This window comes from Lycium ferocissimum, chromosome 10 (assembly GCF_029784015.1).
Source record: "Lycium ferocissimum isolate CSIRO_LF1 chromosome 10, AGI_CSIRO_Lferr_CH_V1, whole genome shotgun sequence".
NCBI lineage: Eukaryota > Viridiplantae > Streptophyta > Magnoliopsida > Solanales > Solanaceae > Lycium > Lycium ferocissimum.
This window is the reverse complement of record NC_081351.1, coordinates 53,869,354-53,941,442: the sequence shown is the minus strand read 5'-3', so window position 1 is coordinate 53,941,442 and position 72,089 is coordinate 53,869,354. Positions and strand designations below refer to the sequence as shown.

General features: G+C 35.7%; 3 protein-coding genes and 1 non-coding gene across 7 annotated transcripts; 3 read left to right on the top strand and 1 right to left on the bottom strand.

Annotated features, from left to right (window-relative positions):
- The first annotated feature begins 40,840 nt into the window (after window positions 1-40,840).
- On the top strand, window positions 40,841-47,105 carry LOC132035022 (uncharacterized). The gene is made up of 2 exons (XM_059425345.1): window positions 40,841-40,978; window positions 43,671-47,105. The coding sequence occupies exon 2, from the start codon at window positions 43,732-43,734 to the stop codon at window positions 46,792-46,794; it is 3,063 nt and encodes a 1,020-aa protein (XP_059281328.1). The 5' UTR covers window positions 40,841-40,978; window positions 43,671-43,731; the 3' UTR covers window positions 46,795-47,105.
- A 7,560-nt stretch (window positions 47,106-54,665) lies between these two features.
- Window positions 54,666-54,737, top strand: TRNAP-UGG (transfer RNA proline (anticodon UGG)). The gene has a single exon. It is a non-coding gene; the product is annotated as a tRNA-Pro (tRNA).
- A 2,688-nt stretch (window positions 54,738-57,425) lies between these two features.
- On the top strand, window positions 57,426-63,743 carry LOC132034302 (uncharacterized). Of its 2 annotated transcripts, XR_009409019.1 has the most exons (8): window positions 57,426-58,207; window positions 58,861-61,160; window positions 61,242-61,511; window positions 61,585-61,665; window positions 62,884-62,995; window positions 63,095-63,161; window positions 63,414-63,563; window positions 63,595-63,743. XR_009409019.1 is itself a non-coding variant. In XM_059424603.1 (7 exons), the coding sequence occupies exons 1-7, from the start codon at window positions 57,727-57,729 to the stop codon at window positions 63,508-63,510; spliced, it is 3,408 nt and encodes a 1,135-aa protein (XP_059280586.1). In that variant the 5' UTR covers window positions 57,427-57,726; the 3' UTR covers window positions 63,511-63,743. The 2 variants fall into 2 exon arrangements, 1 of the variants encoding a protein (XP_059280586.1); XM_059424603.1 differs by having other exon boundaries at window positions 57,427-58,207; window positions 63,414-63,743.
- Window positions 63,744-64,167: 424 nt separating this feature from the next.
- LOC132034303 (uncharacterized) lies at window positions 64,168-71,058 on the bottom strand. Of its 3 annotated transcripts, none has more exons than XM_059424604.1 (9): window positions 70,908-71,058; window positions 70,695-70,791; window positions 68,857-69,234; window positions 67,903-68,029; window positions 67,125-67,419; window positions 66,719-66,791; window positions 65,044-65,134; window positions 64,890-64,969; window positions 64,168-64,617 (listed from the first exon to the last, which is right to left on the bottom strand). In XM_059424604.1, the coding sequence occupies exons 2-9, from the start codon at window positions 70,776-70,778 to the stop codon at window positions 64,483-64,485; spliced, it is 1,263 nt and encodes a 420-aa protein (XP_059280587.1). In that variant the 5' UTR covers window positions 70,779-70,791; window positions 70,908-71,058; the 3' UTR covers window positions 64,168-64,482. The 3 variants fall into 3 exon arrangements, with proteins under 3 accessions (XP_059280587.1, XP_059280590.1, XP_059280588.1); XM_059424607.1 differs by having other exon boundaries at window positions 67,125-67,365; XM_059424605.1 differs by having other exon boundaries at window positions 70,917-71,051.
- Between the last annotated feature and the right edge of the window lie 1,031 nt (window positions 71,059-72,089).

Below are 72,089 nucleotides of genomic sequence, written 5' to 3'. Positions count from 1 at the left end.
GTAAAAGAAAATTGGAAGAAGTTTCTGTCGTTAAGCTTACAGAAAAATGTAGTGCTATACTTCAAAATAAGCTTCCACAAAAACTTGGTGATCCGGAAGTTTACAATTCCTTGCACTCTAGAGAGGTGCTCATTTTGAAAAAGCATTATGTGATTCAGGTGCATCAATAAATCTAATGCCTTTTTCAATTTTTAGGAAATTAGAACTTGGTGAAATAAAAGACACTGGTGTGTCTCTTCAACTGGCGGATCAAAGTACTAAAAAACCAAAAGGAATAATTGAAAATGTTCTTGTAAGAGTCGACAAATTTATATTCCCAGCAGATTTTATAGTACTTGAAATGGAAGAAAATACAGAGGTACCATTAATTTTAGGTAGACCATTTCTCGCTACGGTAGAGCAATTATTGATGTCCATCAAGGACAATTGATACTACGAGTTGATAAGGAAAGAGTGATTTTTGACATGAGAAAATAATGAAATTTCCTAAGGATGAGTCATCATCTTCTTGTTTTCAAATTGACTCGCTAAATGATCTTGCAGATGAATACAAAGATGATCGGTTGATTACCGATTCATTGGAAAGATGTTTGTCCAAATCAAAGTTCGACAAGTGATGATGACCCCATAATAAAAGAAGAAGCTGAAACACTTGAAAAAGATTTCGGAAATGAGGAAGTCCCACCAGAAGTTCAACCAAAAATTGAACTCAAAACTCTTCCTTCTCATTTGAACTATGTTTTTCTTGAATCTGAATTTTTTCCAGTAATCATCTCATCTTTTTTAACTATAGAACAAGAAAACAGATTAATTGGAGTCACTTTGAAAGAACACAAAAGAGCTTTAGGATGGACTATAGCTGACATCAAAGGAATCAATCCAGCTATTTGCATGCATAGAATTCTCATGGAGGATAATTACAAGCCAATAGTCCAACCCCAAAGGAGACTGAACCCAGCAATGCAAGAAGTGGTCAAGAAAGAAGTGGTGAAACTTCTAGCAGCAGGTATCATTTACCCGATATCTGACAGTCCTTGGGTAAGTCCTGTGCAGGTAATACCAAAGAAAGGAGGTATGACGGTAGTAAAAAATGAAAATAATGAACTCACACCTACCAGAAACAGTCACAGGATGGAGAGTCTGTATTGATTACAGACGACTTAATGAAGCCACAAGAAAAGACCATTTTCCTCTGCCTTTTATTGACCAAATGCTGGAGAGAGTTGCAGGTCATGGTTTTTATTGTTTTCTTGACGGATATTCTGGATACAATCAAATATCAATTGCTCCAGAAGATCAGGATAAGACCACATTCACATGCCCCCAAGGTACGTATGCTTACCGAAAAATGCCATTTGGACTATGTAACGCTCCTGCTACATTCCAACGTTGCATGTCGGCAATTTTTTCAGACATGACTGAAAAATTCCTTGAAATTTTTATGGATGATTTCACACTTTTTGGTAAGACATTTGAAGATTGTCTCTATCATTTGACTTTGGTGCTTAAAAGATGTGAAGAGACAAATCTAGTTCTTAACTGGGAAAAATGTCATTTTATGGTAACAAGAGAGGGAATTGTTTTAGGACATAAAATCACTTTGCTAAAGGGATAGAAGTGGATAAGGCAAAAATTGATCTTATAGCAGGATTACCCCCTCCTACTACTGTTAAAGGCATTAGAAGTTTCTTAGGGCATGCAGGTTTTTACAGAAGGTTCATAAAAGATTTTTCAAAAATTTCAAAACCTTTGACTAACCTATTAATGAAAGATATGAAGTTTGAATTTTCAGAGGATTGCAGGAAAGCATTTGAGATTCTCAAAGAACAATTGACTAACGCTCCGATTGTTGTTACTCCTAATTGGAGTCAGCCATTTGAAATAATGTGCGACGCAAGTGACACAACAGTTGGAGCTATATTGGGACGAAAGAAAGACAAGATTTTCAGGCCAATCTACTACGCCAGTAGAACGCTCAATGAAGCTCAAAGGAATTATGCCATAACTGAGAAGGAACTACTAGCAGTAGTCTTTGCGTTTGATAAGTTTCGTTCCTATTTGATAGGAACAAAAGTTACAGTATTCACTGATCATGCAGCTTTAGAGTATCTCTTAACAAAGAAAGATGCTAAACCTAGATTGTTAAGATGGATACTCCTTTTACAGGAATTTGATCTTGAAATAAAAGACAGAAAAGGATCGGAAAATCAGGTAGCTGATTATCTGTCACGTCTGGAAAACCCTCCTACTGAAATATCCGATATCAAGGAGGAATTTCCCGATGAACATATCTATTCAATCACAGCAGTTGTAAACCAGCCACCTTGGTTTGCTGACATCGCCAATTATCTGTCTGGAGGATGGATCCCAAAAGATTTTTCTTATGAACAAAGAAAAAAGCTAAAAAAAGATGCAAAACATTATTATTGGGAAGATCGTTACTTATTTAAACTTTGTGCAGATGGCATGATAAGGCGATGTGTACCAGAAACAGAGATGAACAACATCTTAAGCCACTGCCATGATGGAGCTGTTGGAGGACACTATGGAGGGAGGAGAACAGCAGCTAAAATACTTGAAGCTGGTTTTTTCTGGCCCACTCTATTTAGAGATGCAAGAAATTATGTCGCCACTTGTGACAAATGCCAGAGAAGTGGTAACATTTCAAAAAGGGACGAAATGCCTCTTAACTCTATTCTTGTGTGTGAAATATTTGATGTTTGGGGTATTGATTTCATGGGTCCTTTTCCCCCTTCAAACGGTTGCGAATATATTTTCGTGGCTGTTGACTATGTGTCAAGGTGGGTCGAAGCAATGGCTACTAGAAAAAATGATGCTCGTATTGTTTGTGCTTTTCTTAAAAAATATATATTTTCCAAGTTTGGAACTCCACGAGTTATCATAAGCGACCAGGGAACTCATTTTGTAAATAGACAATTCGCTAGTTTGTTGTCTAGATATGGAGTAACTCATAAAACAGGAACTCCCTATCATGCTCAAACAAGCGGGCAAGTAGAAGTATCCAATAGAGAATTGAAAAGAATTTTAGAAAAAACTGTTGGTTCCTCTCGTAAAGATTGGTCTTTAAAATTAGATGATGCTTTATGGGCCTACAGAACTGCTTTTAAAACTCCCATAGGCACATCTCCTTATAGACTAGTTTTTGGAAAAGCTTGTCATTTACCTGTGGAATTAGAACATAAAGCATATTGGGCTATAAAATTGTTGAATCTAAATTTGCCGGATACGCAGTAAAAATCGTTTGTTGCAGCTTGATGAATTGGAGGAGTTTAGACTTGAAGCATATGAAAATGCTAAATTGTACAAAGAAAAGACAAAAAGATGGCATGATAAACTCATTCGCCATAAGTGTTTTAAAATTGGAGACCATGTTCTGTTGTACAATAGCCGATTAAGACTATTTCCAGGAAAATTCAAGTCACGTTGGACAGGACCGTACATCGTAACAGAAGTAACCCCTTATGGTGCCATCGAAATACAACATATCAATGGGGGAGAAAAATTCAAAGTGAACGGTCATCGGTTGAAGCCTTATATCACCAGAATCTTTGACAAACAGGCTTCAACAATTCTTTTTACTTAAAAAGAATACTAATAAGTCGAGCTGACGACATTAAACTCAGAACTATTTTCTTCTTCCCTCTTTCATACTTTAAATAAATTTTAGTAATTAGAAGTATACTTTTTCCTTTTAAGTATATTTTAAATAAAGTCATATATAAAAATAAAAAATATATATATAGGTTATAAAAAAAAAAAATATATATATATATATAGGTTATAAAAAGAAAAAAAAATAAAAATATATATATATATATGTTTGCATGTTTATTCCCCTTGATATGATTTTTGTTTTCTCCTCTGCAACCTAGTCTCTACTATAGCAGGGAAACTCCCAGAAGCGGGAAATATGTTTCAAATTCAGAATTGCGGGTGAAGTTGACAAGCGCTAAAAAAAAAAATATATATCAGGGAAGCCCTTTTATCTCCTTTTACTTTTAAATTGCGTGTCATGGGGACATGACATTATTTAAGTATGGGGGTGGAGGAATATATTGCGTAAAAAAAAAATAATAATAATAATATGCATTTTCATTATTATTTAACTAATTTTTTAAAAAATATATATATATGTGTGTGTGAGATTTCTTTTTCATATTAAAAAGAAAATTGAAAAAAAAAAACTGAGTTACTTTATCCATAAGGTAACTTATTTCATGTACTTCCATGGATTTCTTGTTCAGTTCTTTGCCATGGTCGTAATATTTTGAACCGAACACTTTTTAGGACTTTTATTTATTTTCTTTGTTTTGCTAAATAAGTTGGCTAAACTTGGTTCAATTTGAAAATCATGAGTCTTCAGAAAGACGAATTTAACTGAGTACCTTTCATGAGTTGTACGACTACTTTTCCAAGCTCATACTTGCTTATTGGTGATTGGAATCATGGTGTTCGATAGTCCAAAGTGCATTGTGTGGTGAGTATATATATTATCCAGTTCTCATGTTTATTCGGAAATCTAGAACTTGCCTTGAATGTGGTTTGAGGCGAAATTCTAGGTAGATTTTGAGTTGAGAAATGAAAGTAGGCCTTCCTTGTTAAACCACGACCTAAATTAACCTACCCTGATGATTTTTATCCCTTGCTAACCCTGTTGAACCTAAATGAATTATTCCTTATTTATTGATCGCCAAGTCATAACCTTTAGCCTTTTTATTATTACTACTTGTTATTTGTTCGCCCTATTTCCTTTAGGCACTTCAAGAGTTGATTTGAATGCAGAAAATTTAGGGTGAATGGTGAAAAAAAAAAAAAAAAAAAAAAAAAAAAAAAAAAAGAACGAGAGCAACAAAGAGATGTTGGCAACTCCATTTTCAAAGGGGAAATAACAAAAATTGTGAAGCAATTGAAAAGAAAAGAAGAGAGGTTTATTGTTTAAAAAGAATTGGAAGGCAATTGTGCTTAAGCGAGAAAGTGAAGTGTAGTGCCTAAAGGGAATTTGAGTCACTATTATCCATATGTATCCTACCTGTCCCTAAGCCTACATTACAACCTTATAAAAGCCCTACATGATCTCAACTCAAAGACTCCTACATTAGTGGATAATCACATGATAGTCAAGCTTATGGTTATTTCCAGTAACATGAAATACTTCTTTGTTGAGAGTGAGCGAAATTTCAGCATATGCCCTTCTTTGTTCTAAAATAGATATATTGTGTGATATCCGGGCATCTTTCTTCATTTGGTGAGACGCACTTGGGATTAGAAAATATTATTATTTCACTTCTCAATAAGTAAATATGAGTACGGTTAAAGGTTGTCGAGCTCATGTAAATCATCTTAGTCAAATCTTCTCTACCAAAAGTTCTCATGATTTTACTTAAAACATTTAGCCACTATAATTAATAATTGTCTTTGCTCGAGGACGAGCAAATATTTAAGTGTGGGGGTATTTGATAAGACAAAAATACATATATAAATTAAGTTGTTATTTAATTTTAAATATTAATATTTCTATATTTTATTTGCAGGAGACACCATAATTTTAATAAATAAATCAACATAGCAAAATCAAGAAGAAGAATGAGAAAAGAAGAAGAAGAGGGGAACGGAAAGGTGCTGCAAAGAGGAAACTAATTGTACAAATTTTCTTTGATGTGGGACCCACCAAATTAAAATAATAGAAAAAGAAAATCAAATGAAGAAAGAGAAGAAGTTGCAACTTACCATATTGGTTCGTGTATCCTAATTGGAAAAGCAATTGGCATTTACAACTTGCCAAGTTGAAAGCTCATATTAATTAATCTTAAAAAGGAAAAGGAAAAAGAGAAGTGGTAGGACATTTTTTTTAAGCAATTCAGATTTTGGCAAATTGCAGCCTACTCTCATTGGCTATAAATAGAGACATTGTTTTCCATTTCAAGGAGACGAATTGAGAGATTTTTGAGAGCAAAAGGGAGGACTGCAAAATATATTGTTCCTTTCTTCAGTTCTTCTACTATTTCTTCAATTGTTTAATGTTAGGAAATTATTCTAGGTCCTACTTTTAATTAAATAGCGGAATTATTCTTCTTGAATATTTCTTCTATTTTCTTATTAATGGATAAGAATATTTCCATTATGTATTAACTCCAATATGGAATAACTTTCTTTTGTGTTGGGAGAATGACGGATCTTGATATTTCTATATAATAGTAGATAATATTATTCCTCAATTTCACATGTTTGAGCGGAAGCTTTCTATTTAACTTTTATATGCTTTACAGTTAGATGTTATTTTATTTGTTAACGTTTATCTAATTTATACTACCAATTAATTTGTTACTAATTCTGTAATCGAGAGAGGCGGAAGAAGTAACATAGTTAATTGTCGTATTGACAGATGTTAATATTTTTAGTGACATCTATCTCTTTTATGTTATAATTAATTTTACACTTATTTGTAATCGAGAGAGGCGGATAGTGTATTGATTAGTTATAGCAAGTAAGGTAACCGAAAGGGACTTACTATAAAAAGCATGTTTCAGTTCAAGCATATATTTATGGTGCTTTAATATTACTATTTTGATAATTAATTTGTATAACCGAGAGGAGTGCGATTAATTCTTCAACTTAAGTAATAATATATAAATGTAATCGTGAGAGGCATTTATACATTTATGAGAAATAGAAATTGAAGATTAAAGAATTTACTTTATAATAGAAATATCAAGTGAAGTCAGGATCCCAACACCTTTTAGTACATTTGTGAAAAATTAAAATATTTCTCTATTGCTTTAATTACATATTTTTAGTTAATTAATTCACCAATCAACTCTCTTCTGATATTCTCAAATAGTAATTAAAATAAGAAACGTCTGTAGAATAGATAAACCAATCTCTGTGGGTTCGACATCTTTCTATACTATAATTTGACAGAGTACGAGTAAAAATATATGTACGCCAGACACTCGTCATAAAGAACTAGGGTATACTACAAGTTGCTCATTTTGTGTTAGGATACCTAATAGTGACAGTGTTGTAGAAATCCAAACTGATAGGGACATTTTGGAACTTTCACAAAGTTTTGAAAATAGGGATACTATTGAAATCTATGTCTATCACATGGTTGATAATTTAGATAATTTAGATGGTCCTATTGTTTTATTGGAATACACTAGGCCCAATGAGGAATCTTTTGCTGCTTTTAATGAAGAAAGGGATGAGGGTATCCAAGGGGATGGGTGCCGTTTAATACCGAACCGTAGCTATTGAAGCCATACACTGTTGAACCGATGTACCGAAATCGCCGCTAAACATCTCGAGCGAGCCTACCGAAATCGCTCCCGCTCGATGACCCATTAAGTAGTGAATTTCCTATTCTTGAATCTGACCAATCCACTGATGATAGTTCTGAGTCTAACCACGGTGAACTATTTAATGAACATGATGCTGAACATGAAAGTGATGATGTTCATGAAGAGCGCATAAATTTGAGGGCTGAAAGGAGGTCGTATCATAGGAGGAAAATAAGAGAAAGAATACCAAATGAGCTTGGAGAAATTCCTATGGGTGAAGTTGGTCCAGATCTGGGCTTTGATGAAACTGCTACTCCTGATACAAGCTTGAAAGGTAAGGTTGCTGGGGATGAACCAGTGCATGTCAGTTCTGATGTATGTAGTGTTGAATCAGATAAAGAGGATTAGTCAGGGTCAAGGAGGGCTAGGAGAAGGATAATTTTTGACAAAATTGTTGAAAAAGTGATGTGGGAGTTGGGGATGGTTTTTGAGGATGTGAATGAGTTTAGGGATGCTGTTACAAAACATGCACTTCAAAGGGGTGTGCAGTTAGAGAAATATGTCAATAATCCCAAAAGGTTAGGGTGAGGTGTAGGGATGGCTGCCCATGGCTGCTATATGCAAGTCTTGACAAGAAACTAGTGATTTCAGGATCAAAACCTACAATCCTAAACATAGGTGTATCAAGACTACCAGAAATTACATATGCAATGCTAAGTACTTGTCTAAGCATTACAAGAATAGAATTACTGAACAGCCAAACATTAGGATTTTCAAGTTTCAGCAGTTGATTAGGGAAAAACTTAACATACATGTTGGAAAAACCACTGCCAGGAGAGCTAGAGCTAAAGTACTCCAAGAAATCATGGGTGATCATGTGTTAAAGTTTGGTAGAATATTGGACTATCGGGATGAAATGTTGAGGACTAATCCTGGGAGTACAAGTGTTATTAAGGTTGATGACTCTAGTGAAAGTGGTAGGTTGGTGTTTGAAAGTTTTTATAGTTGCTTTGATGCTTTGAAAAAATATTTTTTAGGTGGCTGTATAAAATGTGTTGGTTTAGATGGTTGTTTCTTGAAGGGAATAACCAAAGTACAACTATTGGCTACTGTTGCTAAAGATGCTAATAATCAAATGTTGCCTATTGCTTGGGCTATAGTGGAATATGAGAATAAGAGCACCTGGACATGGTTTTTGAAATTGTTGATAGCTGATTTAGGATTAGGAGATGGCAGAGATTACACAGTGATATCAGACATGCAAAAGGTATAACACATCCTAGCACAGTTTCGTTTAGTTTCTGTCCATATTTTTCTTCATATCTAACTGTTTGTTATCATTTGTAGGGGATTCAATCAGCTATGAAAGAATTTCTACCACTGGTGGAGCACTGGAGGTGTGCAAGACACATCCTAGCCAACTGGGCAAAACAATGGAGATGTTTTGAAAGAAGGAACCAATTCTGGAAATGTGCAAAAAGCACCTTTGAGGGAGAGATGAAGATAAATGCGAGAAAATGAAACGACTTGACGCTTGACTTGATAAGGATATTGTTGCAGATTTACTGTACTACCCACCTGAAACTTAGTGTAAACTGTATTTTAGAACTGACATTAAGTGATAGTGTGGACAATAATATGTCTGAGAGCTTCAATGCTTGGATATTAGGACTAAGGAATAAAACCATTATCACTATCTTTGGAAGAGATTAGAGTGAAGGTAATGACTAGAATAGGTTAGTTGAGTCAATTTTTAAATACATGGTTAACCAATATATCTCCAATGGCACTGAGGGTACTAGAAATCAACATAAATAATTCAATGGAATGTAATATTGATTTCAATGGTGAGAGAGGGTTTGAAATTAGTGATAGGCCATATCAACATACTGTTGATTTAAGAAATAGAACTTGCAGCTATAGGACCTGGATGCTCAAGGGAATACCATGTCCACATGCCCTTGCTGCCATATTATATAAGAAGTATGAACCCATTGACTTTGTTGATAGCTGCTACATTAAGGAGACTTACTTGAGGACTTACTGTCATTTTCTTCAACCAGTCACCAATATAGAAATGTGGCCTGAGTCCAATAACCCCAATGTTGCACCACCAGTTGTAAAGCCTATGCCAGGTAGGCCAAAGAAGGTTAGGAGAAGAAAAGCCACTGAGACAAGAAGCTATAGTAAGTTGTCAAGAAAAGGAGTTGACATGACTTGTAGCATTTGTCATAGTAAAAACCATAACAAAAAAGGTTGTCCTTTGAAGGTATGAACTTTTAAATTACACTATGTTTATTATACTCTTTGTTGCAATGGTTTGAATTTGACACTATGATTTTTATACTCTTTGTAGGATTCTGGTAGAACAAGCTTTGGTAATGGACCACATACTGCTGCAGCATCTCAACCAAGCTTTGATAATGGACTAAGTGACTTTGCTGAATCAAGTGCTGCACCTGAAACAAGAATAAGGACTACTGTTGCTACACCTGCAAGAGCTAGGGGAAGGACAAGAAAGCCAACTCTAACTTTTGAAGCACCAGCAAGAGCTAGAGGAAGGCCAAGAAAGTCAACTCCAACTTCTGAAGCACCAGCAAGAGCTAGGGGAAAGCCAAGGAAGAATCCATTAACTTCTGATACACCAGCAAGAGCTAGGGGAAGCCAAAATACTTCTAATGTACCAGCCAGAGCAAATGCAATGCCAAGAAGTACTTTTCAAGCACCAGCAAAAGGTATAGGAACAAGAGGGACAACCATTACTTTTAAATGGTTTGAAAATGCAACAAGTTATGCTGCACCTGTTGCACCCAATGCACCTGTTCAACCTGCTGCTTCTCAGTCTAACGTGAGTAAGGCAAGACCAAGAAAAACCTCTCAAGCTAATGTAGTTGGCAGTTTTTGCAATTTTTTGATAAACAAACTAAAGTAGTTGTGGTTTAGATGTAGTTATGGCTTAAGATGCTTGTTTTGTGACATTATGCTACTGCACTTGAATGTTGCATCATCATGAATGTGATGCACTACTTTTGTACAAACTTATATTGGAAAAAATCGGGTTTATATATACTAAGGTCTGTTTCTATTATGAAGTTCTGTTTCTTTTTCTTTTTGTATGAACTTATGTTGGTGCACATGTTTAATGTCCAAAATGTGCAGTTTATGGTAATGGTAATGTGGTCAAGCATTTGAATGAATTTAATGGTGGTCACTAAATGTGGTCAAGCTTTTGAACGGATTTAAAGGTGGTCAACAAGAGCTAAGGTGGTTGGGGGATAACTAGTTGGTAATTTAATGCAAAACAGATTATAAATATAGGCTTTCACTCACAACTCACACTCACAAATCATATAGGTCTTCCAATCTACCTCTCACTCACACTCTAATAGTATCAAATACCATTCTAGGTAGCCTCTAACATGAGCCTTAATTCGAAAATGGTAGCATATTTTGAGAAAAAATTGACCAAATCATATGCCGAAAATGATGATTTCGGAAGTGTTAATTTAATCGGCTAATTTATTTTTTATTTTCAATTGTTTTTTTAGTTTTAGTAATAACATATTTTTTTGCAGATCCTTCCAATTAACGTTTTGGAATTTCTCCCAAACACTGACTGTGAAGCTGTTGTAATTTTTGAAAGAGGTGCGTACAACATGAAATACAAAGTTGGTGCACATACGCGCCTCTATTTGGCTGGAAAGAATTTATCGATGCTAACAGATTGAGGAAAGGGGATGTATTGTGTTTCAAGACCTGTGACGCTACTAACGACTGCATAGCCTTCCTTGTTAATAAAAAGCAGGAGATCATAGAGATAGATTAGATTAGGTCTCCGTGTTTTTAATTTAAGTAAGGTTTATGTTGGTGCAGATGTAACACCTTTGCTTTCTAAATAAAAGGGATTTCATTCATCAACTTCCAACTTATATTAACCACAAAAAAAGATAAAACTACAAAGCACTTCGTAACTTACATTAACCGCAACAAAAAAGAAAACTACAAAGCACTTCCTAACTTACATTAACGACAACACAAAAGACATTCTTCCAAGCAAGCACAAAACTAAAGCATTCAACTATAAACATACAAGAATCACTATGGCAATTGGTCATGACAAGTCTTTACATATCCTCACATTAACCAATTGATCCAACTAGCAAAACAAATCAAGATACAAAATGTGAAAATCACATTAAAGCTAAAGTTGTTGATCCCCTTCTTTTTCACTTTTATCTCTTTTGAATTTTCAATTTCGGGCAGATTGATCACACTTGATTGTTCTTCCATCTCCTTCATTTTCTTATCACTTGAGGCAGATTGTTCTTCAATCTCAATCTCCTTCAACATCTCGGCAATTTCGGAACTTCCATATCCTTCTTCCATCTCCTTAATTTTCTTCTCCTTTGAAGCTAATTCTTCGTTCATCGCCTTCATTTTGTTCACCAACTTTGGAATAATGTACTTCGATCTTTCGTCAACTTTGGAAAGATCCCACCATCGAAAAAATTTACACTTCTTCGAACCATAGTAGGGGCAAGACCAATACCTTCTTCTAGGATTGTTGTCGGACCAGGAAGTCCTCAATGGGAGTAAGAGACCATGACTGCATCGCACCTCGGCATTCAACATTGGATCTTCATTGTCCATACAAAGCTTATTCAAATCCAATCTTGTTTCTTCCATAGTTAACCCTAATTTTTAAACAGAAATTTGGGGAAAGAAATTGTAAGAATCCAATCTTACCTCTTCAAACATAAAGGGAGGAAATTTAAACATAAATTTGGGAAGAATCCAATCTTACCTCAAAATTTGGGGAAGAAATCAAAGACGGAAGAAGACAACAAGTTCTAGCCATTGTGGGGATTTAAGATTGGATTTGAGTTACTAAAAGACGTTATTTACACGGCCATATGGTAAATATAGACTGGTCCATTTAGTTTCTAGATTCTCTTACGCGCTGAAAGAGAGTAGGCTCACTTGCTTGTCCAGGTCACCACATAAAAGCGTAAATAATACACAAAAAATAAGTCCAGGCGGGTCATAGGACCCTCTTCCCCCCCCCCCCCCCGGCCCAAAAAGTTTAGGTGTGTTATGACAACTTTGGCCATAGTTTGAGTGTGTTTTGAACCCTTTTCCCTTAAAAATTTATTAACTGTTAAATCATTTAATTACTCATATTTTATGTTAAATTTGTATTATTATTTTGTATTTGATGGTAACATAGTTACAAAAATAATCTAAATATAACATATTTACTATTTAAAAAACTTTAAAAAATTACAAGAATTAAAATTAAAATTTATCAACAAAAGAGATCAAACATACAATTAAATTACAAAAGAAATTCAAAATGTTCTAAGAATCTCAGACGTAATTTACTTCGATGCCATTGGCAAAATCACTTCAAACATTAATTGTTCTACTAAGGGCATTATTGGAAAAAATATTCAACCCAATTTGCCCCCAAAAATTGAGCCAAAAAAAGAAAGATCAAAAGACACAAAAAGTAAATACATCCCATAATTAAGTCAAACTCTATAAATACATTCCATAATTAAGTCAAACTCTAAGCACCTTTTTGATGCTCTTCCTGCACTATTACTGGAATCTTCCATATACAGTACAACTTTCCTAACTCCCTTTGCGTCTTCTTCCATTTGCATTTTCTTCTTTTTGTCAAACAAGTCATCAACTTCACGTTACACCCAATGTTTTTGTATCTCTTATTGGTCCAGGTAAACTGATTGCCTTTGCTGCCTAGGTCAACTAGTTTATAGTGATTTATACAGTCCCACAAGTAATTGGCTCTATTGTTATTACTATTATTGCCTCAAAACTTGTTAGAGGCCTTGAGAATCTCATTGAACCCCCACCCCCGACCCCCGACCCCCAACTAACCAACTACTATTAGTAGAACCATTGACAGTAGCAACAAAGGTTCTAAGTTGTTCTCAGATAAGCTTTCTATCAGCAAAACAAATTGCTGACATAAATAGCAGAAAAAATCGAGAAGTTGGAGGGTAGTTTACTAAATATTTAGAAGTAACATTAAGAGTGTTATTCCCCAAAGCCAATTTGAGAAACTTCCACCATAATGATATTTCGATGGATCAATGATTCTCAATCTATCGTGGTAGTAAGAAAGCTATGTTGTGTTTGAGGCATTTGCTATTTTTTTATGCATGTGTAACGTATGTGCATGAAGAAAAATGCACGTGCGTTGCACGTATATTTCAAATTAATGAGTATAAAAGTAAAAGATGATATAATAAGAAAAAAACATATACCTTAAATAAAACTCATATAAAAGAAGATTAATTAGTTTTGAAATTTGAGACTTTTATTTTATTTTTAGTAGATTTTATTTATGAAAATCACAAAGGAAAAAAATATATTCACTATTTTGAGAATACAAGGTTCGTGTTTCAACGAAAGAAAAAATCACAAAAAAAGTTGGTTTATTTTAATCTAGCTTTTTAATTAATTAATTTTGAATTTTTACTTAGTCCAGTTATTTAATTTTTCTTATTTTGGGTTTAACAGTAGTTGATTAGTATAATTATCTTGGTATTTTTATTTATCTTTTTAATGAAAACGAAAAATCAAAAATCCAACTAATAGCGTGTTACCACATGTCAAAAATTCATCCTATCCATATCCATGACATATTTCATTTTGGGGATAAAAATATCCAATTTTGCAAGGGCTTTTTGGGAAGGGTCACAAAAAATAGAAACTCAAGAAAAGGAGAACTAGACCTAATTTCCTAAGACCTAGCCTCAATAATAATCAGCCGCAGGCGAGCCCCTAGACTACACACACACAAAACAGGAGAATCAGCCGTCGACACACTCACACAGAAATACAAATAGAAAAATTCATAAAGAGATAGACAATACGAGATAGACAATACTGACTCACGAATGAAAAATATTCATTTTCGGAAGGATTAGATGTAGAATACTGCCGGCACACATAGAGAAAAAGAGCACGGCTCTTTCCCTTATCTGATCAAACAGTGACCACCACAAAACTCCATTAACACCACCCTTTTCCACCCTAAAATCCAGCTCCAAAACCAGTTCCTAAACACCATAAAATGATTAAAAAAAATAGCAGTGTCAAAGTGCCGTTTGAGGTTGCTGTCGAGTAGTGTACAACTGAGCTTCGGTCCGAATTCATGTCCAGTAAAGATTGCTTGTAAAGCTCCAGTCTTGGTTCGTTGATTTCCAAAACAATATTTGATGTACACTTTGGCTCGAAAATTGTTTGCTACTCGAAGTTATAAAAGAGATTTGGCACAAAAGGTCCATTATTAAATACTCAGTTATATTCTTATAATATAATGTTATTCTTTGTTTAATTACTTGTTACTGTGAGCATTTTATTCTTAGAATGATGATTATATTTGGTTTCTTATAAAACGTTGTAGCATTTCGCTTTCTCTGTTGTGAATAGTGTGGATATTTCGCGGTTGTTTGGTTATTTTTCAAAAGATAGTTCATTCTATTAAACATTTTGAATTTATTTTCTTTGTTTAAAATTTGGCATAAACCAACAACTATTGATGAAATTTGATTTTTAAAAGAATGAGAAACCCATGTTTGATTTGGTTTAAGATGAAAATTGGTTGACGTTTGTTTGGAAATAGTTCATTGTTAGAAGAATTTATGACAAAATATTAGTTGCTTACCTTTCCATGCTTAAGTTTGGATGTCGACATTGAAGATAATTGAAATCAAAGGATGCATGAATCTGTTATGATGGTGGAATTTCTTTACTATGATGTCGATTCTTAATAGTTGGTTTTCTTAGTGATTGTCATTTAGTGTGAAAATTCTTGAATATAAATGCCTGTTTTCCTTTGTATTTAAAAACGTGAAGTTGCATGATCAAATGGGTTATGGAGAATTTAATGTCATTTTAAAAGAAATGCTCTTGCCCTCTTTAGTTTTTTATTAATTGGACCATTAGAACTATGCATAAATCTGTTAATAAAAATAGGAATATATTAGGACCCGTGCAAGCATTAGTCCAAAATATAGTGCGCTTAAATTATTAATCAATTGTTAGGTTGCAATCCTTGGTCTATAGTTAGCTAATTTTAATTATCATGTGCGGTTACGCTCCTTGACTTTTTAGTGAAATGTGTTGGCCATGTGTGCGGTAACGTTCCTTGGCTAGCGCAAATCAATAATCCAAAGAGTCTCGTGTGGGGTTATCCTCCTTGACTCCATTTTTAACTCAAACTTGTGGGGAGAGTGCAATCATTTCTAGTTTGATCATGTGTGGATACGCTCCTTGGTCGATTCTTATAAATAAAAGATTTTGTGTGCGGTTACGCTCCTAAGTCGAAAATATAAGTCACATTTCAAAGCTAATTTTAGGTAATTAAGCGACTAAAACCAACACGTTTATCCAAAATTAATTTTAAGCCGAATACAAGGCGATAAAGTGATGGTGCTAGAAACACGGGACTCGGAGAATGCCCAATTCCTTCTCTCCCGTCAACAAAATTCCTTACCTGGTTTTTATTTTTGCGAAACAATAAAATAGAGTCATTTCATTTTGATTAGGGATTCATAAGGTGACTTGGAACACCAAAACTCAATTCCAAGTGGTGATGTCTGAATAAATAAAATAATCCCTTTTCAACACTGTCACTTTAATTGGAAAACCCCTTTAATAATACAACCCGTTCGTAGGGGCAAAAAAGGGGTGTGACAGTGATGACTACATCGGAGGCCTCTGTCTCAAGTCTACCCGAAAAGACATAAAAATGGGCACGATCACCCGAAGTCTGAGTACCCCCACGACCACCTCCTCGGCTGAACTGAGTACCACCCCTACCTACCTGAGAACCACTTCTACCACCATGAGAACTACTTGTAATCGGCTGCGTAGCTGTCCTAGGTTTGGAAGTCTGAGAACTCTGATGTTGACCACCACGCCTAAGTGTGAGACAATCCCTTTTGAAATGCCCAAGGTCACCACACTCAAAATACCTTCTGGTAACTGCGGATCCCTAAGAAAGACCGACACCTGAATGTCCACCACAGCTAGATGGACTATAAGAACTCAGGGTCAAATGTTCTGAACCATAAGAAGTATGCACCGATTGACCTACCTCTGATACTATCATAGCTGCATAAACTGGCCTAGGCTGACGATAATGACGACCACCATGATGTCCCCTACCTCCAGACGAGGTACCAACACAAGAGGCAAAGTGAGGCCCCTTGACCACCCTCTCCTCGTAGTAATCATGCTTAATAAACTCGGCATCTCGAACTGCATCTACTATCTGCTGGAAAGAAGACCTTATGGCAGCCATTTGTGTTGCAATCAAACGAAGTGGACAAATCAACCCATTGGTGAATCTCCTCACCCTCTCAGCCTCATCAGGACGAATCATCAAGGCATGGTGAGTCAATGCATGGAACTGGATGTCGTACTCTGTCGCAGTCATACACCCTTGGCGTAGCCCTTCAAACTGAGGCCTCCTTCTCTCTCACACACTACGAGTTACAAACTTCTCCAAGAATACCTGAGTAAATGAAGCCCAAGTGAAAGGAGGGGATCCTGCTGGTCTAGTCTCAACAAACAACCTCCACTACTGCTTGGCGGGTCCAATTATCTGAAAAGTGGTGTAATCCACTCCACGAGACTCCACTAATCTGAGGTTGTGCAACCTCTCATGACAGCTGATCAAAAACTCATCAACATCATCCTTGGGGTCTCCATCATACTTGCGAGGGTCCATTTTCCTAAAGCACTCAAACACCTTCTGCTCATCCATAGACATTGTGGGCTGAGTGGCTGGGGGTGAAGCAAACCCAAGCACTGGCACACCCAAGAAGCGGGGAGCGACAACATGTACTGGCCTAGTTCTTGGAGTCTAAAATTTGAGTGTAGTCATGTGATCAGGAGTCTGTCACCAACTCCAGTCTGCGAACCATCAGAAGTAGCCAGTAGAAGACCTGCCTGAGTCATACTCTCAAGAAAACCCAACATACGAACCATAGTGTCCTGAAGCACAGATGTAGGAATGAAACCCAGAAGTTCCTGTCCTGGTCTAACCTCCTCAACCTGAACTAGCTTATCCTCCTCAATCACATCCCGCGCAGGAGATACCGCCCTAGAACAGCCCTGAGGTGCCAGTAGTTCTCGGCCTCGGGCTGTGCCGCCACTCGAAGTCTACCTCTACCTCTGCCTCTCCCCTACCCCTGCCTCGAACAGCAGCCCTAGCAATGGACTTAGGTGCAGATACAGGTGCAGGCTCTTGCTTTCCAGCCGCAGTTGATCTAATCTTCACCATCTGTGAGAAAAGAGTGAAACAAGAAACTTAGAATTCAATAAAGTCAAGAACACATGATAAGAATAAAAGAAGTGAAATTTTCTAAATGCCTATAGCCTCTCGAAGATAGGTACAGACGTCATCGTATTGATCCGCAAGACTCTACTAGACATTGTCTTGTACTTATAAGATCATTGAACCTAGAGCTCTGATACCAAATTTGTTACGATCCAAAATCCCATTTGTGTCGTGAGGGCACCTAACCCTAACCCGTAGGTGAACCCTAAACCAAACAAGTTTCAAAATATAAAGTAAATGCGGAAAGTAAAGGAAAACAACCCAATGTACTTAAATAGTTGTAAATAACTTAAATAAAATAAGTCTAAGTCAAACTACTTCTCAAAATCTGGAAGTAATATGATGCAAGAATGGAAACGAAAACAACAATAAAATGCAAGAAATTAAAGAGATAGATAATTTGACACAACTTGGACTTAATTTAGCAACCAAAGTTATAGAAAACTAAGACTTCTAAATTAAGAACAAGAAGCAACCAAATTCTTAGGATGACCAAGAGGGATTGAAATCCCTAATAACCTATCCTCTCAACAATCACCCAATCCAAGGCCAAGCAATCGCTCAACTCTCAAGAGTTACAATATCCAAATATCAAATAATAATAATCAAAATAGTCTAAGTCTTCAAAATGAAATGAACTCCTATTTATACTAGAAATATGAAGAAGACAACTAAGTTATTACACTTCTACCCTTAATGAAGTAAGGGCCTTGTTTGGTTGTCTTCCCTGAACTTGAAATCCGAAAACGCTAGCTTTTATGTAATAGCCTCCTTGCAAACGTAGCCATCTTCATTCCCTTTCTCCAATCCGTCATTCCCATGCAATCTTCCACACTTGGGATCTCCGAAATGGTGTCAAAGCATGCTCACGAGTGCTCATCTTCATATATACTCCTTTTGATCTTTAGAGGTCCTTGCCTTGATTCCACATAGGTGACGTTTACATCATAATAAGTACAAGAGCTACTAACCCGAATACAAGTCTGGAAATACTACATACTATTGTCTGATATGAAAAAGACAGAAAGAAAGATAGGAAGATGTCTGGTGCCGTGGAACCATCATTAGCTCACCCTACACTCCAAAAATGGTACGCCTCAATGAACGGCCAAACCTCAAACTCCACTCGTGCTCGAATCCGAACCTGCACACAAAAAGTGCAGCAAGTGTAGAGTGAGTACGGGAAGCACGTGTACCCAACAACATCGTTGCCTGATCCTAAAGTATGGCGATGGTGAGGGTTGGTACTTCCGTTACTCACCTTTTTGCTTTGTTAGTATCAAGATCCACAGTATATGAGCATTCAAGTAATTAAGGTAAGAAAATCACAACTCAACCAATTCATAAAGCCTGTCCCTTTTTTAGTATAGTCATAAAGATTCAACCTTTTCAACATTTCGAACAAGTATGGCATGGAAGCTAGTCAACAAGTAAATATAGTATGAAATGCAAGTGAATGGTATGCAAAGCAATAGTCATATGCACCGATATACACACGCTCTAGCAGTAGGTTTCATGTGACCCATGAGGGACTCATGAGGTCCATATACCCACCCGGAATACCAGTTCTCCCAGACCACATCGGGTACCGTACCAATAGGCTATAATATCATCATCACCCTGTCCATGTCCCATACCCAATATCAGCCCCCAAGGCCCTTTTCTCGTATCTCATCAATCAGATGTCAATAATGTCACCATGCAAATGCATAACATCAATGCAATTTATCAAGATAAATTACTCTTTCATAATACAAACGAGATGTGAAGTGATGAATGCAACACACGTCAATATTTACAAGTATCAATCAAACATAGCTAGCATAGCCCAAATAAGCAACAACCATACCAACGTAGTGGATTTAATCACTACCGCCAAGGCCCAAAGACCAAACATACATTCCCTATCACAAAGCACAATTCTTTCATGTTTTAGTTACCCATACAGGTACACCGGTGTTGACACCCAATTTTGTCTCTCCTTACTCATACAAATACATTGGTATTGACACTCAACTTTGTCCTTCCTTACTCTAAATTATTTTAATGAGTTGCTATCTTATTTAAAAAGTCATCATAATATTTATAGCATTTTTAATACTTTTACAAGCATTATTACCTTATTTTCCTCTGTTACCCCATATATCGTAATTTTTACTGCATATTAAGTTAATATAGTTAACAAATTTTTTATGTTAGATATTACTTTTTTTTTTTTTAAGCACATTCATATATACGGACCTCTAATAAAGGCCATAACAATTTATAAAATATTTCGAGCATTATTCTATGTATTCCGCATCGTAACACCAATACTATTATTATTATCATCATAATTTCATTATTTATTCCTCACGTTATTTTATTGCAATTACCATTCATTAAATGAACATTTCATTTCAACTATCAAAGGCATCAATATAATTTTAGAAAAAGTATTTACTTTATTTTATTCTCCCTTTATAATTGTAAATTTCTTTACTTACTATTAGTTTATTAATATATCAAATTAACTATCTTGGCAAAATGTAAATAAAGTGACAGTTCTTCATGATTTTAAAACCAACATAACTTTGATATCCATTTGAAATTTTAAAATATTTTACCATATGAGAGATCCCACAAAATCAGAAGAAAAAAATCTTTTCTTTCCCACTGAAAAAATATTACTCTTCACCACAAATCAATCTTTTTCATCTTAAACTCCCTCCCCTAACGTTTCTTTTTTCATTTTTTCCCCTTCAAATCCTAGACGCACTAAGTGGGGAACTTGATCTTCTAAAAGCTCTTCATAGCCGGACACTCTCCGGGATCATATCCAACTCCATTTATTTTCTTCGTCGCCCTTTTCTTCTCTGCATTGAGAAAACCTTCTTGCTCCAATTAATTAGAACATCGTTCCGAGATCATGATGATAAATCCTTAACAAAATAAGTGGGAACAATAAAATGACGTGATCTGTAATCTTGGCGGGATAATACTTGAATGCAAGGGTGATGCACATGTCAATATTGGGGTACGTGAACCCACGGTCTCTCCATAAAATTAGTGGTGCACACATGTTTTAGAAATACTAGATTATACTCTGCTTGGATGGCAATCGATGGAACCAGTTCACGCTGAAAATGTTTGTTCCCGTCTAAAGTCCATTTCTTGTTTGATAATTATTCCTAATTAGTCTTGTTTAGTTAACATGTATGGATTAGTTAACTGTTATGATTTGTTTTGTTCGGTTGCTTTGAATTAATACATATCATGGAGTAAATTAGTCTGTCTTCTTCAAGAAAGCTAAAAGAAATATAAACTTAACAGAGTTAGTTTCCGAAAGGGAATTCTATCATGTATCTATAGTCATTCGTAAAGATGAATTTGTTTACTACTATTAGATTCAATCAGTTTACTATCTTGAAAATTTACGTTCTCAAGATATGAAGAAAAAATGTGTGCAGATGTATATACACATATAGTTAGAATGAGTAGATAGTCATCATTTTTTTTTTCTCTTTTAAATGTAACTGTTTGTCATATTTTTCAATAACCTGGGTAATTGTATTTACTGCATATGTTTGGAATTTTTGGAAGTTTGTTTTGAATGCTCTTATGATTAAAATAGCAGGTTCTAGTAATTGTTTGGCGGAATTCAGAAGTTTAATATTTCCATAAGCAAATTTCATGCATGTAGTGGATATTTTTTATTATAAATTGCCCCCATTTTGCGAAGGGAAAAGGACATAAAGGGCCATCCGGCCCAAACTATTCACGGATGCCCACGTTTCTCCAAACCCTAAATTGTAGCACAAAAGACGACCTTTTTGTGTCGCCACTAAAATCAAAAAAAAAAAAAAAAAAAAAAAAGAGGACTATTTGTGGCGACTAGATCATTTTTTTTCCTGTAAAAGCCACTAAAGATCAACCATGTATAGAAAATGTATCAAAAATGTATCATACATATAAAAAAGCATCATTGTTGTATAGAATATGTATCCCTACCGTATATCTATAGAAAATGTATCATAAGTTTGTATCATTGTTATGTAATTTGTATATAATAAATGTATCATCAACGTATACTCACTAATCATACATATATTATACATTAGTTATACATTGATTATATACTAATGATTCACATTTTATACATAATTCACATATTATACATACTCCATACATAAGTATAGAAAATGTATCATTGTTGTATAATTTATGTATAAACTGTATCATTATTGTATAGAAAGTGTATCATACGTATAGACAATGTATCATACACATACAATATATAAACTGTATCATTCTTGTATAGAAAGTGTAGATAAATTGTATCATTCTTGTATAGAATGTGTATCATACGTATAAAAAATATATCATACATATACGTATAGAAACCGTATCATTGTTGTATAGAATATGTATCACTACTGTATATGTATAGAAAATGTATCATACGTATAGAAACTGTATCATTATTGTATAATATGTGTATAATAAATGTATAATTAACGTATAATTTATGTATAATAAATGTATAATTAACGTATAATTTATGTTTAATAAATGTATAATTAATGTATACTTACTAATTTTATTAGTTTGTAGTTGATATATTTTAGTTTGTTAAGTTTTCGATGACGGTTACTTTAGTATATAAAATCTATCATTGTTGTATAGAATATGTATTCTTACTGTATATGTATAGAAAATATATCATAAGTATTATTATACATGTTTTGAGATATTTCTTGAAGGCTCAATCAACGTATAAATATACACATATTATACATGTTTTGGAATATTTTTTGAAAGTTCAATCACTGTATAAGTATACACATATTATATATGTTTTGAAACATTTGTTGAAGGCTCAATATGAATTTTAACCTTTAGTGGAGACTTTTTTAATTGCCACTAAAAAAAAAAAAAAAAAAAAAAAGTTTATCTTTAGTGGCACACAAATAGTCCTTTTTTTTTTTTGTAGCGGACTTCTAGACTTTAGAAAGTCTGTTTTTTTTTAAAGGCGTTTGGGCCGCTGGACCGGCCAGCGCTTGGGAATAGTGTCATGACCTGGCTACGGGCCATGACGGGTACCCGAGGCTAACCACCGAGCACCTCTCATTCTATTACTCATCCTGCGTCATTCATATTTCTTATACACATAATCGTAGAAAATTATGATCATTGGAAACATATTCACTTTATATACATATGCCCTTCGGCTATCAAAATAATATATACACATATACAATGAGAAAATTGTGAGACCATACTACCCACACATACGTATCTACGAGCCTCTACTGGAGTACTAACATAGGGACGGGACAGGACCCTGTCGTGCCCAAATATATATACACAAAATAACAATTCAACATAGCACCTCCAAAGTAATGGAGTGTACGTAAGCCTATTTGAGTAACACCTAGGAACACCGGGTCACCTCCTTGTGCTCTACTGTGGGCATGAACACGAGCGTCCAAAGAAAAGGACGTCGTACGAAATATGTCGAGTATGTAAAGCATGAGTAGTAACATAAGTAAACGTGAAGGGCAGCATGAAATGAAAGTTCAAATACCTTTTTAGATGTTTGTCATGCTTACATTACCTCTTCTTAATGGTCGCGGAAAGTACATACACATATACATATCATAATATCGTATTTGCTCATACACATTAAACATTATCCGTATTCGGCCACGTAGTGGCTCGACAATATTCGTATTCGGCCACATAGTGGCTCGACAATATCCGTATTCGGCCACGTAGTGGCTCGACAATATCACATACATGTCTTCCGTACCCGGCCATAACGAGGCTCGGTATATCTCATCATCATCATTGCCATTACTACGGAAATCTTTTATCATCACATACATCTCATAAGCTTATCATAACTTTTCATAGAGCAAGTATTTGAATTAAGGACTATGAAAATAATATCATATTCATAACATGAACTTCATAAAAATATCGTATGATAGGCGTTATAGTCTCTAAACTTAGGCTCTTCATTACCATTATCGCATCTACGGCATATCTCTTACCTTTATCTCATATGAAATCCTCTATGAACATAGACTCATAATTCTTCCGGAAACATTTGTCGTAGGACATGCATTAGAGCTCATAGACAATCTATAACAATATCGGGGTGACATAAGGTCCGGAACCCCCGATTACATTATGGAGTGACTATATTCGTCGTATCTCACCTTGAAGGAATTAACATTTTAAGGTGAGTGTAACCCAACGATGTAACCTCAAGGGATCGTGAACAGGGTCATTAGATTGTAGAAACATCATATCGTATCCTTAGCGAGAACTTTATGGAACTAGCATATCAGGAACTTTAGAATCTTTAGACTCAAACTCTTCATCATCATTATCGTACTCGTAATGTATCTCTTGTCTCATATAGCTATTCATGAACATAGACTCTTAGTTTCCGGAATGTAGGAAAATTCATGGAGAAGGATGGAAAATCATGCCATAAGATTCATGCCTTAGAAAGAAAGGTTTAGCCTCACATACCTTTGTGGTTTAATTATTCTATCGCTCGCTCGTTCTCCTTTAATGCTCACGTTCTACCTTCAAGAGAATTCGTATCGACATTAGCTAAATAATTATGAGAACGTGCTTACTAATGCTAGAGAAAATTGGGCAGCATTTCCTTTGTTTATACAACTTCCTCCATATTCCATATCAACTCCCAAACGTTAATAACAACTATCACAATATCAAAAACAACAATCATCATTCATTTGCATTATCTACATTTGGTAATTTCACTTCAATTCCTCCATAATCATGACCATAGTTCACTATCACGTTCTTTCACATACAATGCTTATTCCATGTTCTAGATGTCATTCATAACCTACTTACAATCGCAACGTATCCATATTCATGATTCATTCCAAACTATGGCTCAACAATGGCACTATTCTTGCATTTATGACCCACTTTCTATATTCTTTTAAAATCCAAGTATTTCAACTTCTCAAGACCTTAAACAACATAAGAATACCATAAAACTTACCTTAGATAATGGTAGAATAAGTCTTGAGTGGAGATTCCCTTCTTACACCAAAAACCCTAATTCACTTCTCTTGGGATTTTCTTGGTTTAGATGACTTTAATGAGGTTTCATACACTTGATTCTTGTTGGTTTGATGAAGTTGATCATAAATTTTCCTTGAATTCTTGTGGTTGAAGTGTATGAAACCTTCTAGAGGTCTTGAGAGAGATGAAGAAATGTGTGAAATGAAATAAATGAAGTGGGAACACATTTATATAACGTAACTGTTGTTCGGCGTCGGGACTTCCACGGACACTTTCACGGTCCGTGGAACATTGTACGGTCCGTGGGACTGGTCGTGGTTCACCACCAGCCGGGCCACCAACTCGTTGGGAGTTATACGGACCCTTCCACGGTCCGTATAAGGTTACACGGTCCGTGGAAGTGGCCGTGTAATCCACAATTTCTCCGATGTTGTTCCCGTCGTCTCATTGATCTCCAATCCTTATGGAACCTTCTTAACACTTGTTTATCACCTCATTAACAATCTAAGGGGAGTTATAACTCTTTCCCAAAGCACCATTAGAACTTCATTAACTCGCTACTCATAATTCCCATCCGATACCTATCATATGCCTTGCCTTCCCTTGGCAACTTTCGTCTCCTACTTCCAATGTCTTTGGAAATCTTAATTAGGACCATTAAAGGCTATTTCTTACTTATCAAAACACCGTATACGTCGTACCCTTCGCTAGTCTACTCACTGTACGCTAACGGGAAATTTCCCAGGTGTAACAAATAGTTTGGGCCTACCGGCCAGCTCACGGTATTAGGCCCAAATCTGGGCCAAATGTGGGATTACTTTGGCATGTTGGCCATTGTATGTCTTTTTCCCTTTTGCAAAAGCACATTTTCAGTTCCTTTCCTTGAATTCTTGTGGGTTTACACATATTTGGATTTGGGCAATTTGCATGATTGTCCTTCAAATGCGCTGGTCTTTAATTTTTGAAAAAATGATATAGGCCACCTACTTAAGACTTTTTATTAAAAAACATAATGATACTTTTCCTTATTTATAAAATATAACGGATCTTCTTTTTTCATACTTTAAAAAAAACATTATTTTTTTATTTTAAAAAAATCGGTCAATGCTTAAAAAATTCAATCAATTTTCTGTGTATAAAACTGTATGAAATGTGTATATGTGTGCGAAATTTTTAATACAGTTTTCATACACAAATTTTGAGCGAACTTTTTAAACCTTGAACGAGATATACATATTTCATACATTTTTCATATAAAAAATTTTGAGCGATTTTTTTAAGCCTTAAATATTTTATGAAAGTTGTATACAATGTTGTTGTAGTTGTATTAATTTTCCAGAAACCTAACATGAACGTTATACACAAAAAATGTGAGTGAAATTCTAAGCCTTGAGCGAGATATACATAATTCATACTGTTTTTATACACAAAAAGGCGAACGTTTTAAGCCTTGAACCAGATATACACATTTCATACATTTTTCATACAGTTTTGATACACAAAATTTTGAGCGAACTTTTTAAGCTTTGACCGAGATATACACATTTCATACATTTTTTCATACACAAAATTTTGAGAGATTTTTTAAACCTTGAGCAGAAAAAAATAATTATTTAAAAAAAACTAAAAAATTAATTTTTTTGTAAAAAAAAATTGAGCGAAAATTTCGTATAAATTTTGTAAGAAATCTATTGCTATATTTTGTAAACTGAAAAGTTTCGTTATATGTTGTAAATACTTTTCTTATTATGTATATATAGGTCAATGGTCTTTAATTTTTGCCCCTCAAATTCTTTGGTCTTTAATTTTTGCCCTTCGCTTAAAAAGGTGGCCGAAAATTCTCCGAGGTTCTGGGTTCGAACCCCTGCTCAGTAGAAAAAAAAAACGTAAGGCATAAGTTCATATGAAACTATGCCTATTCGCTATATAGTTACATAGAAACTGTGCCGGACACGAAAAAGGTTTCTATGAAACTACATGGAACATATGCCTATAGGCATAGTTGCGAAATTAAGGAAGAACTTCATTTCCACGAACCTTTGCCGGACAAGGCATAGGTTCTATGTAACTTCGCCCTAATAGGCATAGGTTTGTTCATAGAAACCTATGCCTTGCGAAATTATTATTATTTTCAACTCTAGGGATCAAACCCAAAATCTCTTATGCGAAAAGGATACTTTAGCCCACAAATTTTCATTAAATGAGAAGTACGGATAAAAATTAAAGATCAGCGAATTGAGGGCCAAAAATTAAAGACCAGTCCGTATGAAGGGTGATCCACTCAATTTTCTGTTTGGATTTTAGTTAATTTGGTAATTGAGTTATAGTCACAAATGTTATATTAGCCCATTGTCCATAAGAATATTTCGGGCCAAAAAACACGGTTAAGGCCTAATCTTTAATTAATCATTTTTTTGCGCAGATTACCCTTCTTTTGGGGTGGTCTTTAAATTTTACCCCTCATATTTGTGGTCTTTAAATTTTGCCCTCCATATTCTTTGGTCTTTAATTTTTGTCCTTCGCGTTGCAACCCTGAGCTTCGCGCAAAAATCATGAGGTTCTGGGTTCGAACCCCCGCTCAAGCATAAATTAAAAAAAAAAAAATAGCAAGGTAAGGTTTGGGTCGCGTGTATGCCGGACTTGTTAAGGAATAACCAAAGTTATTGTGGACCCGGCATACTCATGCCTTATGGGCAGACTTGGCATAAGTATGTCGGGTCCGGCATAACTTTGGTTATTCCTTAACAAGTTTATATCGGGTCCGGCATACTTATGGGCAGACTTTTAGTTAAGCCTTAACTAAAAGTCTTTTCCTAGTTATATCTTATGGGGCAGACTTTAAGCTAAGGCATAACTAAAAGTATGCCCCATAAGGCATAACTTTTCCTTAAAACATGGACTTTGCCTTATAAGGCAAACTTTTAGTTATGCCTTAAGGAAAAGTTCCGCCTTATGGGCATACTTTTAGTTATGCCTTATGGGGCAGACTTTTAGTTAAGGCATAACTAAAAGTATGCCCCTAAGGCGGAACTTTTTCTTAAGGCATAAACTTTGCCTTATAAGGCGGAACTTATAGTTATGTCGGGTCCGGCATAACTTTAGTTATTCCTTAAGGAAAAGTTCCGCCTTATGGGGCACACTTTTAGTTAAGGCATAACTAAAAGTTTACTGAAAGTGTGTGAAATATATAATATATATATATATATATATATATATATATATATATATATATATATATGCCTCAAGGCAAAGTCTGCCCCCATCGGCAGACTTTTGGTTAAACATAACTAAAATTCTGCCGGTGGGGGCATAGCGAAATTTAAACTCTGCCTTGCGAATTTTTTTAAAATTTTTGACTGAGTGGGGGTTCGAACCTGGAACCCATGGGTTTTAGCCGAAGGGCAAAATTTAAAGATTACAAATATGAGGGGCAAAATTTAAAGACCACCCCAAAAGAAGGGCAATTCGCAATTAATCAGGGCAATTTGCAGGATCACCCTTCGATGGGGGTGGTCTTTAATTTTTGTCCTTCAAATTAGTGGTCTTTAATTTTTGCCCTCTGCCTTTGCAAATTCTGTCTTAATGCAGAATTTCGCAAGGCAGAATTCTGCCCATGCAAAGGCAGAATTTTGCAAATTCTGCCTTAAGGCCCAAATTCTGTCAATGGGCAGAATTTGCAAAGGCAGAGGCCAAAAACTAAAGACCACCCCAAATGAAGGGTAATCCACGCAAAAAAAAAAAAAAAAAAGAATTAATCACACGTGAGAAGGAGTGAGACGGGGTACATATTTATTCTAAAAACCGTAGCAAAATGATAAAAAGAGAAGAACGAAAAAGCTCTTTTCTTAAACCCTTTACTTCTTATGTGCTTTGATTAAGAATATTAATTAACTTATTATTTTGATTCTCTTCTTATAATTAGTTAAACATTAAGAACAGACATACTCTCACCTTTTTGAATATTATTTACATATACATCACAATGGAATGACATCGCTTGAATTTCAATCACGACAAATGGAGTTGTCGCCCTAAGCGGGAACCCAGGTATGTCGGGAAATGATGAAAAAGGCCGGCTATAGCTTATCCCCTTTCTAATTTCATATGTCGCTACTTTAAAAGTCTCAAAAACTTGACAACTTTTATTATGACGTTAAACTGTGACATGCTTTTATACAATCTAAACATCAAAACATTTTTAAGCTTCACGCAACTTTCTTTAATGCTTAGATGTTTTTATTTAGTACTCTTAGACATTTTAAAGAATTCTTTTAGTCCCGTTTTAAGGCGTTCATACCAAAATAGCATAGAGCGGAGTAACATCGCATTAGGTCCGTTCTCAACCTTGTCATGTCCTGATCCTACATCATTCTCCTACTCTTAGCTTTAAATTTATATATTATTAATTTGTTATTTATTTTAGTCCTTTACATTAAATTCGCCACCAAAGTTAAGGTGGCACACATTTTATTAACCGTGTCTTTTCTTTTGTGAGATGTTATAATTCATGGGTACCAACTAGAACACACTATGAGGAATAGAGAATAATCCTTCTCTCAACAAGAACCTTTAATAGGGCTCATCATTCAAGTGCGTGAAAATCTAGAGGTCAAGGTTTGCGACTCTTTTGGCAATATAGAATAATCCTTCTCTCAACACGAACCTTTAATAGGGCTCATTCAGGTGTGTGAAAATCTAGAGGTCAAGGTTTGTGACTCTTTCGAAATCTCAAGTGGTTTATTACTTGTGGACTACCCATATTGTTCGAGACTTGACATTTTGATTTTTTTTTATATTCTTTGTTAATTCGATGCTCCGCAAATAAGGTTAGTGTCCTGCTCTTCACAACTTTTATTGCCCTATATACATGATCGTGTGTGTAGATTAGTTCTTCTTTTTCTTTTTTCTTTTGTTACTGTATCATCTTTATGCCACTAAGAAGCTCGAAGTAATTCTTCGCAAAAGAGGTTTTTTTAACTTGGTTTGAACAGTTATGATTTTATTTTAGTTTAAAATCTAAAAAATTAGCTATCTCATTTATGTGAATCATCTTTTTCCCGTTTAGTTATCTTCTTCAGTTAATCCCACATAAATATTAAATTCAGACGGGACCCACAATTGTGGACCTCGAAATGTGCTTAACACCTTCCTTTCGAGGTAATTTGAACTCTTACCCGATCTTTAGTTACGCAGACTAGTTTTAAACAGAGTTATTTGCAATTAGTGTAGTAAATGGTGCCCTAACGCACCTTAACTCGTTAGGTGGTGACTCTTATCTTTTAAACCCTCTAAAAGAGTTGTCACGTGTCTTGGCCCCTTTTTCGAGAAAAAAATGGGGCGCAACAACCGGTACCCGTACAAGTGTTCATCACCTCACGAGTACCGAACCCTCAATTCCCCAATACGCTCCTTAATTACATTAACCAACTCATAATACTACATAAAGGGTCCAGTAAGTCTCAACTTGCCTGAATCCAAAGCCGAAAAGTCACTCCGCGACCTTTCCTTTCCTTTCCTTTGAGCTGCTGAACGAGCACATTCTATTCAAATACGGTATCTACATAAGAATACGAATCTATCGATACTCATATTGCCATATAAAGGATTCGGGTCCAAAAGTCAACCCAAAACCCTGTCCCTAGACCCGAAGGTCAAAACTATAATTTCAACTTAAATTCATCTTACCCATAATCTAACTAGTCATAATCCTAAAACTCATGAAGTTCTAATCACAATAGGACCTTCAATTTCATAAATTTCTACTAAGCCCATTTCCATGGAAATCCTTAATCAAACTACTTACAAGCATGGAATGAATTGATAAATAATGGATGGGATCATGAATAAAACTTAGGCCTTATTTGTTTTCAATAAGATTAAGACGTCTGAATCTGAATACACATCCGAATATTAAGATGTGTATTAAGATTTAGGCGTCTAAATCTGAATACACATCTGAAATATTAAGATGTTGTCTCTGGATACGAACATCGAATGATTAAGATTCGTTTGTTTTCGATATCGAATGTAGATAATTTATCATTTTAAACATATTCAGTATAATATTCAAATAAAATTAGGAATTAAACATTATATCAACAAAATATTACAAAAATCTCATTACAACAAAATAAAATTATTTTTTGATAGAAAATAATATTTCGAAGATATAAATGTATATTTTATCTTTGACCCCTAGTTGGACACTCGTACGTACCTTAGCCTAAATTAGCAAAATATTACAAATATACAGAAATAATAATTTAACAAGGACAAGTGGGCATGCCGCGCGAAGGCCGATAAGGCCGTCACAAAACATAATAACTCTAAACGTACGCAAAGCTCACGAGCATATACGAACCCACACCACATGTCTACGGACCTCTACGAGAACAAAACATAATCATATGACGGGACGGGCCCCGCCGTACCCTGCATCAAATACGTACATATAAAAATAGAAAATTTTATGCCAAAACACGGGCTCCGGACAAAGGAGCACTTCAGCAGCTGAGTATATAACCTAAGCAACGGCTCCACAAACCAGTCGTCTGCACCTGCGCGGCACGAAACGCAGCCCCCGAAGAAAGGGGGTCAGTACGAAAAATGTACTGAATATGTAAAGCAGAGCATGTAATAAATAAAATTAAAATCGAACCAGAATGTGCGGAGGAAGCATAAGATACATAGGGAATCAAAATGCATACCAGAAAATCATAAGTAATGCATGCAGAAAACATATGCAAAGCCGGCCCCGCTATGGGACTCGGTGAACAGAACAGAGGCGCTCCCTTCGGTCCCGCGCCAACACAGCATACTTCAGAGTAGGGAATATCTCCGAACAAATCATAACATACCAAGTGGCCACATCAGAACATAATCAGCAGATATCAGAATAAGCGTACATGGCACATCATACACCACAACCCATGTACGTATATATACCTGCCCCCTCACACCGGGGCGCGGCGAATAATGCAGAGGAATACGCTTGAGAACATATCCTGGCCGGGCTCGGTGTGGGAAACATTGAGGCATCCACGAGTGGAGTAGTGAGAAACTAATGCAATAAAAATACCATATATATTTCCGGAGACTCGATGAGGCATAGCAAATGACAAATCAAAGTAATGGAATCGGACGGAAGTCATAGTACGTACCTTTCGGACATCACGGAAGATTATATCAAACAGAACTTTCAAAGTCAAAGTACATATCAAAACATTTCATAGGGCTTGATGGAATATTTAAAATGATTTTGTTTAGTAATCAAAACATTCTTTGAAAACCGCTCGAAACAAATCGTAATTACAAAAGGATAAAATCGAAATAGTGGGCCCACCTCGGTCAATCGAGGTGGCGAACATAAAACATACATGTCGAACTTCATAATATCCTTAATAAATGTTTTAGAGTAATCGGATTGAATTTGGACAAGTTTTAAGGTCTAAGACCATTCTAGCTATTCATGATCTAGTTGGGTTCAATTCTATTGCAAGGAAAAGGGAAAATTCAAGTGCGGATTCAGAAGTAGGAATATCCCCAAGGACCAAAGTCGAACCTAATACATCTAAGACGTGCCAAGAGAAGAATAGGCAAACTTTACATACCTTTCTTGCCTTTTACGCTTGTCGAAACTCCAATCCCATTTCGTCGAAAATCCGCAAATGGTCATCTTTACCGAGTTACTATTCATGCAAGTTGACATTTCAATCTTTGGTTTTCTATTTGGCTACCGAAATTTCGGCAAAGCACTTCCCCTATAAACACGACACCCCCGAGATTCAACTCGGCTCAAAACAACAAACAACAACCCAACAACAACATCAACAATCATAACAAAACACAACATGACATAACTAACCAACTTTCCAACATAATACCGTAACTTCCATTCCGACTCCACACGTCCAAATCAATGCCATCATATTCACATTCATTACTAACTAAAGTCATTACAATACCATTCGGAAGCATTTCATATCATTTCTACCATATATACACAAATTGTACAAAAGACACAACTTTCCACCAAAGTCATAATTTATCCAAATCTTCCAATCTTTAACATAGATATTCATAACATATTTCCATCTTCCAAATTCATTAACAATCATCATAATTCACACTCTAATATCTCAATTTCCATAATGTCATAAAATCATACAAATACGACATAAATTTCTACATTCCGTTTTCATACCAACTCAACCCATAATTGCTTCATTTACATCATAATAATCACCACAACACAATCAACATATTAAACAAAATAAATCCATTACTATTCCATTGCCATACACCACACGGCCAAGGTGCAAAATTCCAATTCCATCCCATTTTATTCAACTTTCATTTCTAATACAAACTCCATCAATATTCACAACCAAAATACAACATAAATTTCAACATACTATACACTACACAACACGTTCGGCCACATGCTCGGCTTATTCTTCCACCATGCAAACTTCCATGTTTCTATATATTCTTCTCATTTACATATTCCACAACACAAAAACCTTCAAAACATAATTAGAAGTAGATGAATTCTTACCTTTTTCTTCAATCTTCTTTACTTGAACAAGTTGTCCATTTGAAGAAACAAGCCTTCTTTCTTCCAAACCAATCACACCAAGTTGTTAAGGGACCTTGAATTAGTAGGAATATACAAGAAAATAATTTTAGGAAGGAGATTTGAAAGGACCAAATCTTGAGACTTGGCCGAATGGCCTTGTCCTTGATTTCTCCTTTGTTCTTGTTTTCTTTCTTGTTTCCTTTGTCTTGAAAATTCTCTTGAATTTAATGAACCTTAGGTCCTACTTTTATTCTTAAATTGTCATGTGACCATGTCACATGACTTAATTAAATTTTTTGTCCCTCTTTCCTTTGCTATGGCCACCCTACATGGCTTGGGCCAATTTTTCTTTCTTTTTTTTCCAAGCCCAATTTTCTTGGTCCATATTTTGGTGATTCATGAAATCATTTTCCGACATTCCAATTTTGCCCTTAGCCTTTTCCGATATTTCCACGTCTAAATTTTTCCATAGCCAACTTATGAGCCAAACAAGATCAATTCATTACAATGTCCTTAACCTTCCTTAATATTTCCACGTCAATATTTTCCTTAAACATCCCATGCATACTAAGTAAAATCCAATTAGAACCTTAATTCCTACCATTCCGACTTGTTTCCAATTTTTCCGAATACGCATAAAATGCGAGGTGTAACATCCTCCCCCCCTTTAGAACATTCGTCCTCGAATGTTCAACTGACCTTATGGGGCTTCATAACACTTCGGGGAGGTTTCCCTCTTTCCAAACACAGACTTGAGCTTGACCAAGGCATTTGTGAGGGTCTTCATCGTCCAACACCTTTTGTCATTCCTTGACATCTCTTTACTCGGACTGTTCGGGGTCTTAAATCGAATATACGGCGGACTGAATCTTCGTCAGGATCAGAAGATTAAACGGACGTCGAACGGAGTCATATCCGGAATCAGAAGCATGAAAGTACAACAGACAGAATCTTACTCCGATGATTATCTTAAGCAGATTCAAAATTGAGGCCAGACGTACGGATACGTATCGAGCAGACCCATAATCAGAGTCAGGCGCACCGGCACATTTACTAGACAGATTTACAGTCGGGGTCGGACGAACGGACGTATGTCGGACAGATTCATGATCGGAGTCAATCGTGCAGAGATGTATCAGACGGATTTGTAGTCAGAGTCGGACATACAGAGGTACATCGGATAGAAAGATAATTAAATTCAGAGGTACCGGGGTATAGTAGGCAGAATTTCATCAAGATCAGGGGTGCAGAAATAAGGCATACGGAATTGCGATCAAGGTCAGGCTACCTTTACTACTGCTTTAGAGACCTACGGAAATTTCCTTGTCGCGTTTTACTTCTCGCTTGATTGCAAACTTGCTTCTCTCATTCTTACATAATGGTTTCCTACTTCGCTTATCGGCTCCTCCAAAGGTTTTTACTTAATCATACTTCTTATCCTTAATTCCTTCCAATACTTCAATTCCCAACCTTAATCTATAGTGAAAAGAGTAGTAACTTATTTTACAACACCTGTACCATATCTTTCCTTGTTACTCGAACTTCGATGTCTTTGTCCGATTGCTTCGCTTCCCACACCGTAGCACCGGTGGCTGGGAATTACTTACCTACCGATACAATTGCATGCAGAATATCATACGCATTCACACACCTATATGATTATTATCGACTATCCCACAAGGTAATTCCAACGTTGTTCAAGCCTATACAAATCCCGAGGCTATACTGTCCTTTCTTTCTCTTCACCCCTTATGTTCCGTTTCGTAATGCCTTCCGTTAGTGGCAACCTTTTGTCGTTAGGACTCGCCTTTCGACCAACATAATCACCAGGGAAAAGTCATACACATACATATATACACACACTCATTATCATTCTACTTCTAAACATTTCCAATCGCTACTTAAATTTACCTTGATTCCCAAGCGGTATTGCGCCTTCTTCCTTTTTCCTCATTAATCTGCTCCAGCCTGCGCAACTTCTGTAAGGGGTGCTAGCCGCTTCACATACTTTCTTTTCCTTTAGGCCACCCCATATTTCCATTTATTCCCTTAAATTCCAAGTTCGCAAAATTTTTCAATTACTTCCCAGGGGGTCACCCATCCTAAAATCGCTCCTCCCCTGAGCACGCTTAACTTCGCAACTTCGGTGGATTCTGGTCCCTTAATGTTGATATAATCCCGTCCACTTCCACACACGACCTTCATTACATAATACGAGGCTAATCGAGGCCTTACAGATCCCGAGGCATATTCGCAACACGTCCTTTCTTGTACAATTACTATTTTACCCTTCTTGACCTTCGGTAGTCACCTTTACAAATTCTTATTACTCGTAATCTGTACGCCGCAAATACCCATAATACCGTACAAAATATACCGTTTCGCATTCCACGTTAGCCATTCAGGATCTTCTGTTTCAGGTAACGGAACAAGTATATTCGAACTTACCTGTGTGACCTTTCCCGTCACCACTTATCATTCTCCGCCGTATGCAAAGCTTCACGCAAGGAATTTTATTTCCTATGACTTGGCTCTATCGCACGATCTAAGACAGAAAGAAGGTCAACAATTCCTAGATGCCCGGTAGCCTCCTGTTTATAAATGTGGCGCGCTTCACACCATAAACAGGACTCTACTAGACACGGTGCCGTAGACATTCCGAGGACCTAACCGCTCGATACCACTTTTGTCACGACCCAACTCCGTGGCCGCGACACGTGCCCTAGTTGGGCACTCGTACGTACCTTAACCTAAATTAGCAAAATATTACAAATATACGTAAATAATAATTTAACAAGACAAGTGGGCATGACGCACTCGAAGGCCGATAAGGCCGTCACAAAACATAGATAAACCTAAACGTACGCAAAGCTCACGAGCATATACGAGAACCCACACCACATGTCTACGGACCTCTACGAACAAAACATAATCATATGACGGGACGGGGCCCCGCCGTACCCGGAACAAATACATACAAATGTAACGAGAAAATATTATACCAAAATACGGGCTCGGACAAAGGAGCACTTCAAACAACGAGTATATAACCTAAGCAACGGATCCACAAATCAATCGTCGTACTGCACACGCGCGGCACGAAACGCGACCCCCGAAGAAAGGGGTCGGTACGAAAAATGTCCGAATATGTAAAGCGAGAGAACGTAATAAATAAAATCAAAATCGAACGAGAATGTGCGGAGGAAGCATAAGATACATAGGGAATCAAAATGCATACCGAAAATCATAAGTAATGCATACGAGAAAACATATGCAAGCCGGCCCCGCTATGGGACTCGGTGAACGAACGAGAGGCGCTCCCTTCGGTCCCGCGCCAACACACGGCATACTTCAGAGCAGTAGGGAATATCTCCAAACAAATCATAACATACCAAGTGGCCACATCGAACATAATCATATATCGAATAAGCGTACATGGCACATCATACACCACAACCCATGTACGTATATACCCCCCTCACACCGGGCGCGGCGAATAATGCGAGAGGAATACGCTTGAGAACATATCCTGGCCCGGGCTCAGTGTGGGAAACATTGAGGCATCCACGAGTGGAGTAGTGAGAAACTAATGAAATAAAATACCATAAAGATTTCCAAAGACTCCATGAGGCATAGCGAATGACAAATCAAAGTAATGAAATCGGACGGAGTCATAGTACGTACCTTTCGGACATCACGGCGAATTATGTCAAACAGAATTTTCAGAGTCGAAGTACATATCAAAACATTTCATAGGGCTTGACGGAATATTTAAAATGATTTTTGTTTAGTAATCAAAACATTCTTTGAAAACCGCTCGAAAACAAATCGTAATTACAAAAGGATAAAATCGGTAAATAGTGGGCCCACCTCGGTCAAATCGAGGTGGCGAACATAAACATACATATCGAACCTCATAATATCACTTAATAAATGTTTTAGAGTAGTCGGATTGAATTTGGGAAGGTTTATACTTAAGACCATTCTAGCTATTCATGATCTAATTGGGTTCAATCTTGCAAGAAAAGGGGAAATTTTCAAACGCGGATTCCAGAAGTAGGAATATCCCCAAGGACCAAAGTCGAAACCTAATACATCTAAGACGTGCCAAGAGAAGAAATAGGCAAACTTTACATACCTTTTGCCTTGTTACGCTTGTCGAAACTCCAATCCCATTTCGTCGAAAATCCGCAAATGGTCATCTTGCCGGTTACTATTCATGCAAGTTGACATTTCAATCTTTGGTTTCTATTTGGCTACCGAAATTTCGGCAAAGACTTCCCCTATAAACACGACATCCCCGAGATTCAACTCGGCTCAAAACAACAAACAACAACCCAACAACAACATCAACAATCATAACAAAACACAACATGACATAACTAACCAACTTTCCAACATAATACCGTAACTTCCATTCCGACTCCACACGTCCAAATCAATGCCATCATATTCACATTCATTACTAACTAAAGTCATTACAATACCATTCGGAAGCATTTCATATCATTTCTACCATATATACACAAATTGTACAAAAGACACAACTTTCCACCAAAGTCATAATTTATCCAAATCTTCCAATCTTTAACATAGATATTCATAACATATTCCTATCCTCCAAGTTCATTAACAATCATCATAATTCACACTCTAATAGCTCAATTTCCATAATGTCATGAAATCATACAAATACGACATAGATTCCTACATTCCGTTTTCATACCAACTCAACCCATAATTGCTTCATTTACATCATAGTAATCACCCCAACACAATCAACATATTAAACAAAGTAAATCCATTACTATTCCATTGCCAGTACACCACACGGCCAAGGTGCAATTTTCCAATTCCATCCCATTTTATTCAACTTTCATTTCTAATACAAACTCCATTCATAACACAACCAAAATACAACATAAATTTCAACATACTATACACTACATACATGCTCGGCCATGCAAGCTTTTACTTCCACCATGCAAACTTCCATGTTTCTATATATTCTACTCATTTACATATTCCACAACACAATTAAACCTTCAAAACACAATTAGAAGTAATGAATTCTTACCTTTTTCTTCAATCTTCTTTACTTCAAGTGTTGTCCATTTGAAGAAACCAAGCCTTCTTTCTTCCAAACCAATCACACCAAGTTGTTAAGGGACCTTGAATTGGTAGAAATATAGCAAGAAAATAATTTTAGGAATCAAGATTTTGAAAGGTGAAATCATGGACTTGGCCGAATGGCCTTGTGATTTCTCTCCTCTTGTTCTTGTTTTTCTCCTTGTTTCCTTTGTCTTGAAAATTCTAGAATTTAATGAATATTAGGTCCCTTTTATTAATTAAATTGTCATGTGACCATGTCACATGACTTAATTAAATTTTTGTCCCTCTTTCCTTTGCTATGGCCGGCCACCCTACATGGCTTGGGCCAATTTTTTTCTTTTTTTTCCAAGCCCAATTTCTTGGTCCATATTTTTGGTGATTCATGAAGCCATTTTCCGACGTTCCAATTTTGCCCTTAGACTTTTCCAATATTTCCACGTCCACATTTTCCATAGCCAACTTATGAGCCAAACAAGATCAATTCATTACAAGGTCCTTAACCTTCCTTAATATTTCCACGTCAATATTTTCCTTAAACATCCCATGCATACTAAGTAAAATCCAATTAGAACCTTAATTCCTACCATTCCGACTTGTTTCCAATTTTTTCCGAATACGCATAAAATGCGATTTTTCAATCCCATTTTAATTTAATGTAGATTTACCAGTACATAGTATAGATAAATTAAACCTCTTTTGTAGAAATATTCATGTTCTTCTAGTGCTTAATAATCATCAAGTGGGTAAAGATTTTAGAATCTTACCAGTTTAAGAGGAAAAGAAACTGGTTGGCGATGGATAGTTGGAGAGGGAAGAGTGAAATTGTTTTTTTGCACAGAGGAAGAAGACTAGTGTGAAAGTTTGGCTGGAAAAAAAAAATTAAGAGTCTGAATTGTGTTAAGACTTTGTTACAGATCTGATTCATTCAGACCTATTCAGACCCATTAAGAGCTTTTAAAAGAGACAAAACAAATGCACTTAATGGACTGGATCTGAATGATTAAGATTCAGACCCAAAGAACAAACTCACTTAATGACTGAGATCTAAATGATTAAGATTCAGATCTCTATTAAGTGCAAACAAATGAGGCCTAGATGATGTTTAGGAACTTACACCAATAAAGAATCTTGAAGGTAGCACTTGGAATCACTCAAATCCGAGCTCTCTAGCTCCCAAAATGTGTTTAGGAAGATGAAATTCGAAATGGGGGGTTTTTAACAATCTGCCCAGGCAATAATTGGCCTTAGCCATCGCGAGCCTCACCAGCTGCGATAGCGAGGCACCTACCCGAACCCGACCCAAATTCCCTCTGCGCGGTCACGGCTTGGCCCACCGCGTTCGCAACTCGTTCCCTTTTCCTTCATCACGGTCGCGAGACCCCCATAGCGATGAAGTAAACTAGATTTTTTTCTGATTTCTTCCAAATTCTGATCCAACACCCGAAACTCATTCGAAACACCCCGGACACACACCAAATATGCATTTCAGTCATAAAACACATTACGAACTCGTTCACGCACTCGAAATTCCCAAAAGATGTCGTCTTGACCTGGTGTTGACCAATGTCAACTCCAATTCATCAAAATCCTATATTCTCACCCAACGACCCAAATTGTACCTGAACGCCTCGGGACCCAAACTAATGTCTGACTAAGTCAAAAATTGCATTCCGGACCGAATGGAATCGACGAAACTTCAAAAGTGACACATTTACCCCCCATGTTGACTCTGGTCAAACATCTTCATTTCCTTAACTTAGAAAACTCCAATTTCATTATTATCATCTGAAACCCGCCCGACTGCCTGGAGAACGGCGCCACCCATCCCGGCAAGTCATAAATACCAAGATGAAATTACGAAAAGAGTATTCTGGGAAAAATGAAGCAAAAAGCTCAAAACGACTAAACGAGTCGTTAGAGAAGCACATTCAATCTTAATTAATTGAAATATGCATTTTATATCTTCTGCATGTGAAATTTAAAAAATGTAACAAGTTATTAATAGTTAAATCACTTAATTACTCACGTGTTATGTTAAATTTGTATTATTATTTTATATTCGAGGGTAACTTAGTTATAAAAATAATTTAAATATAACATATTTCCTACATGAAAAACTTCGAAAAATTATGAGAATTAAAATCAAAATTTATCAATAAGAGGGATCAAACAAACAATTAAATTACAAAAGAAAGTTTCAAAATATATATATTAAAGCTACTTTAAAATGTTGTGAAAGTCCTACTCACTGACGTAATCTGCTTTCAATATCATTGGTAAAAACACTTACCACAGTAATTGTTCTGCTAATGGCATATTTGGTAAAAATATCCAACCCATTTTACCCCAAAAATTGAGCAAAATAACAAAAAAACCAGACACACACAAAGAGTAAATACGTACCGTAATTAAGTCCAACTCTAAGGAGTTTTTTGATGTTCTTCAGGTACTATTACTGTAATCTTTTTCATGTACGAATTTCATCAGTCTCTTTACCACTTTCATTTGCATTTTCTTCATTTTGTCAAACAAAGTCATCAACTTCATGTTACACCCAATGTAAGTTTCTTCTTAAACTCTATGTTTCTTTTCTTTTGTTAAAATAAAAAATCTAAGTTCTTGTCTGTTTCCATTTAAAAGTGATTTTTTGTCTCGTTTTTTTTTTTTTTTTTTTTTTTTTTTTTTTTGGTTTGTTTGTGGGGCTGTTTGATCTGACAGTTTGGGGTTTGATTTTTGTATAAAATTTTGTCTTTTGGAGTGGAATCATAGATTTTTGTGTAAGTTAAAAGGAGTTTAAGGGCTTATTTTTATTCTCTGTTTTTAGGATGTTTCTTGTATTTGGTCAAGTACATTGCCTGGAAATTTTGATTTTTGGCGTTGCATGTTACTGGGAATCGCTACAAAAGGGTGTCTTTTTCTATCGCTTTTAGTTTCTGCATACACCCATTTTGTTTGTTTGTTTGTTGTGATATGCTGTAGTTATATTTTTTGGCTGTTGATCAATTTATTTGAAAGTTGTGATCTTGTTAATACATGAATAATGGCACTTTCACATTAGGGCTGGATTATTGGTGTGACATACATGCAAGTGTTTTTTTTTTTTTTGGGATACCATTGTTCAAAATCTTTTTAGCCGAGGTTCTATCGGAAACAGCCTCTCTACCCCACAAAAAGTAGACGTAAGGTCTGCGTACATCTTACCCTCCAAAGACCCCACTTGTGGGATTACACTGGGTATGTCGTTGTTTGTTTGTTGTTGATACCATTGTTCAAAACTCGAATGGTGATGGGCCCGCCCCTCTATGTTTCTCCATTTGAATACCAGGGCAGGATTCTAACCCACCTTGGTTGATTTACTTGGTTGTCACTCCATTATCGGAGTCTTTTTAGTTTTGGTTGGATATTTGTATGTTATTATAGTATAAATGTGAGATTCAGAGAACCTATAGTTTGAAACTTCTATGATCGGGGTTGGGGTTGGAGGAGCTAAGGCACAAGGAAGAAAATTAGATGAAAGAATACATACTTGAGAACCCTTAATTTGTTTTTTCTTTTGATGACAAAGAAATTTTTTGGGCTTGCCTTCTTCCTTCCACTTAAATACCGAGCTTGGTTCAATACCAAATTTTTAACTTATAACGTGTACCTACCACATATCCCGCGTTGTACTATCTTTGCCGTTGAACCAAAGTCTTGGGATAGAGAACCCATAATTTTGTCTTAAAAGGCAATTTATTGCGTAATAAGATGAAATGGACTACAATAGAGAACAGTGGATGCAGAGGATTCATATGATCGACCCCAACTAGTTTGTAATTGAGACATACTTGTTATTGGTGTAACTTATTTCTATATTGCATTTGAATTCCAAGATTGGGTCATTTAACATTAAAGGAGGAGCAAGTGGGGTGCGAGTAATTGCTTCTACTTGTTCTTTTTTAAGAATAGTAAAGAGAAAATGTACTGTAAAGCGAGCTAAAGGTGGGACCCAAGTAGCTTGCTCTAGTATAATGGTAGTATATGCAGAAGGCCGTTTGTTAGCACAAAATATCGGAAAAATCTAAAAAGAAACTTGGACATCCTTTTTGAGACTGAGAGTATAGAAGTAAAATGCTTTTCTAATTTTATAGCTAGACTCCAATCATAGACGTACCTTTGGGTCAGGTGTCAACTTATCTTTCCTCTATATAGCCGGTTAACTCATACTATATCCAAATAATTACAAGATTATATGTGGATGGGCTTGATGAAATACTTCTGGTGCCAATAAAAGCTGGTTAATACTTGATATACTTCCTGCAGCTATTATTGTGATAATGATTGCATGCATTACATGCATATGTATGTGTACACACATACTCATGTTTGTGCATTTGTGTAGGTCAAATGAGCTTGATGTACACTCTTTTTGTAGTAAAAAGCAATTTTATATTTGATGTATTCTCTCTTTTTTCCGAAAAGCAATTTAAGATGTGTCAACTGTTTAAACTGAGTATCTAAGATAGAAAAGTTTGCTATCACACATTGGAGATATAGAGAATCTACTTCAGACGCTGCAACTGTTCACATTAGCAGCTCTTTGAGTCAAATGCATAGGTTTTGTTGGTATCGAGGAAAGCATCGAAAGAGAATGAGTATCTTTCTTAGTGCGACAATATTTTGCTTATGAAAATTATTAACATGGCAATGTGTGTGGAGATAAATGAATAGAATGAACTTTCAGATTTCATGTGAGTGTAAATTGCAAGCATATTCTTGGCCAACCCAACCATTTTAAGTCACATCGTTTAATTTTCTTCACGCTGGTAGATACGGATTGCTCTTTCTGTTGAGCAGGAGAAATTTCTTGGTGATAAGGATGGTAGATTGTCTATCCTTTCTTTATATTCCGATCATTATAAGGTTGTTGAATAAACAGTATGAATTGTGGTACCGCTTAAGTTTGGCAAAGTAATTATCTGGATGATCACTTTGGGTTGAATTGTGTCTTCATTAGATAAAATGATACAATAATTGATTACGATATCAAACCCACCCCGTGCTTGGCAACCCCTTTCAATTTTTCCTTTCCCATGTTAAATGCTAATCCTTTTCGATTTATAAACTGCTTAGAGTGTTACCATTACCCTTTCATATTAAAAAAAATTGTAAAAAGGAAACATCTAGCTGCATGAACAATATTTCTGAATAAGTTAATCATTTTAGTTTTCTCTTTCTTAGTTAAGCTGAGATTTGACCTGAACATTTTCAGGGTACATGAATTTGAACAGCTGATGTGAATATTATAGGAGTGGTGGAATTCTAGACTAGTGATGGAATGCAACAAAGAAGAGGCCGTCAGGGTTAGAGGGATTGCTGAGAAGAAGATGGAAAATAGTGATTTCATCGGAGCTAAAAAGTTAGCATCTAAAGCCCAGCAGCTCTTTCCTGATCTGGAGAACATTACACAGATGGTTTTGGTTTGTGATGTGCACTGTTCTGCAGAGAATAAAACTTTCGGAAATGAGAAAGATTGGTATGGTATTCTTAACGTGGAGCCAACAGCTGATGATGCTCTTATAAGGAAGCAATATCGCAAGTTAGCTCTCTCGCTACATCCTGATAAGAACAAGTTCCCTGGTGCAGCTGATGCCTTTACAATGATTGGTGAAGCGCAAAAGGTGCTTTTGGATAGAGAAAAACGTATGTTGTACAACAGTAGACACATTCCTTCAGGAAGATCTCAAGTACCAATGCAGCAGCCGGATATCAGGATACATCCTTGGGTACAAAACAATTCCAATCAGCAAGGTACTCAATCAGGAGTTCCTACAAGCCAACCAACCTTTTGGACTGCCTGCCCATTCTGTTCTGTTAAGTACAAGTATTATACAACCTTGCTAAATAAACATCTGTGGTGCCAAAACTGTAAGAAGTCCTACACAGGTCATGAACTAAATGCTTCAGATGCAACCAATAGGAGTCAGCCTACTTCCAAGAACAATGATGCAACCAATAGGAGTCAGCCTACTTCCAAGAACAATGATGCAACCAATAGGAGTCAGCCTACTTCCAAGAACAATGATACAACAAACCAAGGCCATGTTAAAGAGACTTGTGTGAGCTCTACAAGCAAGAGAAGTTGTCAGAAGAAGGCTGCTGATAAAACCCTAGCCAGGAATCCATTTATGCAAGTAGAGTTTCCCTCAGAGGTTGGTCAGGAGTCTACTAGCAATGGAAAAATGAATAAGGAGGGCTTGTCAGGGGGTCGTAAAAAGAAAAACACAAAGAGAAGGAAGACATCAACAGAATCTAGTGAAAGTTGTTATTCATCATCAACAAGCATAGACTCTGAAGAAGATACAAACTTTGAATGTCTTAGTGAGGAAAATCGGCGAAGATCTACGCGGTCTAGACAGCGTGTCACTTATCATGATCATCTAAGTGATGAAGGCGAAGAAGAAGATCCTTCTAAGCAATCTAAGGGAGTTGGATATCCCTCTCCTACCAAGGAGTCCAAGGTTCAGCATTTGTCTCATGCAGCAACTCCCAATGGGGAGGAGAAGAAATTAAAGGACAGTTTGTCCTCTGAGGAGAGCTTGCACAACACAGAGCAGGAACCTGAAAAAGGCTGTGGACATACCCTTGATCTTCCCTCAGATCTAGGGCCTTCTACTATGACTGAGCCAGAAACATATGAATGTGCAGATCCAGATTTTAGTGATTTTGACAAGGGCAGGGAAGAATCTTGCTTTAAAGTTGGACAAGTGTGGGCTGTTTATGATACTCTGGATGCCATGCCTAGATTCTATGCAGTCATCAGGAAGATTTTCTCTCCTGCATTTAAGTGGCGCATAACTTGGTTAGAGCCGGATCCGCTGAATGAATTTGAAACCAAATGGCTATCTGAGGGGTTACCAGCTTCTTGTGGTAGGTTCAGACTGGGAAACTCAGAATACACTGAAGATCATCCTATGTTCTCACATTTGGCATGTGCAATAAATGGAACCAGCTGCAATGCGATAAAGATATATCCACGCGAAGGAGAAACTTGGGCCATCTTTAAAGATTGGGATATGGAATGGTATACTCATCTTGAGAACAAGAAGGAGTACAGCTACGAGTTTGTTGAGATCTTGTCAGACTATGCTGATGATATTGGTGTTCATGTTGCGTACTTGGATAAAACAAAAGGCTTCACTTGTCTTTTTCATCGAGTAGGGAAAAGAGACCTTCTAATTCCTGCAAAGGAGATATTTAGATTCTCTCATAGAGTTCCTTCATTTAAGATGACAGGGATGGAGAGGAATGATGTTCCTGAAGGATCCTTTGAACTAGACCCTGCTTCCTTACCTATTGACCAAGTAGGCATTTCTGTTTCTGCAGATCTTGACTTCAAGCCTGAGAATGCATACCAAGATGTTTCTGCAATGAAATCGGTGGGTATATCAAAGTCTGAAAAATATACATCACCTCCTGGCAGGATGGAACGGGATGGGAAGCCTCAAGGCATTTTATCTCCTACAGATGGGCTGGAAGTGAAGCTAAAATTCGAAGGAGAGACATCTTCGGTTGGTTCAAAGGAAAAGTCCGAAGGAAATGCACATCCTGCTGATAGACGATCCAGAATTAACTTAGGAAATAATTCACCCGTAGACCAAAGAGAAACAGCTAATTCTGTAAATTCTGCAGAGAACTGTTTTGCATCAGTAGCTAATGAGGTTCCTGAACCCAAATTCTACAGCTTTGATGCTGAGAGATCACTGGAGAATTTTCAAGTTGGTCAATGTTGGGCGATGTACAGTGATGAAGACGCCATGCCTAGGTACTACGGGCACATAAAGAAGATAGATCCTATCCCTAATTTTGCGTTGCATGTGGCATGGTTTTATGCCTGTCCACCACCTAAAGGTATAATGCAGTGGCGTGATAAAACAATGCCAATTGGTTGTGGAAATTTTAAGTTTCAACATAGAAAGCCGAAGAAATATATGGATACCAATGCCTTTTCACATCAAGTAGTAGCAGAACATACGGAGAAGAAGGGTGTATACAAGATCCTCCCCAAAACAGGTGAAGTTTGGGCAGTATATAAAAACTGGAGTGCGCAGCTGAAATGTGATAAACTAGAAGATTGTGAATATGAAATTGTTGAAATACTGGATGTTACTGATAGTTATGTGTCTGTAAAGTTCTTAGTGTGGGTAAAAGGATTCAAGTCTGTCTACAGGCCTGAAGAGGCTAATGGAACAGTGAGGATACCTCTATCCGAGCAGCTCAGGTTCTCTCATCAAATTCCTGCCTTTCGCCTGACAGAAGAGAGAGGTGGCAGCATGCGAGGTTTCTGGGAGCTTGATCCAGCAGCAATGCCTGTTTATTTACTTTGTACGGACTGAACAGAGGCGATGTGAAGAAGCATTAAGCTTTTCGTTTGTTTATCCTAGACCAAAATGTGAAGATTTTTGTACAGGATGGTCATGCTAGTTAAGCTTATCTCTTCTTAGTTTATATCCTTGCCCAGAATTTGAAGCTTTTTGTACATTATGGTCATGCCAATAGCTGATAGTTGGAGTTTGTTTCATCTGGATGCATTCCTGAAATGCTAACTAGGCTATGCCTTTAAACATAGTTTGATGATCCTTCTTTGAATTGATATGCAGTTACTATGAACAGCTTAATTATGGTTGCTTGGTAATATGAGTTATGCTTTTCAAAACTAGAAACCAGCTATACAAAAGATTTCAAGTATACACTCTTCTCTCTGCTAATGCTTCTCTTAGGGTGTGTTTGGTGTGAAGGAAAACATTTTCTAGAAAAATGTTTTTCAATTTCCCCATGTTTGGTTGGTCAACTTTTTTGGAAAATATTTTCTTTAGGAAAACAAGTCCCTTAAAAACGAGGAAAATGACTTCCCTAGTGAAAGTAGGCAAAATAAGTTTTGCAAGTTACATACTGATAAGAATCGGGTTACTTGAACAAAACAAGATTATAATGCGGAAGCGAAAATACGAAGATTAAAGACAATAATGTAAATATAAGAAAAATTCAAGAATAAAATTCCCAAATTTTAAGATTAAGTGATAAGAACCCTAATTGGTCTTAGTATTCAAAATTAGCGGATTAAGACTAATTAAGATATTAATAGAGTCAATTCAAGAACTTATATCAAAAGGTGATCTAGACCCTATTTCGAAGAAATTAGAGACAATAATTAGTATAAGACTAATTACCTTCTTTAATTTACGAATCGTTCTTATAAGGTTGCAAGATAAATTCAAAGTACTCACACACAAAGGTGTAAAGAAGAGAAACTCTCAATAATAATAATATTTGTCTAATGAAAATAACAAAATCCACCCTATTTATAGGGAAACCTATCCCAAATAGAATGGGATTTGAATTCTACTTTTATGGAAATAATAAATAATAAAACCTAACTAGGATTAAACTAGGAAGCTTTAAACTAGGAAAGCATGTAAAATAATACCAAAATTCTTCCTAAAATTAACTAACAAGAAAATAAGGGAATAATGGGATAATGTTTGGCATCTAAATACATGCCATATCTGCATGTTTGGGCGTGAGAATTTCAGCCCCCTTTGGGCATGATTCTCACGTGTAAAGTAGTCCATCTTGGGCTCTTTATGGGCTCCATGTGAGCCCCTCTTTTTGGGCATCATGTGGGGCGAATCTTTTCCTTCTTGGACTTGGACTTGAAAATACGTGTAGCACTTAGTCCACTCTTCGTCATAATTCTTGGGCTCTTTTTCCACGAAAAACATCTTTTTGATTTTCCGTTGAAGCCTGTCACCTTTAATGAACGTATGCCACCGTGGATGCTATCATTCCCCTCTTCTTGAAAACAATTCGTCCTCGAATTTGAATCTCGCAAAATCAAGAAGACATGCATTAGTAAACAACATCCATTAACCGAGAGCAATACTGGTAGGAATAAAACAAGGTAGTGACCATGTGTCCTCTTCACCCAATTAACCCTAGCATTTATAAATACACCCTTAAAAATCATGTAGACATCATCATCCCAATAGAAAATTTTCCAACATGTATAAGCACAACAAGGTTCTCGTCTAGATGCCATAAAGAATGATACATGTCTCTCCAATCTATTTCTATCAATAAAGTATTTCAATGGGCATGATAAAGACGACATAAAATCTCTAAAACATTCTTCAAATTGAACACTTCTATGATATATCCAAGCATCCTTAATTACACCTCCCACAAATTTTCCCACATAAAAGCTATTCACACAAGCAATAGAGGTTTCAAGAAAGTTAGAAGAAACCTTAAATTCCAAAACAAAATCTCCATTAAATTAAAGCTCATTCTTTTCAAAATCATTGAATTTCAAGTAATTGCTCAATTTCTCAAACAAGGAATCGTGGATGCATTCAAAAAAAAGTATTTGATCACTAGTATCATAATAATTATGTATCTCCTCATCACTAGTAGCAAACACCTTTTTAAGCTCACAATCATCAATACTTGAAGAATTATGTCTCATTACACAGAAATAACCATATTTCATCAAGTTATCACATGAAAACTCTTTCGACACTAAAATAAGAGAACAAGAATCATCTAACTCACTAGCAAGCCTCCTCCCACACACATTATGTCTTTTTTCAGCAAGTGAGAATCCACAAATAACAACGCCATGCTCAATATTAAAAGGGAACAAATTACTGCCATGCTCAATATTAAAAGGGAACAAATTACTCTTACGCTTGAACTTAGAGGTTCTAGTTAATGACTTATTATATAGCAACATAGCATCATCCTCAAAATTAATAAAGTCACCAACATAACAAATAAGAGTGTAGTTCATTACCTCTAGAAAGACCTCAAGTGTTCTAGGAATTCCAAGAATGTGAATAAACCAATTATACATACCGTATTTGGTCTTATGCAGCAAAGAAATAATATCACCTCGTTTTTCCTTGTTCATTGGTGTTTGGTTCACAACTTTATCCTTCTCATCAACATGCACTCGCCCTATGAGATGTGTAGTTTCGACCACTTTAGGATTAATTTCATCCGATGATGGTTCCACAATGCAAAATTTCCCATGAGTGCCAACAAGAGAGTCAAAACAACTAAAAGTAGAAGTAAGAGTATTAGAGTTAGAATAAGAAATAATCTCACTCAAACTCCTATCTTTTTCTTTTTCACTCTCATTCTCACTTTTTTTCTCTCTTGACATCTCATTCTCTTCACTAAACACAACCTCTCCTTTTTCCTCTCTTGAGATGTCAACATGCACTCCCTTACTTCTCTCATTCTTTTCTCTCTCAAAATTTTTCATTGCTTCCCTAACACGTTTCTGATCTTCATAAACTTCTGATGGAGGTAAAGCTGCAAGTATATGTTTTCTTCTATTTAGCTCAAGAAAAACTCGAAAAATTCTATTCTTCTCCCTGTCATGAATTGCATTCCTATTAAATAACCATGGGCGTCCAAGCATGATATGACAATCTTGCATTGGAATTACATCACAAAGAACATTATCAGAATACTTTCCAATGGCGAAAGAAATTACGCATTGCTTTGTCACCTTAAGTTCACCAAAATCATTCAACCATTGCCGCTTATAAGGAGTAGTGTGCTTGATGCATGTAAGTTCCAACTTCTCCACTAAATATGAACTCACCACATTAGCACCACTTGCATTATCAAAAATCATAGAGCAAAGTCTACCATTTATCCCACACCTTGTATGAAAAATATTTTCCCTCCTTAAATCAGCTACATTGACATTCATATCCTCTAATCGTGTGGTCATCATACGGGACACTTTAGCTAAGTTGGTGTCGTTTTGAGTTCCAGCTTCAATTTCCTTACCTGTTTGAGACATCTCAAGAAAATATCAAAGCAACAAGTATCTCTTAATTTGGCTCTTTTTCTCTCTCTATTGATCTTGTCCTCTCTTGCCTTTTTCCACTCAAATTACTACCTTTGGTTGGATCCTTTAGGATTTATATATAAACCCTATTAGTAACAACCTTTTAGAAGTAAGATTTAGAAAGAAAAATAATTTACCAACTCCCAGACGAATTGGGATTGATGAAACAAGAAAAAAGACCAATTTATGTAAAAAGAAAACTTCAAATTTCCCCTCTTATTGGTTTTCCTTCTTAACGTTGGAAACCAAGAAACACAATAAATTTTTTTAATTTTGGTTTTTTTCTTCTTCTTGCTATGTAGCTTACCTTTAAGCAACTACAATTAAAATAAAAAAAGAAATTTTCATTTTTTTTTATTTTTATTTTTTACGAAACTCCCAAGATTATCAAGAACGGAACCTTGATAGCACCGCTCTGATACCACTTGATAAGAATCGGGTTATTTGAACAAAACAAGATTATAATGCGGAAGCGAAAATACGAAGATTAAAGACAAGAAAGTAAAGATAGGAAAAATTTAAGAATAAAAGCCCCAAATTTCAAGATTAAGTGATAAGAACCCTAATTGGTTTTAGTATTCAAAATTAGCGGATTAAGACTAATTAAAATACTAATAGAGTCAATTCAAAAACTTACATCAAAAGGTGATCTCGACCCCTATTTCGAAGAAATTAGAGACAATAATTAGTATAAGACTAATTACCTTCTTTAATTTACGAATAAGAACCAAAGATATCAAGTACGAATTAATCTTACCTCTTAAAAGAATCGTTCTTATAAGGTTGCAAGATAAATTCAAAGTAGCCACACACAAAGGTGTAAAGAAGAGCAACTCTCAATAATAATAATATTTATCTAATGAAAATAACAAAATCCACCCTATTTATAGGGAAACCTATCCCAAATAGAATGGAATTCGAATTCTACTTTTATGGAAATAGTAAATAATAAAACCTAACTAGGATTAAACTAGGAAGCTTTAAACTAGGAAAGCATGTAAAATAATACCAAAATTCTTCCTAAAATTAACTAACGAGAAAATAAGGGAATAATGGGATAATGTTTGGCATCTAAATACATGCCATATACGCATGTTTGGGCGTGAGAATTTCAGCCCTTTGGGCATGATTCTCACGTGTAAAGTAGTCCATCTTGCTCTTTATGGGCTCCATGTGAGCCCCTCTTTTTGGGCGTCATGTGGGGCGAATCTTTTCCTTCTTGGACTTAGACTTGGAAATACGTGTAGCACTTAGTCCATTCTTCGTCATAATTCTTGGGCTCTTTTTCCACGAAAAACATCTTTTTGATTTTCCGTTGAAGCCTGTCACCTTTAATGAACGTATGCCACCGTGGATGCTATCACATACTCGCATGCAAATATTGTGATTGTGCATTTCACAAGCATAAGACTATTTATCATGTGTATATGTCATATGTATATTGAGTATATATCATATGTATTACAAGAAATACAAAAGACATACAGTCGCATACAATTTATATGTACTGTGTATTTCAAATGCATACGACTGTACATCATGTGTATGTCATATATATGTGCTGTGTAATGTCACGTGTAACACAGGTTCCAAGAAATATACATTTAATGCAACTGTAGCATCTATGATCATTTCAAGTGTGATTGTTGTTATTTTTAAATAGTTTGAGCTGCGATTTTCACAATTGGAGAAAACAAATGTTGCGATTTTTCGTAATTGCACAAGAAATTTGATGCAGCTTTTGTAATTGGAGAAGAAATCCGCTGGGATTTTCACATTTGGAGAAGAAATTTATTGCGATTTGGTCCTTCATGGTGCTTGATTTTGAGTAGGTTATTAATATTTTGTTTCCATAAATTAAACACATAAAAGTACGTAATTTTGGTCCAGCGGCTTTCTATTATTGAAGGATGACCTTATTTTATTGAATTTAAGTTTTATACACTAACAGTGTAAAATGTTTTTATACTATTAGGTTACCTTCACCTATTGTAGCACATAATTTATTTTAGTTTTAAGATTGTAAATTCTAGATTGTTGTGGAGGAATAGTGTACAAATTTCTATACCCTAATAGCGTATAAAAATTTATACTATATATATTTGCTAGGCACATTACACTAACAAACATAATTTTTCACCATCAGGTGATTCAAAAGATACCAACGGGTGATTAATCTATATTATACTAAAGAGGAAACAACCCATATATAAAAGCATGGAGACCCTTAAAAATGTTGATTGAACTTATCTTTCATTAAAAGACTCTACAATATACAAAATTGTCATTAACTATTTTCTTCAAATTATTATTTAATTATATTTATACTGCTTCACCTATTATGTTTTTTTTGGAAAAGTAAAAAACTCACCGTTATGCTTGAAGTCTTTTTTAACTTGGGCAAATATTTTTTGGAAATCCAAATTAAAAACAAGCATTAAATTTTCATCGCTATTTTGGAAAGCTTCACTATTTTCTTTGTTCTATAGAACACTGTATAAACAAAGTTTTGCTTTGAACCAACTTAGACTTATAGTTTGAAAAGCGCTAATTTAAATAGGCGTACACTTCAAAACTAAAACGCCTGACATCCGTTCGAATTAGCTAGAGGATCAGATTCTTTCTATTTTTAACTTGAATTCCATAATAATCATTCTAGTACTATATTATTATAGTTTGTTTGTCAAAAGTGTTTTTTTTCTTTTTTCGGAATTTAAAAAATTATTTGCTGATGAAAGAATTACAAGTTTCTATTTTTAGGAGCTATGTCAATTCATCTAAGATGTTTGCACCACGATAGTCAGATATTTTATTGTATTTAGGGTACCTCGTGGTAGGATAAGTTGGTAGCAATCTGTCATGTTTAATTTCTATTGTTGCATCTCCACACATCAATTTTTCAGTAGTGAAAATAACATTTGTAATAGGTGATCTATTAGGTAATTAGTAAAACTTTCAGTAGTAATTTAGTGATTTCTCTAATATTTTGTAATAGTTATTTTATTATTTTTCTAATATTTAGAAATAGTCCTATAATTCTTTTCCTAATATTTAAGACTTTGATTTTTCAATTCCTTTCCATTCTAGAATTCTTGCACTTTGCTAAAGTCATGTTCTAGCAAGTTTATACATCATAAAATGCACTTACAAAAGATAATGAAACAATTACTAATAGTCAACCTTGCTCTTAGTTACAAAACGTAAAATGCACTTTTTCGCTCACCGTCTCTTTTTCCCTACCGAAGTACCAAAGGCTTTCGAGGCTTACTGTCAGTAAACCATGGTTTACCGTTGGGTGCCTTGCGAGGAATTACAAAAAGTTGAGATTATCTTCTTCACCTATATTTTCACTCAAAACAAGAATTAGAAAATTATTCTTGAATTATGACATACGGTATGATTTTGCTACACAATTAGACCACAGAAAACATTTAGATGATTTCTTTATAAAAATATATCATAAAGTATTTCGTTTGATGTTACAAATAGATAATTAACTAGATGATGGCGAGCCCGTGCAAGCACGGGCCCAATACGGATAATACGACAATTTAGTATCATTTGCGCAGATTTCCCTTCTTTTGGGGTGGTCTTTAATTTTTGCCTTTCGCCTAATATCTCGAGGTTCTGGGTTCGAACCCCAGCTTAGTATAAAAAGAAGGAATTTCGCAAGACATATGTTTGGATTCACAAGGCAGAATTTTGCCTTTAAGACTCTACCTTAAGGCAGAATTGCAGAGTTTTGCTCAAATTATCATATCTCCTCTCAAAATTCTTCCTTAAGGCAGAGTTTTGCCCAAATTATCATATCTCCTCTTCAATTTTTTATTAAAGGCTGATTTTTTATTGATTTTAATAGCCATGTTAAGGGCTTATTAAGTTCGCTTAATGATCGAGTTAATGGCTTATTAATCCTCTTAGACCCTTTCAAGATTTTCAGCCTATATAAAATTACCTTCTTGGTGAATTACATACACATCAAAACATGTTCTTCTTCTCTTTCTCTTAAATTATTTTTGGGCAATTGTTTTGAGCAAACTTTAAACTTCCAGCCACTTGTGTAAGTGTTTGGGTGTCTTTGTGGAACCTTGGGGAACGACCGGCTATAACGATTTGCATCGGGGTCGAGCCAAAATTGCTTTCAAGGCAGTGGCTTGCCACGACGCAACGATAATCCGATAAGTTTATTCTTTTCTTTTATTCATTCTACTGATTAATATTGTTAGTATTTCCGACATAGTTAAGAAATACATTTCAAGAAAAACTAAATAGAACGCAGTGTGTCAAACAAACAAATCAGCTTATCATTACTGATCAAAGCCACAAAGAAGCTTACCATCAGTTGGGCATTTGGTCTAGTGGTATGATTCTCGCTTTGGGTGCGAGAGGTCCCGAGTTCGATTCTCGGAATGCCCCTTTTGTGTTTTTGTCAGCACTTGTCTTATTTCTTTGCAGGATTTTGGGCACCTTGCTTGTAAAATTAATGATTTTCCTTACTGATTAATGTACACTTACCGATTTTATAAACTTCTAATGAGAAAGCAAAAATCCAACAATATTAATCATATTATATTGCCCCTTATTGGTCGTAAAGCAAGCGATGATGAGCCCACTTCTAATCTAACTGTTAGATACACCAAATGCAGAAAAATCATGGCCTCAAAATAGTTTGAAACCATTTGATGCAAAAAGTGATACGACAGTATTAAATGCTAACCTTTTTCTTTTGTAACAATAAGATCTATATAATTAGGATATATTATTCTCGGTCTTTTTTTAATACGAAACTAGTACTATTTAAGAAGCATCTTTTAAGTATTTCAACTGAAAAAAATATGACTTCGAATATATATTATGTTAGTGTAATTTCTAATACATAAATTTTATTACAAAGCTAAGGAGTTGATGTCCAGTTTTATATTACTAACAAATAAAAAAAATTAACTATTTTTATTTTCAAGGACAAGAGTTATTTTAAAGACAAAGTTAAAGTTGCATAAATAAAGTTATCATATGCAGCAATTTCGAAACCTATTTTTTTTTATACCTTTCCTCGGGAGCTCTAACCTTTTTTTTCGCTCCCTTATTGACTTGAAATATTTTTTTGTTCCCCAAAGAAAAAAAAAAAAAAGACAAAGAATGTTAATTGTAGAAATTAGGATAAAAGATAGGAAAAGGAAAAAGTTAATAAAAAGAAGTACTTTCTCTGTCTCAAATTATTTATCATGGTTACTAAAATGGGAAAAGGGTCAAAAATGCCCCTCTACTTTGGAAAAAGGGCTAAAAATATCCTCCAAACTTATTTTGGGTCAAAAATACCCCTCCCATCCTTAAAGTTTTCAAATATACTGTCTTGACGGAAATTATCCCCAAAATAACCCGAAATTATTTTGAAACCCGCTCCAAAGTCATTTAAACCCGACCCAACTAAATAATAACCCATAAAATCCCCTTATTCCCCAATACGTAGGTTTGAAGTTTGAGGGAATTGGGGGAATAAGGGATCTTATGGGTTATTATTTAGTTGGGTCGGGTTTAAATGATGGAACGGGTTTAAATAATGATTTCGGGTTATTTTGGGGGATAATTTCCATCAAGACAGGGGTATATTTGAAAACTTTAAGGATGAGAGGGGTATTTTTGACCCAAAATAAGTTCGGAGGATATTTTTAGCCATTTTTTCAAAGTAGAGGGGTATTTTTAACCCTTTTCCCTACTAAAATAGTTGTCTCAAATTTGTGCTTTAAGAGTTCAAGGTATAATTAGTTATTTTTTTCCCTCTTTATCCTTAGCAAAATATTGTCATCAGTGGAGATGATCCATAAATATAGTAAACATTTAATGAAGAGTGGTTATAACCTAGACATAAATAGGGGTAAAGTTAGTCCAATACCCATCCTAATTAATACTTCCTGTTCAAAAAGAGTGTCCACTTCATCTTTATTTTTTTGGTTAAAAAATAGTGTCCAGTTACCAAATCAAGAAAGAATTGGTTTTATTTTTCAAAATTTGTCCTATTAAGTGTAAATTGATCAAATTTCAAAATTTATTTAATTAGGAATAATTTATTTAAATTATCTATTTTTGCCCAGAAGTTAGCATTTGCTGAGTGAGTAATAAAAAGAAGTATTCCACTAAGAGGTTGTTTGATTCCTGGGGTTAAATAATTAGAATGTGAGATTATTTACTTGTTTGATTAATTTTTTTTATTCCAGACATTGGAGAAAGTGTGTAATAACATTAGAAAGTGGGGCAAAATATAAAAAAAGGCTGAAATTTCCCTCCAAATCAAAAAGGGATTTTCCTACTTTCCCTCCTTTTGACACTCATTAACCCTATACTCTCCCCAACCCTTTCTCATTCCATTCCATTCAATTCAGTTAGTATTTCTTTACATTTTTCGATTTGCGTTACAGAAACTATTCTTCTTCAAGTTATTGCCATAATTGTGCTTTAAAGGCATAATCTTTTTTCCTTTTCAGATCGAAAACCGTCAGGGTTTTCATTTAGGTTGGTCTTAATTTGTATTGTCAATTATAATATCATTATGATTATTGTTCTTTTTAATTTTTTCTTGGTGCCATTATTGTAGATGAATTAAAATGGTTGACAGTAGAAGAAAGAACACGAAAAAGGGTTGTTCGATTGTTGACGATACACAGCCAGTGGACACTCAAATTTCACCCAAGTCTTTACCAGGCAAGTTTTTTTTTTTTTTTTTGGGTTTCTAGGGAATGGGTATTATTTGTAAAATGGTAGGATAATATTTTCAATTTAAAGTTATTGTTCTTGCTAGTTGGTTGTTAAGGAAAAAGAAAAGTTTGAATCTTTACTGTTACCTTCTCAAAAAAAAAAAAAAAAAACAAGAAAAGTTTGAATTTTTTTATTAACGGAACGTTTTGATTTATAAGCTGTCTAAATTGTTGTTGCGCATTTGCCTTGATTGTTATGGTCAGCTTGAGTTAACTGCTAAAGAATAAAAGAGGACTTATGCTCAAGTTTGGATTTTTACTTACATCGACGAAAGGTTGGACTTTTACTTCATCTAAAAAAAGTGTTTGGACTTTTAATCAGATAGTGAGTGATATGGTGAACCGGTTTGATCGCAATGTTTGAGATGTTACTTCTTTTATTTGTGTTCTTTAAGTGTACTGTTAGCTCTGTGATACCATTTTTCAGAGAGGGAAGATTTCAAGCAAGACTAATGTATAAATTTTTTTTAAGGGAGAGGGGGTTAGGGAGTCTCAGAAGATTTAAAAAAAAAATGTAAAGTTAGTCGAATGTATGGGAGTATTTTTGTCAAAGATTTGAAACTCTAATTTGAAATTGGATATTTTCTCTCCCTAACAATACAGTTTGGTTTATATTTAAAGGTGGGGATCATGAGTTGTACCATGACCAAAAAATGGCTTCTGCTGATGACCACCTTTTCTTCGATGATGCATTTGAGACACAATTAGTAAATCTCTGTGGTGAAAACCAAATTTTGGATATTGGTGGTGAAACACAAGTGGTGGATTTCGGTGGTGAAACACAACTTGTGGATTTCGGTGGTGAAACACAGTTGGTGGATTATGGTGGTGAAACCCAACAGGTGGAATTAGGCGGTGAAACTCAAGTGGTTGATGATCATGATGGTATACAAAATAAACGTATCCAGACTTCTGAAAATTGTAATGTTGAAGTTGTCGTAGATAGTGATAATGAAGGAAGTGATGGAACTGAGGTCTTGTGTGATACTCAAGAGTTATCAGATGATGATTCAATGGAACACAGCTTCAGCTCAATTGATCAGGTGAAGTTTCCTAAAAGCAGCAACTCCAACACAAGTGATAAGAGTTCGATTGCACAATCAGATGTTCAGAGCAATGACAAGCATCGTTCAGGTGAATTGGTTTCACTAGCATGAGATAACTGATTTTCATTAAGTTCCAGTGCTATACATACTAGGCTAAAGTTATCATTTTAGCATATTTGTTTTTTCCTTTTTAAGTATGTAGGATCTGGATGGAACTATACCTGAGCAAAAGGTTTTCCTTTCTTTATCCATACCTTAAATTAAGCAATTAATCCAAATCTTCTTCTATGAGTGTAAAGTTGGACAAGACATTTTGCGTCATCCAGTTTTTCAAATTCACAGTAAATAGGCTTCAGTTTGCTGGATCTGCATATTCTTTGCCAGCGCATCAACTATCGTGCATTTTGATATCACTGTTAGTATGAGATTGCTGACTTTGGTTTTGAATTCTATGCGACTACAGTCGGTCATTTCTGCTTTATCCAGGAAAAGTTTTGCTATAGAATGAAAGACTTGGTCTTCGCTTTCTCTGCTTTATGTTGTAGAATCAAGATTTCTCTTCTCTTATTCGCTACATGGAAGTATTTAATATACTCTTCATTGTTGGTAATTTTAGGTGGTTGTTTCTGTTCTCAACTTTTAAGTCCTAGCCATATTCTTTATCAGACAGAATGTCTCTGAAGATTCGATAACAAAGTTGGTTCATAAATTTGGAGCTCTAATATTCATATATTTTTTCAGGATCTCTGCAACGAGGGTTTACTTCAATCCGTGCTGCATCTATCAGGGCTTCTGGTTTGGCTGCTTATGACATGAGCCGTAAAGGGACAAAAGGAAGTACATGGTCTATTAAGAGTGACAATCCTCTGGAGCAGGAAGGTGCAGGCCAAAATGGGAAATCTGTGGTTGGACCTCAATCTGAAGTCGGGAAGGAGCTTAACCTGAATGCTTGTGAGGAGCACTATGTACAAATGAAGGAAGTAGGTAGCGGAAACGGGTGCAAGGTTGGTAGTTCAGCTGCGAGGAAACTTTTTGGAGATGAGATACTTGTTGAGATTAAAGGGTCAGAAGATGGTAAGAATGATTTTCAGAAGACAGTGGACTTGCCTCAGTTGGCCTCTGAAGATGTATTGGCAGGTTTAAGTTATCTAGATTCTCAAGAACCTGGAGAGGAATCTCAGGCTAATGCACTAGAAGCTGTTGATGAGTTTCTTAAGCTCAATCCTTTTGATTTTGATCAACATATTGACTTTGGGAAGTCCTCCATTGGAAAATCAAAATTTGTCTCTGCTGCAAACGGGACAAAACTTTTGGCTCGGAAAGCAGCTGGAATAGCTGATGCAGAAGGTGGGATTTTTGATTGGGATGACAATCGTGAAGATGAAGGAGGTGGAGAGTTTTTCCAGAAGAAAAAGGAACTTCTTGTTGGCAGGAGACCTGCTACTGAACCTCGGAAGCGTGGTTTACTTGAACCCTTAAGACAGGGAGATAAAAGTTGTGAAGAAAAAGGAAAGCACCCGTTGAACGGCAAAAAGTTTAAGGGTTCCCCCCGTTCTGATTCAAGGTTAATGTCAAGTAAAGGGAGAGTGAGAAGTGAGCTATCGAAGTCCAGATCTAGGAAGAACTTTGTTGAGGAGCTTGATGAACAATTCAATGTGGGGGATGGTGATGGAATGGTTGATGATGGTAATGGAGACAATGTTCCGGACATGCTAAATGTTGGATTAGATACTCAAATGGCTGCTGAAGCTATGGAAACATTATGCTTTGAAGTTCCTGTGCTGGAAAATGATTGTAGTTATGAGAAGAAAGGTGATAAGACATTGAGGGATAGTTGCTGCAAAGGTCGAGTCGATGATGAGAGTCTGTCAAAGCAAAGGTCCTCCAAGAAAAAAGCACGATCTTCTGACACTCGACCTGCTACAAGACAGTCAGTGCGGAAGGATGCCAAATTAGTTGAAGAGCGCCGTAGCGAAAAATTGAAGCAACAGAAAAGTAGCAAGAAGCAAGGCAATGAAGAACACGGAGCTGGATTAAGAATGATCAAGCCAAATTTGACAAAACCCCATGCTTCAAGGGGAAAAGAAGAAGAGTTGGGACAAGAAGAAAGACCACCAAAAGCAAGCACGGGTTCTGTGTCTGTCAAGAATTGTCATTTGCAACAGCAACACGACTCATTTTCACCTGTAGCTCATCGAACTAGGCATAACCGGGCAGAAAGTCAACCAAAAAGCCGTCTGTCTGCTGCTGCCACTTTTAAAAGTGGTGGGACCGGTATTGATGCTTGTGGGATTTTGATGGATCAAGGCACGTTCGCTGCCAATCAAACCGCCAACCTCAGAAATATGAAATCATCATCGTGGGGCAACCTTTGTGCTGTTGACCATCCCAAAGGAATTAGAAGTCGTCGAAAGATGCCTACCATGGGGCAAGAGACCGCTACTCAATCATGTAGAAGGTCAAAAAGATTAAGTGGTGACCATACAAGTACTTCAATTGATGTCAGCACAAAAAAGAGAAAGTGTTCATCTGAATGTACTCCCTCTGGTATTGCATCCTCTGGAAGACGGTCTTGGAAAAAGCTATTGAATGAAGGCATGGATAAAGGACATCCAGAGGGTACCAACATTAATGATGCTTTTGCTGATGCAAATGCAAAAGCACTTCTAAATAAATTACTAGAAGATTCTAAGAGGAAAGCTGATGTAGAGACAAGACAATCTGTTGATGAAGCACGTGGAGCGGAATCTTCAGCAGGAGACCAGGTCAAAGTGCCAGCATCAGCATGCACCACTCCCACCAATTCGAGAATCGTGAAGAATTCTGTGTCACCTATTTGTATGGGTGATGAGTATCAAAAACAATCGTGCAGGAAGAATATGTCAAGGTCCTCCCTTTTGAGAGAAATGATTTCCTTACATACTACTGGAACACATGTTGACTCCACCTTAAAAGATTCCAGGAAGAGGCGAGAAATGACTGCTGTTCGAGTCTTGTTCAGTCAGCACCTGGATGCGGATATAATCAAACAGCAAAAAAAGGTAATTTCCATATGATCATGCCTTGTTTGTGCTAAAATTTAATGTTTTAAACTGGAATCACCATGTCATCTCTTCCTCCAGATCTTAGCTCGGTTGGGGGCCTCAAGTTCGTCATCTATGTCAGATGCCACTCATTTTGTGGCTGATGAATTTGTTCGTACTAGAAATATGCTAGAAGCTATTGCTGCAGGGAAACCTGTGGTGACACATCTATGGCTTGAGAGTTGTGGACAAGCGAGCTGTCTTATTGATGAGAAAAATCATATCCTGAGAGATGCAAGAAAAGAAAAAGAGTTTGGCTTCAGCATGCCAATTTCATTAGCACGAGCATGCCAACATCCCCTTTTACAGGTAAAGATGCAGCCTTTGGTGGCTATTAGATGCACAGCTTTAATGCTCCTTTTCTCATAGTATTTATTTTCAGGGATATAAAGTTTTTATCACTCCAAATACAAAGCCTGGTAAAGAAATATTGGCAAGTTTGGTGAAGGCAGTTCATGGTCTGGTGTGTACCTCTACTCTTTACCAGTCATTTATTTCACTCTGTGATTCAACCATTCTACACAAGACATTCTATATACTCTTATCCACCAACCTGAATAATCTTTGAGGCTGGAATTTGGTAGCGGACTAAGTTCCTCTTTGAAAGAAAAATTTGTTCAGTCTATGTTCTCATACATTTGTACCTTTGTGAATAGCAGGGGCGGAGCCAGCGTATGTCCAGGGGGTTCCCTCGGCGAAAAATTACAGTGTATTTTCAAAGTTAAAATTATTTTATTATGTATATATAATAGATGTTGAACCCCCTGACTTCTTCGTATATTTACCTTTTAGAATTTTTGAACCCCCTGGATGAAAATTCTGGCTCCGCCATTGGTGAATAGGTGACATAAAACTAATCTTTATTAGAATGGTCTGGAGGATATGATGGAGTATAGACTAGTAATCTGCTGTAAATGCTACATGATTAGTTATGATATATCAAAACCAGCTGTCTTTTGTTTCTAGTTTCCTTTTGGTGTTTCCGTGAGCCCCGTTTTGTATAGACGATAGGGTATCTTCTGTAGGAGAATATACGGGGTTTGTTTCCCTAATTGTTAATAAAAATAATTACCTTATAAAAAAACGATATATCTGTTTGTAGTGACTGTTTTGGCTTCCAGCACTAGTTTGTGCTGTTGATTCTTCAATATACTGGTGCATGTTATCTTCTCAAAATAAAAAGAAAATGATATATCAGAACCAGCTTTAAAAATATGTTGAATATCATATATAAGTGAGGGTGTGCTCAAGATGATGTCCATGGTAATATAGGTGATAAATGTCGACGAGTCGAAGATCATTAGTTGGACTTTTTTGAATATTAAAGTCATTAGTTTGACTTACAGTAGCGAAGCAAATATCTGTGACCAATTTTGTTGAAAGTTTATTTGATAGGGAAAACAAATGGTTTGGATTATAATCCAAACTAAAGTTTGATGGATTTGAATTCTTGAAACTCAATACTGTATGGTTATTTGTAAAAGTACACCAAATACCTTGGACATCATCTTATAAATTGAAGTTAGTGTTACTAGCACGTCTTGTGTTTCTTGTTATCACATCGTCCATTAAGAATTTCGTAATCGATCTGTATTTTTGCGGGCAGACCTCTCTCCATAGTTGTATTTATTGCTTGATGGTTTTTTCCTGCTTTTTAATACCTGTTCGAAATATTTTTCAGGCAGTTGAGCGACTTTGTAGATCTACTATGAAAGAGGAAGTTATTCCTGACAATCTTCTAGTTTTATCTTGTGAAGAAGACTATGAAGTTTGCACCCCCTTTCTTGAGAAAGGTGAATTTCTTTTTTCCTATTCCTTGTATAGTACTAATTAATAAAAAGTTAAGTAGTATTAAATTCGAAGAATCATGCAGTCCCTTGTTACATTTACAGGAGCGACAGTGTATAGTTCGGAACTCCTGCTGAATGGGATAGTCACTCAGAGACTAGAGTTTGACAGGTGGTTTCTTAATTTTATCTGCGTCGACTTTTAAAGATACTAATGACAAGTCCTTATGTTTTGGGGTGTGAACTTGTGGATGGTTCATACATTAGCATAAGATCAAAATTAGGTTCCTAAATTCTAATCTGATTTTTGTTGTTAAGTGGTAACAGCCAAAATATTGCAACATGTGATCTCAATTTATGCCCAATTTTAGTTGCTGATATGAAGATTAATATCCTTCTCTAACCAACCATATTTTTATTGCAGGTATCGTCTCTTCACAGATCATGTTAAGAGAACTCGTTCAACAGTATGGGTGAAGAAAAATAACAATCAATACCTTGCTGTTGCAACATGCAAATGAGGTTTAGTTGCCACTTGAGAGTGTAACATACCTATTTGTTTTAAGGGGCATGTGTATTATATGTGTAGGTGTCTGTGAATATAGTTTTTTTTTCTTTTTCTTGGAATGTATAGCAATCAAGTCTTCTCTAGGATTCTTTCCCCGGTTCTGTTGGATCTTGAACTGTCTTCAGAATCAGACTAATAATGAAACAACCAAAAAGAGAATTCTAGTCAGTTGGCGACGATTTCTCATCTACTTGGGCTCAAATGCCATTGGATAACTAGTTTGTTGCTTAGATCATATTCAGTTTGCTCCAACAATGACCAGCTTTACAAGCTATACAAATCACATAGGGTGTCAAATGGGCGGGTTGGACTAATAAAAAATAAACTAAAATGAATTGGATCAATAAGTGAAAAGGTTCCTGCTTTGTATAGAATTTGTTTGGGTCAAAATGGTTAGGTCGATATGAGCTAAATAATCAGTCATGGCTTAGTCCGTGTAACTCAACAATTTTTCATTTGTTTGCTTTTACAGATTATTTAATAATCTGACCAATGAATATTCCAAGTCGGGCATCATGAAATCTCAAAAAGTGTGATTCTTCTTTCTTTTTAAAAAAGCCAGAAAACTACATGGCTTACAGTAACTGGTATATAAGATAGATCTAAAATGTAATAAAAGCACAAAACCAGTACTTCAGAATTTGGCAATGCGAATGGCCATGTCCCAGCCATCATTGTCAGAAAAATGACCATGTCCCAGCCTTACATTGAGCTGCTATTCTCTACCAGTAGACATAGAAGACTACCGATAGCTACTGTAACTATGTTGGTATACACATTTCTTGAGGTATCAACCACCTCATTACACAAGATCACTGGGAAAAGAAGCAAGATAAAATAATACAAGGAAAATACATCTTTAAGGGGGGAAAACGCATATTCAATATCTCCTATACAACTTGATCATTTCTCTGTCATGCTCATGTCATACAGGGTTAGAATCTTGGGAAATTTGGACTCGCCAAGAATAGTATCGGATGTACATTGCGTTGAGACTCATAGAAGCACCAAAACCCAAAACTGATGCTATCATTATTGAATAGACTGCCTGCAATTGAAGCTGCCAAAAAAGATTTCCGGGCATTACTCCTCGATTCATATCTGCCAAAAAACTGTTCTGTGTGCACATTTTCTTAGACCTATTGGTGTCTGCATTGGTTTTGGTTTCTACATCTTTCCAAACAATTTCAGTACTTGTAACATCTCAATGGTTAAGAGTTTTTTCTCTAGAAATTTTAGATGGTTAAAGAAGACACAGGATCTTCAATGGACAGACTAGAATATTTCCAAGAGTTATCAAATATCAACTGCATAATAGAGAGTGCATCTTACCATAGAGTAGAAAACATGTAGAGTAATGGCCACAAGAGCAAACTCTAAAGCGGCATAGGTCCATACGTACTCCCTAATAGCTGCATTTCAAATGAAAACACTATCACACAAGTCGGCTAGTATTTACTAAAAAAAATTATGGGCTCAGACATACCTAGGATGACAGCAAAAATAGATGCCAAAAGACCGATTGTAAAAGCAAATGGTGCAGCAATCACAAGCGCCTGAGTTTTCATGTCACGAACCTTCAAGAAACACGATACTTTACCATTATCCAAAAAAAATTCAAGAGACAGATTTAAAATATGAAATGTTTTTCCACATAAAAAAAAATAAAAAGATTACATTACAGGTATGTGATGTCATCAGATTCCACCTTTCTACTTTAGAAATGGAAAATAATGTAAAAGCTGATGGATGCGCATTCAACAACAGTAGTGCTGACAGCGCGCGCGCGCACACAAATGTTTTTAATTGGAGGGAATGGATAAGTAATCAATTCTTCCAATTACGTGATATACGTTTTTGACTATTACTCAAAAAAAGTTTTTGGTCTTGTTTTGTTTCCTAAGCAAGGTGATTTTTTAGGCAAATAAAAGAAATGCCATTTAGTTGCAGTTTTTGACTTACTCATATGGAATGTTTCTGCTGTAGTCTTTCATTTTCGAGCTATTCGAAAATCCGAGCTCAATTATTTCTCAGCACAGAGGTCCTAGCATCTTAGCTCTTGAATCGTAACAACACAGCACAGTGTAATAACAAAATGCAGGTAGAGACCAGGGCTGCCTTATGTTTTAAAGGGGCGTTCGATAGAAATACAAGTTTGCATCATTCATCCTTTCTAACCAAGTGAAGTGGGGAGCTTATTGTAAAATAAAAAAAAATAAAAAAGATTCTTAAATGGGGGCCATGCTCTATATAGCGGAGCCACATAGCCGTCTGTGCTTCACAATCATCTCCTTTTTCTTGAATATGGTAAACCTTACTCCAATAGGAGCTGACCAGTGGCTTTACCCACTTTTCTCCCGTGGTGACTTGAAACCCCAACCTCACGGTTGGAGCTTGGGGATACCCTTAGTGCTAGGCTATCTCTCACTTATTCAATCATCTCCATTTTTGAGAATGTGTGTGTGCATATTATGCAATCATCTAAGATGGGCCTTGACTGCCTCTCCTCTTACTCAGACTTCTAACAAATTTTCGAGCTCTGAATTCAAAAGTTTTTTAATCAGTTTCCCCCCTACAGGTTATATATAGGAAGTCTGTATCTTCTGCCCCTCAGTTGCCCAGCAGAACTAAGGGGGAGCAGGTTCCCTTCCCCTCCCACCCCAAAAAATAAAAACGAAAAGGTAAAGGAAAATGAACATTATTGCCTTCTACACAAGTAACCACTAAATTGTACCATTGTTCCGCCCCTTTCATCCTTAAGTAAGTTTCTCCTCCTACTTTCACACTTATCGAACAAACCTTAGTTTCAGTTCTGGGGCCGCTTTATGGTCTTCATGGTTTTTCGGATTTATGTTGTTAGGAAACGATACGGTGGTTCAGATGAGAACCTTGATCAATGTAATTGGTGACACTTAGTACAACAACACTATCAAAAGATCCTATTAAAATACTCCTATCCAAGTATTGGATAAACAAGCAGTTGAAAAACAGAAATAGGGGTATCCAAGGGTCAGATAAGTAAATATCTTTGATATCCATTCACAGGCTATTTCACGTTTCTATGTAGACTATGTTCCAACACCTTTTTTTTCTCTCAGGGATGAAATCACAAGCCAATGCTATTACTAAAATTCTATCCAAAAGCTAAAAAAAAAACTCACCAATAACTGCTCAAGGAAGAAGAAATAGCATATTGTGCTGATCAAAACAAGCACCACAAAGTCCTGCCAAGCACTGCAATGGCAGAAATTTCAAATTTGATTAGGCCCAAAAACAAACGCAGTAACTGAGAAATTAGTTCAGCAAAGATTGTACGGGATGCTGCTCCATCATCCAGTATCTAGAGCTTCTTTTCAGTATTCACAACTGAGGATTCACTTTACTTTGTAATATCAAATGAAGACAGTTCTTGAAGCACCAACTCTAAAGATCAAAGGGAAGCTAGAGATAGAACTTCTTCAAATCTCACTAGGTGAATGTGTACAATCAATGCAAACACTAAGGAAAATTTAGAGTATGTCATTAAACAACTCTGTGAAACAAATAGTATTTCCATGTGATGTTCACCTTATTCTTTGAGAATTGTTGTGCTCCAGTCTGTTCTCTTGTTGACTAGTACTGGAAACCCGCAGCAAAGTGACAGGTAAATTAGAAACTTCCTGTCGACAAACATCACAAATTTTGTTCCCTTTCATGCTAAACCACTTGATTGCACATTCCTCGTGAACAAGTCTTAGGTCACCTTTGCAGCTGCACTCCATCTGGAAAGTATTGCCTTCATCACATGCCTCCAGACAGATCCTACAAACTGCTTCCTCTTCAGGGATTTCCCGATCCTCATTCTCAGGAGCAGGAGTAATTTCTTTTGTTCATTTTAATCAATTTTTTAGGGTAGGAGCAGAGGAAAAGTCAAATATTAATCATAACACTTTCAACAGCTTCTGATTACAATTTTTTGAATACAATAAGAGATAGAAGTCAGTAAAAATGTTGGAACGCCTTTCAGTTGAGTCAGGAGAAGAATGAAAATTCAGGTGTGTGGGACTCATTAATCAGCTTACACACGAAATCATCTTATAAACCAGAAAACAAGAGTTGGATTAAAGTGTAGCATGTCCGCAAAGAAATAGTTACTTTACATTATTAATTCTTAACTGCCAGAAAGGCTGTATCAGGAGATTAATTATCTGCTTGGAAGGCTTTACTAAACATTTGTGAGTTGTGACCAATCCAGTAGAATATGGATAAGTTTGATATCATACAACTACATAATCAGTTTGACTTGATCAAACATGGTAAACTCTTTTGATGACTCAGGCACACAGCTTTAACTGATTTGACTTACCATCTCCAGTATCTGGAACATGCTCTTCATGGGTAGCAAAGGACATTGATCTAACAATGACAAAATTTCTTCCAGGCACAGAAAGGGACCTCGAAATACTAGCTTTAGATGCCCCAATCAGCGATGACTGCAAGCAGAATTACACATTATGGAAATGTGTTAGTTGTACATAGAAAGTAGAGAAGCCATTAGATGTAAAAGCTTTTAGGAAACCTCTTATATGTTAACAAACTCATAACTGGTAGCAGGTGCCAGTGAACAGAAGGATAGATGACAATGAGGTACCTAGACATTTACAATGACAAGATTTTCGTGGCCATTAGATAATTGAACATACAACAGAATGAGGCCGGCTTCCAATTTTTTCTGTGGCATAAATTCCTGTCTTATTGTGTATGAAAAAGTATGACTAACACAGGTATTGACAGATTAACTTGACTGGCATGTTGTACATAAAAAATTGGATTATCTGTTGAAGTTTGTCAGACCAGCTATTAATCAAAAAAAATTATTACATCATAATTCAAGTTAGTTGTGTGAAGAGGAGATTGAATAGTGAAATCAAATGCAAGAACATTGAGGATACAGTCTAAATTGTTGCATTGTATAATTAGGACAGTATAAATTGGTCCTTCTTGTTCCAATTTATTTGACACTCTTTCTTTTTTAGTCTATTTAAAAAGAACGAAAGATTCGTATATTAAAAAAAAAATTAACTTTAAGCTTCTCATTATACCCTTAATGGCTGATTTTATAGCCACAAAAATGTCATGGTTTTTTAAGACCATAAGTTCGAAAAGTCTCTCCTTCTTAAACTCCGTGCACAGACAAACAAGTTCACATAAGAGTATTATTTCTGTGGCTACACATATCCAACCTTCTGACTCGTTTGATGAAGTTGAACTTTTCAGAAACTATTGAAAGTGCATAATTAATGGAACAAAAGGAACTCACATGTAACCTTTGTTGTTCACCGTGTGTCCTAGCAGAAATAGGCGTGGAAACTGATGGAGATAAATTTGAAGCAGGGGTCACAGGTAGAGAAGTACATTTTTGCCAATTGGAGGAGGATAAGAGGTTTGCTGAAAGAGGGCTTCCTGGAACTACCTTACGATCTGAACTGAGGAGAGAGCTTCTCTCACCATCAGATGAAGCAGCTTTCTTCTTAAAGCTTAAAGCCCGAAGAAAACCTCCTGGTGAACGGGGTGAATACTTTCTGCCAATTCCAAAGCCTTCATGTCTTGGAGGTATTTGAAGGGAAAGATCTGCTCGTTTCATGCTTGGACCCAAACCGGAAACCATATTGGAGGATTCCCTTTTCTGATAATCAGCCTGCATGTACCCAAAAGATACGAATATCTTGTTACGCGTGGTAATATTACCCCAGATCTTCTAACTTCATGTAATTGCACACTTGTTTATCTTTCTACCATTTGAGTAACATTCCTTATGGTAACCTTCAGAAAGACAGGTGGAGACAAAAAATACCTAACGTATTTATCTACATGATTAGAGGCTTCAGTTGGTTAAATGTAAAGCATTTTTATTTTCCTGCATAATCTTTTTAAAATCATTTTCTGATGCTTGGTGATAGTTGTGAGTGGTTGGAGCAAGTTATATGAAGCACTGTAAAAGAGACCAACATCCTACCTTCCTCATGGTATGTATAACATTATCCTTTGGCAAATATTGTCAAAAAGTTTTAAAAAAGATAACACCTGAAAATAGAAAAACATTTTAAAGTGACGTTCAACTCTTCATGGTACCAAAAATTTATGGCTTCTGTGATGTCACAGACAGAAAAGTTTTCTGGAACACCCAAAGGCTCTTAGATCTATCGTGGACCATTAGAAAAGAACTATCCTTCACCTAAATATCATATAACGGCAAAAAACCAAATGAATACAAAATAACCTTACATTTGTACTTGAAAGAGGAATTAAGCATGGACACTCGCATCATTTATCTTCCTAACATAAAAAACTCCTTTTAAAGGTCTTACATTCTACAATCTCTCTTCTTCTTGATGTCACTAAGATTTCTCCTTTTTTCTTTTCTTTTTTGATAACAGTGATGTCACCAAAGATTTCTCTATCAAAAATTATACATCAAATGTTGTCAGGTTACTTAAAATCACTAAAAACACAAAAGATGCATTGACTACCCCGATTCCGATAAAGAAGAACTCTTAACATTTTTCAGAATTAAATTGTCATCCTAAATTTTTTAAAAATTGGACATATTTCATACACTAGAACTCTAGAAGGCAGCTAAATAAAATGAGGAAAGCACCACCTCACAAAACTGAGTACTCAATTTTCTGAAGCTTTAGACAAGCAACCTAAAATTCAGCATAATAATAAATACTCGTACCATTGTGAAAAAGAATGGTATACTATGGGATACGAACAATCAACATTGGGACATCAATCTCTTAATTTATTTATTTTAATAAAAAATTTACATATTTGGGAACTACATAAGTGCTAGAAATCACAACTTTTTATAGTTAAAAGTAGACAAATTTTAATAAAAATGATAGTCAAAGAGATCAGAGTTTTGCTTCCTATATACTGAGTGCAAAACAATTTGGGACACAGGGAGTACAGATATAAAGCACACAAAGTCTTTTATGCTCAAAAACTGATTAAAGAAAAAAGCTTTTACACTAAATGGTAAGATGATATGAATCCAGTTATCTCTAAAACAACCACAGAAAAATGAACAGAAAAAGGAAAAAAAAAAAAAAAGAATCTTTATATTGAGCAGTAAAATTTTAGAAGTAGAGTAACCTGTGATGATGTCCTAGGAGAAGAAGGAGGAACATTATCTGAAAATGGTATGGGTGCTGCTTCTGTTCCTCTAGCTTCCTCCATTCTTTATAATTACCTTAAAAGCACAAAAACAATAGTAACAAGAAATCATATAGTAGTATAAATAGCCAAGTAAAAAAATTCAAGAAAACTGAGAATACATGATGACATATATAATATTGGCTAACTTACTTCACATACAGGATTAAAGATTTCTTGTATGGAGATTTAGGAAGACCCCCAAATGAAACTGAGGAGACTTGTATTGAGACTCTGGTCGGGGAGTTATTGTTTGTTGTGGAATAAAACACAAGCAAAGTTACATAATTGTTCTGCCTGGCCCACTACTGTATTCTGCCTTCTTTACTTGTCAAACTTTTCTTTTATATTCCATGTACCATATATCAATAAATTTTTATGTCATCAGAATCCGATCTGTCTTAGATTATCTTCTTTACAATTGACTGAACACATCTGTCCATAATTTGCAAGTAAATTTATTTGGACTTTCAAATTATGATCAGTTCCGGTTGATCATTTGAGCGCGTGATAAAGTATTTCTATTAAATATTTTTGGCTCAACTTTTGAAAAAACTTTTATATATATTCTGAAGCACCTATTACGTAAATAAGTTAACTGCATAAAATATATTACATAATTTAGCTATACACCTAAGCGTCAGTTGGTATAAAGCTTACGGTTTATTGAGACTAATTCATATAATTAATAAAAAGTAATATATTTTAAGTGATTAACTTATTTATAAAATGGTGTTTGAGAACACGCGTAGAAACCTTTCAAAAATTTGAGCCAGATGTTTCGAATATGAATATTGTATTAGGTATTTAATTGCTCAATTGAAATAAGTTATAATTTGAGTATCGAAATAAAATTTATTCGCAAATTTAAGTTGTTGTTGACGTATTCCCACCTAGGGATGTTCATGGTTTGGTTAAAAACCGATCCAAACCGAAAATCGAACCAAACCGATTAAATAAACCGACATGTTTTTGGATTTGGTTTGGTTTGATTTTAACTTTTTTAAAACCAATAATATTTGATTTGGTATTGGTTTTATTAAAATAAAACCAAAGAAAAAATCGAACCCGACCGAGAAATTGTATACATAATTTTTATATGATATATATATCATGAAATTCACGAAGTTTAATCACATATTTTCTTCCATATGGATTAGCCAATATTTCTTGTGTCACAGTAAGATATTAGCGTTTGAGTATTCTAACTTACAATGAATATATCATAAGACGCTTTATAATTAAATGTATTTGACTTGTTCTGAGCATATTTTAACAAAATGATGTTACATTTATCTAATCAAAATTTTGTCACTTTATTTGTTTGTTTAATGT

Bases quoted from the DNA above. Each gene is read 5' to 3' on its own strand.
- LOC132034302 (XM_059424603.1), top strand. From the start codon at position 57,727: ATGGCTTCTGCTGATGACCACCTTTTCTTCGATGATGCATTTGAGACA. The intron at 58,208-58,860 runs GTGAATTGGTTT...ATATTTTTTCAG, and splicing joins CAATGACAAGCATCGTTCAG to GATCTCTGCAACGAGGGTTT. The intron at 62,996-63,094 runs GTGAATTTCTTT...TTACATTTACAG, and splicing joins CACCCCCTTTCTTGAGAAAG to GAGCGACAGTGTATAGTTCG.
- LOC132035022 (XM_059425345.1), top strand. From the start codon at position 43,732: ATGGAATGCAACAAAGAAGAGGCCGTCAGGGTTAGAGGGATTGCTGAG.
- LOC132034303 (XM_059424604.1), bottom strand. From the start codon at position 70,778: ATGGAGGAAGCTAGAGGAACAGAAGCAGCACCCATACCATTTTCAGAT. The intron at 68,030-68,856 runs GTGAGTTCCTTT...TTCTGCTTGCAG, and splicing joins GTGAACAACAAAGGTTACAT to TCATCGCTGATTGGGGCATC. The intron at 66,792-67,124 runs GTGAACATCACA...CTGCCATTGCAG, and splicing joins AACAATTCTCAAAGAATAAG to TGCTTGGCAGGACTTTGTGG.